General features: G+C 35.9%; 4 protein-coding genes across 7 annotated transcripts; 2 read left to right on the top strand and 2 right to left on the bottom strand.

The window, feature by feature from the left end:
• The first annotated feature begins 34500 nt into the window (after positions 1–34500).
• On the top strand, positions 34501–35172 carry LOC113295228 (protein MAINTENANCE OF MERISTEMS-like). Its single transcript, XM_026543577.1, has one exon. It carries the CDS (start codon positions 34501–34503, stop codon positions 35170–35172), a length of 672 nt encoding a protein of 223 aa, XP_026399362.1.
• An 8506-nt stretch (positions 35173–43678) lies between these two features.
• LOC113298429 (SNF1-related protein kinase regulatory subunit gamma-1-like) lies at positions 43679–46789 on the top strand. The gene is made up of 6 exons (XM_026547175.1): positions 43679–44000; positions 44781–44953; positions 45183–45329; positions 45413–45688; positions 45975–46138; positions 46277–46789. The coding sequence occupies exons 1-6, from the start codon at positions 43799–43801 to the stop codon at positions 46575–46577; spliced, it is 1263 nt and encodes a 420-aa protein (XP_026402960.1). The 5' UTR covers positions 43679–43798; the 3' UTR covers positions 46578–46789.
• A 2558-nt stretch (positions 46790–49347) lies between these two features.
• Positions 49348–54998, bottom strand: LOC113298428. 4 transcript variants are annotated; one of them, XM_026547172.1, is made up of 8 exons: positions 54819–54998; positions 53556–54397; positions 52722–53455; positions 52275–52620; positions 52087–52183; positions 51091–51440; positions 50135–50225; positions 49348–49987 (listed from the first exon to the last, which is right to left on the bottom strand). In XM_026547172.1, exons 2-3 carry the CDS (start codon positions 54349–54351, stop codon positions 52974–52976), a joined length of 1278 nt encoding a protein of 425 aa, XP_026402957.1. In that variant the 5' UTR covers positions 54352–54397; positions 54819–54998; the 3' UTR covers positions 49348–49987; positions 50135–50225; positions 51091–51440; positions 52087–52183; positions 52275–52620; positions 52722–52973. The 4 variants fall into 4 exon arrangements, with proteins under 4 accessions (XP_026402957.1, XP_026402956.1, XP_026402958.1 ...); XM_026547171.1 differs by lacking the exon at positions 51091–51440 and having other exon boundaries at positions 51508–52183; XM_026547173.1 differs by lacking the exon at positions 51091–51440.
• A 2527-nt stretch (positions 54999–57525) lies between these two features.
• LOC113298427 (exocyst complex component EXO70B1-like) lies at positions 57526–60079 on the bottom strand. The gene has a single exon (XM_026547169.1). It carries the CDS (start codon positions 59894–59896, stop codon positions 57902–57904), a length of 1995 nt encoding a protein of 664 aa, XP_026402954.1. The 5' UTR covers positions 59897–60079; the 3' UTR covers positions 57526–57901.
• Between the last annotated feature and the right edge of the window lie 12010 nt (positions 60080–72089).

The following is a 72089-nucleotide window of genomic DNA, read 5'->3' as shown; positions in this document are numbered from 1 at the left end:
ACTTTAATAAACAAATCTGTACACAGAAAAGTATACAAGGATAGATAAATATGTCTCCCACAAATAAACCTAAAAGTTTTGTTCTGTCTTTTGATAAAAATCAAGGTGAACAAGAACCAATTGATAAATCGGACTTATATTACCGAAGAACAACCTATTATTATCAATCACCTCACAATAATCTAAATCGTATAGTAGCGAAACTAGATATTGTGGAATCACAAACGATGAGACAAAGATGTTTGTGATTTCTTTTTATCTTGCCCTATCGGAGATATAATCTCAAGTCAATTATTCAATTGAACTCGTACGATAGAAAATGGCAAGATCATATCGCTCAACTACAAAAGAAGTAGTTTCATCTGGCTTCACAATCCCAATGAAGTCTTTCAGTCGTTAATCGACAGGGTCTCGAGAAGAAACCTACGATTAAAGGAGGATCGACTCTAGCAAACCAACTAGTATCACACAATAATCACCGTTAGATGAAAAACCTAATTTCTTTGCACAGTTGCTAGACGTCTCCTTATATAGTTTTCAAACAGGGTTTGCAATTTAAGTTACCTTGGTAACAAAGCATTCAATAATCACCGTTAGATGAAAAACCTGATTTATCCAAGCTAATATATTTCAACCGTTAGATCGAAAATTAGCTTGTCACACGCAAATGAAATGTATTCATTTAGGTTTGAGCAACCGTACCTAAATGTGTACATTGGTTGGTTCACAAATGATTGACCAATGGTTAGCCATATGAGTGCTTTCATATTAACCGTATTCATCTTTCTCATAACTAGTTCAAATGACTCATAAGAACTAGTTCAAGAGTTGTTCAATTGCTTAGGTCTTTATACATAGACACAATTGAAACAAAATCGGTTTGATTCATTTGAATCAATTCATGAACAATATATCCACGGTTTGCAAAGATTGCATTCCTTATAATTTATTGTTTTAAGTCCATGAACTACCGATTTGAGTAATAACTAGCTTGGGTATGCGTATGGGTATGCGTACCTTAGCTACCAGATTTTGAGTTGGTTTTAGTTTCCAAACTCAGCAGACTTTTTTCGGGTGAAAAAGTTCCGCCAGTACGCGTACGGGTACATGTACCTAAGGTGACTGGTTTTTGAGTTCGTAAACTTCAAACTCAACAGAATTTCACGGACGTGAATTTCCGCCAGTACGCATACGGGTACGCGTACCCAACCTGTCTCCTTCACCAATACCGCATGCACACATATGCACGCACTTGGTTTCCGGCACATGGATTTATACACTAATGTGCGAACACACTATATGCTTACATCCATAGGTGGTTACATATTCTCAACTCTACATTTCAATCGTTGAAACATTCTTCTATAATGTTATAACAGTCGTTAGACATAAATAATCGACTATCGTCATCAAAGCTATTTTCAAGATTGAAACGTCATCATGACTTTCGTCACGGGTAAAGATAAAGATGGTTAAAGCAAAAGCTTACCAACACGTATTTCGAGAAAAAGATAGGCGAGTAAACTCGGCTCGAAATAGCAAATGTGTATGTATGAAAACTATCATACTTATACAACTTTTGTCTCAAGAGTAGGAGATAGAGTAGATAGACTTTTGAGTGACAAGATGAGTTCAAGTCTCCACATACCTTTTGGTCGGATGAAGTTCCACTGGTTCCTTGAGTAGTTCTTCGTCTTTGCAAGATAATCGCCATGGAGTCTGGAGCTCAAATATTCCTAACTATCCTAGACCGAGACTTAGTCATAAGTATACTAGAAATCAAGACATATAGTTTTGATCACTAATATTGACAAACATGCTTGAGATAGCAACGCATGCGAGTTCGACCAAGCAATGCTCTAACAAACTTGACTTTGAGGAATGTAGAAATACTATGTTTCAAGATAACAAACATTGAGTTGAGTGATTTTATCATTCTAAAAAAGCTCCAAACGAGTATTCTCATAAGTTGTTAGCGCTACAAATCTTTAACAACAAAGGCGCTAAAATGGTCAAATGAAGAACCATAAAAGAACTTGACAACGGAGAATTCAAGACAATAATGAAGAACCAAGGAAATCAAGCAAGAAAGATTTTGAGCAGAAAGGTTTATTTAGTTTGAATCCATATGTATTAATAGTTTTGTCAATAAAACTGACAAAGAGAGAGATTGTTATAGTACTGCTCAGTATGACTCGTAAGTTTTGTCATCTCAAGCTTGTTGACAATATTACATGTACAAAACTATATCTTGATTTCTAGTCTAATAAAGTCAATTCTCGGACTAGGATTAGAGTATGGTAGTTGAGCATCAGACAACACCGAATAATCCTCGAAGATTGGACACATGAAAAACTTTATCGAAAAAGAGGTATGTGAAGACTGAACTATCCTATTTACTCACGGTATATACCATTATATCTTCTGAGGCTATGTCGTATGAATTTAGTAGATTTTATGTTGCAAAAAAAAAGTTTTTGAGTCAAGCTAGTCTTGATAAATTTCTCGAAATATGATCCAAGCAATGGATTTTCTAGATCCTTAAAACTTTTGGTTAAGAAAAATCTATTGTTCATGAGCTATATTCGTTTCAAGATGATCATTTGGAAATTGCCAAAGCAATAATATTTATTATCTATGGATTGGGAATGTTTCAAATCATTTAAGGAGAGTTTTCAGAACTACTGAAATTTTGTACACATGGTAGGTAAGCATACCCAGTACGTGTACCCTAGAATTGAGTTCCAGAACAGAGGATGTAAGCATACCCAGTAGGACTACCCTAAGGTCCCGAGTTCATGAATGAGGGGAGGTACACATACCTAGTACGCATACCCCAAGGGCCAGTTCGTGAATGGATAATGGTACAATACTTAGTACACGTAACCCAACATCTTAAGTTCACGAGATGGTCTATAGGTATGCATACTCCTACACATGCCTACCCAGTATTGAACTTAGCATATGCACACGAACCACTTTACAAATATGTTTGATTACTAAAATTCTCTTACACACTTGTAAAACAACTTTGTTCACTAAATTACCTTTTGTTTGTGAATCATACTTTAAATCTCGAGTATTTACGAACATGATTTATTTGTAAGCTCATAAGGTATATTTGCCGTGAACTATCGTTGTACACGGTTCCATAATCCTGGACCATAGTGTATATTATTCTGTGTAATTTCAAGGCGAACTTCTTACATGCTTACATGAATTCCTAACAAGAATTTCATCTAAACTGAGTTATATTAGCTTGAATTCAAAGCTAACTAGAGCCTTAAAAATCTGTAAATAAAGATGCTCTTGAACTGAAATTGTCAATCACTGATACTTCTTTGTCCCAGTTGCTTACTAGAGTCGTCCTCTATTAACCTAGGTTTCCTCTATGAAACATAATTAGGTTTACGAATTGAATACTTCACTTAGGGATTTGTGAATCCAGGTCCGACTATCTTTTACCTGATAGTTCGTGTATCCTGATCCTAATCTTGTTCTTATCGTTGAGTTTTTCATCAATCTTCAATCAGGAACGAGATAGATTGATAAAAGTCAGAAGTTCTCTTCGTCTCAGACTTTGTGACTCCTTAAGATAGATGTTTATAACTATTTTTTATTGATTTATTTATATTTTTCTTGAGAGGTGGTTAACAATTTAGGTTTCTTAGCTAGCTGGGTGTAAGTGTTGGATTCGTGAGGTTTGCTAGCTTTGTCTATTACAAACAGATTTTATAAAATAGATTAAAAGATCAAAAGGGAAATAAAATAGCTTTATCTGTTAGAGGCATCTTGGTATCAAAAATCTTCACTTAGGTTGTAAAGGAAGTCAACTAAGGGAATCAATTGTGTTGAACCCTGCGAGGTTCATGAGACGTTGGGAGCACGACTATAGATGAATTCCTTGGAGGTTTAATTCTGCTTCAACTAAATTCTAGTCTGATGTATGACAATATGCTAGTGTCTGTAGAGGCCTAATACAGTTTGGTCTTCAAACCTAGACGAGGTTCCGAGGTTTTTATGCAGGATCTGTTTCCTCGTTAACAAAATTCTTGTCTGTGTGTTTTTTACTTTTCTGCATCTTTTTTGTTTAAAAGTACTACACATGTTCATACTCATATCAAAACAAAAGGTTGATGGTGTACTTGGTACCCTCTCCTTTTCACATGTTTATGTAGATTCCCTCATTTCGAGGTTTCATAGCCTATGTAGAGACAATCTCTTTTTTGGAGAACTATAATTACAGAAATCGAATCTTCCTTTGATAATATCTCCAAGAATTTTATCTTTCACTAATTGGGATTGATTATTTCTTCTTAATAGGAGCAGAGTATTTTGAACCAAAAACCAACCACATTCAAATGATGTTTTAAATGGCACACTTGCTACTACATTCACAGATTCTCAAGGAGTAACTTTATTTATCATAAGCAAACAAGGATACCTCATGTTATTTTTCAGGAAGTAGACTTTCCTCACACTAACAACGGACTATTTTGGCATCAACTTTTCAAATTTTAATGTGGTAACACTCACAGGGAAATGTAGCACGTCCCGGCCGTGCAGGAACATGACACTGGTTATATAAGTAATAAGTTTAAAATGCTTTATAATTCAATTAAACCATTAAGTGTTTTACTTGAACAATAAATTACTCACCATGATGCCAATAATATTATGATACAACATCAATAACCGACAAGCAAGAGTTTCATTCAAAATTTATACGCGTATGAATATGCAGTTATCACTCAGTTGATACGTAAAGTCATTAACACCAACAAACTAACTTTGATCAACCTGATTAAGTGTCTGAGGATACTCGTCATCAAATATCTGTATAATACACACATAATAAATGTAGATGCTATGACTTAGAGCATCCACAATGGACATCAAAATATAGAGCAAAACTAAATATGCTCAAAAAACCAATCGCAATGGAACAAAGCATAAGGTGGGGGTTTTAGTGTTCGGGAGTATATTTGGTCTGAAATCCGGACCAAAACTATATTTGGTCGAGCGGAGATTAAAAGTGCGTCTGATACCAGACGTTGGTTAATAACCGCCTGGAGAGAGGCGCGGGATTAACAGTTCGTCTGATAGTTGGGCAAACATATAAAGTTCGTCTGCAGCAGGCACACTATATCTTCCGCCCCACCAGGCGCACATATTAAGTCTGTCTGATACCAGGCGGTGTCATAATGTATCCCTGTGTGGGAAGTTGATATAACGTCCGCCCCACCAGACGATCATAATATAACCGCCCGAGATTAGGTGAAGTTATAATGTTCGCGGTGTATGGGGTGAACGTCATAAGTACGTGTCAAAGTTCATGGGATAGACATTAGAGTAATTTCTCTTCACCTCTTTTTGTCTATTCCCTCTATTTGGATCCAACTGATCAAATGATCTTGTCAATCTTTCTCTCAATTGCTAATAGTTCAGTTTTTTTCCTTTTATCTACAAAATCAATTTTCAACATTCCTTCCTTGCTTCAATACAAGGAAGTGGTTCATTATTAACATCATGTTTGTTTTTCTCTATCTAGAGGCAGAACATTATCTACCTCTATATAGTGGTGGGGACCACCTTTTTAGATGTTTGTTTTTACCACTAGCTCTAGCTAGATAAAATCTAAACCTCTATCAAATTGGGGAAACGAAATAGCAGTAGGAAGGTGTGAAAATGCGAGGGTCTAACAACCACACCCAACAATTCGTTTGGCAATCTGAGAGGACTTACTCCAATATACTTTCTAAAGAATCAACTAGACAGTCAGACTCAATCTAGAGTAAAGTATATCAAAGAGTTTAATATCTCTAACTCTTAATTCAATCCGCAATCAGCAAATAGAAATCCAGCCCGATTGAATATAAGAGGAGTAACTTGAACGGTACCAAAGACCAACGTTCAAGTGTCAATCAATTTAAATCAACAACCCAAGGTCGTATATTCTAATTGATTTAACTTAACGCACAACATGTGATATTTCAATTATATAAAAAAAATATAATGCGGAAAAGAAATAACACAGACACCAGAAGTTTTGTTAACGAGGAAACCGCAAATGCAGAAAAACCCCGGGACCTAGTCCAGATTGAACACCACACTGTATTAAGCCGCTACAGACTCTATCCTACTACCAATTAACTTCGGACTGGACCGTAGTTGAACCCTAATCAATCTCACACTGACTCAAGGTACAGTTGCGTTCCTTACGTCTCTGATCCCAGCAGGATACTACGCACTTGATTCCCTTAGTTGATCTCACCCACAACCAAGAGTTTCTACGACCCAAAGTCGAAGACTTGATAAACAAATCTGTCTCACACATAAAAGTTTATAGATCGAATAAATCTGCCTGCCACAGAAATACCCAAGAGTTTTTGTTCCGTCTTTTGATAAATCAAGGTGAACATGAACCAATTGATAAACCAGACTTATATTCCCGAAGAACAGCCTAGTATTATCAATCACCTCACAATAATATTAATCGACTAGCGAAACAAGATATTGTGGAATCAGAAACGATGAGACGAAGATATTTGTGATTAATTTTATCTTGCCTACCGGAGAAATTAATCTCGAGTCAATTATTTCAATTTTACTCAATACGATAGAATCGGGAAAGATCAGAACACGCAACTACAAAGAAAATAGTTGGGTCTGGCTTCACAATCCCAATGAAGTCTTTGAAGTCGTTAACCTACAGGGTCTCGATAGAAACCTATGGTTAAAGGAGAATTGACTCTATTTTATGCAACTAGTAACACACAGGAGGTGTGGGGATTAGTTTTCCCAATTGCTGAGTTCTCCTTTATATAGTTTTCAAATCAGGGTTTGCAATCCAAGTTACCTTGGTAACAAAGCATTCAATATTCACCGTTAAATGAAAAACCTGATTCAACCAAGCAAATATCTTTCAACCGTTAGATCGAACTTAGCTTGTGACACATAAATGAAATGTACCCTCATTTATGTTTATTTAACTGTTCCCAAACGTGTACACCATATTGGTTCACAAATAGTTAACCGTGGTTAGCCATGTGATTACTCTCATATCAACCTTATTCATATTAACCATAACTAGTTCAAATGACTCAAATGAAATTAGTTAAAGCTTTGTTCAATTACTATATTCTCATAAAATTATACAAGAACACAATTGAAGCAAAATCGATTTGATTCACTCGAATAAATACATGAACATTATAGCCACAGTTTGCAGAGATTGCATTCCTTAATTTATAAATGTTTATGTTCATGTACATTACCGATTTTAGAACTTTAATCTTCAAGTATGCAAACGGGTACGCGAACTTTCAATCCCAGTAGAAATTCTCGGACACAAACCTGTACGCCAGTATGCAAACGTGTATGCATACTTAGGTTCCCGGATTTCTCAAACCAACAAGTACGCAAACGGGTGCGTATACTATGGTTCCCGGACATGGATTACATATGTGCAAGAGTGCACAACATAACATATCCAATAATGGTTAAGTGTTCTAAACTCTTATTTCAATCATTGAAACTTTCCTAGAGGATGACAATATTCATTTTCACACACTATTAGCATCAAAGCAATTTTCAAGTTATTGAAATAATCACAACGAAACATTTCAAGACAACACCAAATGATTGTATCACACAAACCATGTAAGATGTTGATCGGAAATTTTCACATGATATAAGATGAACTTGGTCGAAGCGAAAGCTTGCCAACACATATTTCGAGAAATATGTATGCGAGATAAACTCAGCTCGAAGTCTCAAATGTGTATATAGAAAACTATATCGTAATATGAATTATGTCTCAATATAGGAGGTAGAGTAGAAATAGACTTCCAAGTGATAGATTAGTTTAAGTCCCCACATAACTTTTGTCGATGAAGTTCCACAAAATCCCCTTAGTAGATCTTCGTCTTCAAATGATGAGCGCCGTGAAGTCTAATCTCAACTACACAACCTATGTCCTAGTCCGAGATATCTATAAATAGGATAGAAATCAAGACTTATAGTTTTGATCACTAACATTGACAAACATGCTTGAGATAGCAACGCATGCGATTTCGACCGAGCAGTGCTCTAACAATCTCCCCCTTTGTCAATTTTAGTGACACAACTATCAATACATATGGATTACAAAATAAATAAAAATTTATAACTTCTCATCCAAATGCTTGATCTCATTGGCATCTTCAACACGACTCGAAAACTTCGTCACTTCCAAGTACGCCATGATTCTAAACGTGTTCAACTCAGCATCATAGTTGTTGAAGATCTGTAGCGATAACAATGAGAAAACAATTCAATCATTGTTATACAGTGTCATAATATTATTACACAACATCAAAGTTCAATTGTATCACAACTTTGACAACAATACTATGATGATATGTGTCACTCCCCCTTAGTCAATACTTCATCTCGACATGAGAACTACTCCCCCTTACATAATGATCTGTAAACCATATGTATTTGTAGTATGAAACTACACATTAATTCTCCCCCTTTTTTTCAATATAAATTGGCAAAGGTACGAAAACTAGTGGGATCCTCATGAAATTTTCATAGAGATTCTTCATGATCAAAAGAGAATAACATACCAACTTATTTAGATGCAATCATAAAGCCGAAGCTAAATGCATTCATCAAGGAGTTTATAAAGATACAAGATAACCTCTATAATATTCCACAACCGCACTCCCCACAAAGATTTGGCAATTAAGCACAAGTTCAGTTAAGAACTCTCCCCCATATTATGTCATTCTCGAAAGAACAACAAAGGTGACCTTGCTTTTACAAGAAAAAAATAATTTCTTTGGATATAACCAAATCACATGAAAACATGAATTTGAATCCAATAATCTCAATTGAATCAACCACAAATATGATCCATTCAATTGGTCATGCTCGACATAAGAGAACTTACGGAGCAACACAGTATGTGCACAAAAAATGTGGATCGGAGATCGACTAATACTGCGGCATATACAAGGATTCATTCTATTTTTCATCACTATTTGCACAATGACATATAATATACTTAATCTTTGTAAACAAAAGTGTATCCTTTCTTTCATCAAAATTTGCATAATGACATAAAAGGCTTTAACTTTTGTTTGTCAAAAGTTCATTCTATCTTTTATCAATATTTTCATACCGATATAATAGAGATAACTTTTGAACAAGTATGAGACAGTCACAGGTTCACGAACGTAAACAACATATCCTATAACAATTTGCAATATATAAAATCATAAAGATTAAAATTACAAACATCATCTTCCAAAAAGCTTAGAATTTAAATAAATAAATCTAAAAACATGAAGATGAAAACGTTGGACATAGCTATGTGTACTCACAATAATGGCTATTCCAAACCCTAATTATTCTTCTAAAAACACAAGATATAAATTCTCATAAGAAGACTTACTAGACATAATAAATCAAGACAAAAAATACTTTAAAGACCAATCATGATCACAAGCACTAGTCATAGTTCAGGTACGGAAGCTTTACTGGTTCCAAAATCTTCAAGCTTGTGACTTCATGAGAACAAGGTCAAAGCTAACCTTTTTCAACTCAATTCGTAGCATGTTAAGATCTTTTACCGGGTTCTCAAGCTTCAGTTGGGTCTTTCCAAGGTCAGTGAGAAAACCATGAATTATTTAAGCAGAGACCATCTCAGCATTTTCTCGATTTTGATGAGAAAACGCATAATAGCATGAGGCACAGGATTCGAGTTCGTCAGCTTTAACTAGGGTTTTTTTCTTCTTTAAAACAAATTCCAAGTAAACCGAATCACCAATTGAATCAGTTGGTAACTTCCAAGGGTTTGAAGGAGACCCCATTCTTTAAAACCAGGAATAGAGAGTATGCGTACTCAAAAAATAAAAAACACTTTGGAATATATAAGGTTTCACAAGAAACAGAATTTAGGGTTTCCTAAGTTGGTCTGTGACAAATAAACTGGATACCCGTACGAACATAACCTTGACCCATAAAAACGTAAAAGACCCAAGGAGGGATCAAACAACCAAGAACGTTGTTTCTTCATCAAGATTTTTGCTACGTGAATAAATTCACATGCTCAATAAACATTATATTCTCACAAGAGAAGAATTCAGAGCAAATAAAAGTAGCAATTTTGGACACAACAAGGTTTCAAGAAGAAATTAATAGAAACCTGACTCCTATTAGAACAAACAAATACTTATGCATGACTGTTTATGAATGATAATCCAGCTAAGAACGATAAGAAAATAACATATAGAGAATCAGAAATCATTTTGTCATAAGTATACCTGAAACTTATCTCACTCAACCAGGAATTTTTGTGAATGATAATAAGTTCTTGTGATTAATTAACACAAGTATGAGCCTTGAGCTCATTAACTGAATGTTGTTTTCGGTTAAGCTTCCTTTTACCGATCTCTGAATAATTTGGACCGAAGGGATTCAACAGCCTTTTGATGATATCTTTATATCCTTCAATGATCATTTTTAGGTTGTCTTTCATACCTCCATTGCTTCCTTCTTCTGGTAATTTTTTCACCTCATGTACAACAGTATCTCTCTTTTTGAAGGAAGAAAAAACATTAGTTCTTCTTGACCGAAAAGCGTTGGGGAGTCTGTTAAGTTCTTGAACATTTGAAGAACACCTTGAACTGACTTTCCTGGTACAATACACAGGGTGAGTACTAAAACCAATTGGTTTAGACATATGAATGTCAGTTACACCTTTTATAATTAAATCTAAGGTGTGTTGAAGGCGAATGATAGACTTGTCATTCAACCTAGATTTCTTCTTTTGTTCAATATGACCTTTTGAATTACAAAAGAGACATACTTTCTGATCATCAGAGTGATTAGAAGGAACAGACTCAACATTATTGTTGGGAGACTTCTTCCTTCCATGTGATGTGGATATTCCTTGATTAGAGGAAGACACAGGCACATCCTTTTTGACGGGAAGGAATTTTGGTTTTACTTCTGAAACTGATTATTTTACAGTTAAATCAGAAGAAATTGGTATGGTGGACTCTTTGAAACACTCTTGAAAGGAGAGTTTACTTAAAATGTGTTCAATTTCCAAAGCATCCTTTTTGAGTTTTTCCTCAAGTAGAGTTCGTGAAGAACAGAATGAGAAATTTTCTTCTTGAAGAGCCTTTAGACGAGAGTCACGCTCATTTACCGTACCAACATGGACATTGACTTTGTGTTTCAATCGGTTGACATCATCAGCCTGGATTCTAACAAGTTTTAGAATCACTACACTCTCTTTGGATGCATTCCTTTCAACTTCAGAGTCAGACTCGTCAGTAAGGTAGTCTGGAAAACATTTGTCAATGTACGTATGTTTCCTTGGAACACAAGGTTCTTCTATATTCGAGATTAAGAAATCTTTCTCTTTAATAGACTTCAAAGAAACAAAACTTTTATTTCTGGTGATGCGTTTATCAGAGACAATATCGTCCATCCTAAGATCGCTACAAACACATACTTATCAGGTCTTTAACGTGTTCGCCTGCTCTGATACCAATTGAAAATGCGGGGGTTTAACAACCACACCCAACAATTCGTTTGGAAATATGATAGGACTTACTCCAATATACTTTCTAGAGAATCAACTACACAGTCAGACTCAATCTAGAGTAAAGTATATCAAAGAGTTTAATATCTATAACTATTAATTCAATTTGCAATCAACAAATAGAAATCTGCGAGCCCGATTGAATATAAGAGGAGTAACTTGAACGGTACCAAAGACCAATGTTCAAGTGTCAATCAATTTAAATCAACAACCTAAGGTCGGATATTCTAGTTGATTGAACTTAACGCACAACCTAAGGTATTTCAAGTATATAATAAAATAAAATGCGAAACAGAAATAACTCAGACACCAGAAGTTTTGTTAACAGGAAACCGCAAATGCAGAAAAACCCTGGGACCTAGTCCAGATTGAACACCACACTGTATTAAGCCGCTACAGACTCTAGCCTACTGCCAATTAACTTCGGACTGGACTGTAGTTGAACCCTAATCAATCTCACACTGATTCAAGGTACAGTTACATTCCTTACGCCTCTGATCCCAGCAGGATACTATGCACTTGATTCCCTTAGTTGATCTCACCCACAACCATGAGTTGCTACGACCTAAAGTCGAAGACTTGATAAACAAATCTGTCTCACATAGAAAAGTCTATAGATTGAATAAATCTGTCTCCCACAGAAATACCCAAGAGTTTTTGTTCTGTCTTTTGATAAATCAAGGTGAACATGAACCAATTGATAAACTAGATTTATATTCCCAAAGAACAACCTAGTATTATGAATCACCTCACAATAATCTTAATCGACTAGCGAAACAAGATATTGTGGAATCACAAATGATGAGACAAAGATATTTGTGATTACTTTTATCTTGCCTATCGGAGAAATTAATTTCGAGTCAATTATTTCAATTGAACTCAATACGATAGAATCGGGCAAGATCAGAACACGCAACTACAAAGAAAATAGTTGGGTCTGGCTTCACAATCCCAATGAATGAAGTCTTTGAAGTCGTTAGCCTACAGGGTCTCGATAGAAACCTAAGGTTAAAGGAGAATCGACTCTAGTTTATGCAACTAGTAACATACATGAGGTGTGGGGATTAGTTTTCCTAGTTTTTAGAGTTCTCTTTTATATAGTTTTCAAATCAGGGTTTGCAATCCAAGTTACCTTGGTAACAAAGCATTCAATATTCACCCTCAGATGAAAAACCTGATTCACCCAAGCTAATATCTTTCAACCGTTAGATCGAACTTAGCTTGTTATACACAAATGAAATGTACCCTCATTTAGGTTTATGTAACCGTACCCAAACGTATACACTATGTTGGCTCACAAATAGTTAACCGAGGTTAGCCATATGATTACCCTCATATCAACCTTATTCATCTTAACCATAAGTTCAAATGACTCAAATGAAACTGGTTAAAGAGTTGTTCAATTGCTATAATCTCATAGAATTATACAAGAACACAATTGAAGAAAAATCGGTTTGATTCACTCGAATCAATTCATGAACATTATATCCACGGTTTGCAAAGATTGCATTCCTTATTATATAAATGTTTATGTTCATGTTCATAACTGATTTTAGAACTTTAACCTTCAAGTATGCAAAGGGGTACGCATACTTGAAATACCCGGGCCAAGATTGGGTTTCGCCAGTACTCAAATGGGTACGCGAACTTTCAATCCCCGCAGAAATTTTTGGACATGAACCTGTACGCTAGTACGCAAATGGGTACGCATACTTAGGTTCCCGGATTTCTCAAACCAACAGGTACGCAAACGGGTGTGCACACTATGGGTCCCAGACATGGATTACATATGTGCAAGAGTGCACAACATGACATATCCAATAATGGTTAAGTGTTCTAAACTCTTATTTTAATCGTTGAAACTTTCTTAGAGGATGACAATAGACGTTTTCACACACTATTAACATCGAAGAAATTTTCAAGATATTGAAATAATCATAACGAAACATTCCAAGACTACACCAAATGATTGTATCACAGAAACCATGTAAGATGTTACTCGGAAATTTTTACATGATATAAGATGAACTTGGTCGAAGCGAAAGCTTGAAAACACATATTTCGAGAAATATGTAAGCGAGATAAACTCGAAATCTCAAATGTGTATATAGAAAACTATATCGTAATACAACTCATGTCTCAATATAGGAGATAGAGTAGAAATAGACTTTCCAAGTGATATATGAGTTTCAGTCTCCACATACCTTTTGTCGATGAAGTTCCACAAGATCCCCTTAGTAGTTCTTCATCTTCAAATGATGAACGCCATGAAGTCTAATCTCAAATACACAATCTATGTCCTAGTCTGAGACATCTATAAATAGGCTAGAAATCAAGACTTATAGTTTTGGTCACTAACATTGACAAACATGCTTGAGATAGAAACTCATGCGAGTTCGATCGAGCAGTGCTCTAACAATCTCCCCCTTTGTCAATTTTAGTGACAAAACTATCAATACATATGGATTACAAAATAATTAAAAATTGTAGCTTCTCATCCAAATGCTTGATCTCCTTGGCATCTTCAACACGACTCAAAAACTTCGTCACTTACAAGTACTCCATGATTTTAAACGTGTTCAACTCAGCATCATAGTTGTTGAAGATCCGTAACGATAACAATGAGAAAAAAAATGCTCTCGATCATTGTTATACAGTGTCATAGTATTATTACACAACATCAAAGTTCAATTGTATCGCAACTTTGACAACAATACTATGGTGATATGTATCACTCCCCCTTAGTCTACTTCATCTCGACATGTAAACCACTCCCCCTTACATAATGATCCGTAAACCATATGTATTTGTTGTATGAAACTACACATTAATTCTCCCCCCTTTTGTCAATATAAATTGGCAAAGGTATGAAAACTAGTGGGATCCTCATGAAATTTTCATATAGATACTTCATGACCAAAAGAGAATAACATACCAACTTATTTAGATGTAATCATAAAGCCGAAGCTAAATGCATTCATCAAGGAGTTTATAAAGATACAAGATAACCCCTATAATGTTCCTCAACCGCACTCCGCACAAAGATTTGGCAATAAAGCACAAGTTCAAAATGAACTCTCCCCCATAATATGTCATTCTCGAAAGAACAACAAAGGAGACCTTGCTTTTAAAAGAAAAGAAGGATATATTTGGATATAACCAAATCACATGAAAAACATGGATTTGAATCCAAAAATCTCAATTGAATCAACCACAAAAATGATCAATTCAATTGGCCATGCTCGACATAAGAGAACTTACGGAGCAACACAATATATGCACAAAAATGTGGGTCGGAGATCGACCAATAATGAGGAATATGCAAGGATTCATTCTATTTTTCATTTGCACATGACATATAATAGACTTAATCCTTGTAAACCAAAGTGTATCCTTTCTTTCATCAAAATTTGCATAATGACATAAAAGGCTTTAACTTTTTTCTGTCAAAAGTTCATTCTATCTTTTATCATTAATTTCATACCGACATAATAGAGATAAATTTTGAACAAGTATGGGACAGTCACAAGTTCACAGACGTGAACAACATATCCCATAACAATTTGCAATATACAAAATCATAAATATTAAAATTGCAAAAAATCATCTTTCAAAAAACTTAGAATTTAAATAAATAAATCTAAAAACATGAAGATGAAAACATTGGACATAGCTATGTTACTCACAATAATGGTTATTCCAAACCTAGTAATCCTTCTAAAAACACAAGAAATAAATTCTCATAAGAAGTTTCCTAGACAAAATAAATCAAAGTTCTTTGAGAACCTCATACCTTTCAATGAATCCATCATAGAAGGTATCACTGATTTCCTTTATTCTCTTGACCGTAGACACACCATGTTTGTGAGTTAGAACACACACTTTCCGGTCAGCAACCCGAGCAAGTTGTCTAGCTTTGACACAGTCCATGATGAGCTTTTTCTGATTCCATATCAAAATATTTTGGTTTGCAAGGATTCTGGCCTGACCATCTAAGAGTTGGTTTATTTGCAGTTGAAGATTTGCAAACTCGACCTTTGAATCGTCCTGAAAACGAATTAAGTCCTTGACGTATTCACCCATCCAGGAGTTGTGTTCCTTCCTTTCAAGCATCATCTTTAGAACCAGTTCTTGAATCGAATCACGTCCTTGAGTGTCTTCCTCCATATCAAGATGCACAATCTCTTGAGATTTTGCAGAGTTTTCCATAGTTTTTTTTAATAGGGATGGAATAATACAATATAGGATATATATATATATATATATATATATATATATATATATATATATATATATATATATATATATATATATATATATATATATATATATATATATATATGTGTGTATTTTAAGTAGAGAAACCCTATGAACTCGCAAAAGAGGGACATGGACGTACACAGGCCGTTCACAAGAGAAAGATGGATTTAAGAGAAATCTAATGAGAGATAACACAATGTTTGTTAATATGGCTTAAAATAATCACTTTTAATTAGAGCCCGAGTCATGAAAGCAGAAATGCCAAACTCAGATTAACAAGAAAACGACTAAAACAATACAATTAATCTTGAGACTCCCACAACTATCATCCTTGTACATCTCAAGATAGATTCAAGGATGAGACTACCTAGAGTTAGGTAAAGAAGTGAGGAGTAACCTCACTACAAATTATGGGAGAAGAGTTGTACAGTTTTTTTGAGCATTTTATCTGTGTAATATCTCCTTTCCATCGATTATGACTTATTCCAAAAGAATTTGTCATAAACCCATTCAATAGTCCCTCGGAAGGATTTTTCTGAGGACTAAGTCTAGGACCTCTAGAGATCAGTTTCAGAGGAGAGAAGTTTGAGGATTTCCATTTTCTTGACCTAGACTTACCAGACTTGTTCTTATGAGCACAGGGAAGGTGTTCATTAATGGCACAATATGTTATACCATAATAGGGAACATGCAACCTATGATGATTTCTAGATGAGAGATCATTTTTATAAGAGTTTTGGTTTTCTGTAGGAAGGGAATTCACTATAGACGTCGTCAGTCGATTTAGTCCATTGACAGTCGAGAGAAGCAAATTTTGGATATTAGAAATTTGTTTCCTCCTGGCAAAACAATGAAGAGCATAGTGATTCTTTTTCCCACAGAAGGAACAACATCGTGGATTTGAGACATAATTTCCTTGACCCAAAACTTTTTTCTGCACATGCAAATTTTGCAAGTGATTCACCGCAGGTAATAATTTTTCTTTACGCCGGGTAAAACCTTGTGAGTATCAGAAGATGGTGTTGAAGATGATATAATCATCAAGGCAGAGTTTTTCTTTTTCAAGGTGTTACACTGTTCTCGGGCAAGTTGAAGAGATGCAACAAGTTTCTCCTTTTCAACTCGATAACTATTTATTTCTGATGAATGAGCCTTGACTAAACGCTTTTCTCTAATTGAGTCTTCTATAACAGTATCTTCAAGAGTACTAATCTTTTCACGCTGTAGAGTAGTTTCTTGAACTAATTTTTCGATATTGTTAGAGAGAGATTCAATGAAGATGTAGAGTTCACGTTCCACACAATTTTTCGATAAGGTTAAAGGAGAATCGACTCTAGTTTATGCAACTAGTAGCACACAAGAGGTATGGGGATTAGTTTTCCCAATTGCTGAGTTCTCCTTTATATAGTTTTCAAATCAGGGTTTGCAATCCAAGTTACCTTAGTAACAAAGCATTCAATATTCACCGTTAGATGAAAAACCTGATTCAACCAAGCTAATATCTTTCAACCGTTATATCGAACTTAGCTTGTTACATACAAATGAAATGTACCCTCATTTAGGTTTATGTAACCGTACCCAAACGTGTATGTCATGTTGGTTCACAAATAGTTAACCGAGGTTAGCCATATGATTACTCTCATATCAACCTTATTCATCTTAACCATAACTAGTTCAAATGACTCAAATGATACTAGTTAATGAGTTGTTCAATTGCTATATTCTCATAGAATTATACAAGAACACAATTGAAGCAAAATCGATTTGATTCACTCGAATCAATACATGAACATTATAGCCACGGTTTGCAAAGATCACATTCCTTAATTTATAAATGTTTATGTTCATGTTCATAACCGATTTTAGAAATTTAACCTTCAAGTGTGCAAACGGGTACGCATACTTGAAATACCCAGACTAAGATTGGGTTTTTCCAGTACACAAACAGGTACGCGAACTTTCAATCCCAACAGAAATTCTCGGACATGAACCTGTACGCCAGTACGCAAACGGTTACGCATACTTAGGTTCCCGGATTTCTCAAATCAACAGGTACGCAAACGGGTGCGCATACTATGGTTCCCGAACATGGATTACATGTATGCAAGGGTCCACAACATGACATATCTAATAATGGTTAAGTGTTCTAAACTCTTATTTCAATCATTGAAACTTTCTTAGAGGATGGCAATAGTCGTTTTCACACACTATTAGCATCAAAGCAATTTTCAAGTTATTGAAATAATTATAACGAAACATTCCAAGACAACACCAAATGATTGTATCACACAAACCATGTAAGATGTTACTCGGCAATTTTCACATGATATAAGATGAACTTGGTCGAAGTGAAAGCTTGCGAACACATATTTCGAGAAATATGTAAGCGAGATAACCTCAGCTCTAAATCTCAAATGTGTATATAGAAAACTATATCGTAATACGACTTATGTCTCAATATATGAGATAAAGTACAAATAGACTTTCCAAGTGATAGATGAGTTTAAGTCTCTACATACCTTTTGTCGATGAAGTTCCACAAGCTCCCCTTAGTAGTTCTTCGTCTTCAAATGATGAACGCCGTGAAGTATAAGCTCAACTACACAATCTATGTCCTAGTCCGAGATATCTGTAATAGGCTAGAAATCAAGACTTATAGTTTTGATCACTAACATTGACAAACATGCTTGAGATAGCAACACATGCGAGTTCGACCAAGCAGTGCTCTAACAAGGTGCAATCTTCACACCCAACCTCTATCTAACGTCGAAATGTCAAATTTATCCTCGAACTAAATTTATATTTCCAATTTTTATTCCACGTTACAAAACCCCTTTTTCTCTCTCATTCTCTTTCCTCGCATTTTTCTCTACTGCAACAGAAGGAAATATTCGATCGCATATCGGTAAGAGCAAGAAGGTTTTACCGATCTCTTTCAGAGGTATGATTTTCTTTTTATCTTCACTTTGTTCAGTAATTTATCTTCAAATCTATAATGTCTACAACCGTTAGCATTCGGGTTTGTTAATTTGGGTTTGGTTCGATTGGACTTTCCATTAGTATAATGTTATTTATGGTTTTAGTATTAGTATAACACTGAAATTGAGTTTGGTTGGAATTGAGTCTCCATTGAATGTTAGGATAAAATAGATTAGTTGGAGTCAACATTTGGGATACATTTTGGCCATGTTGTGGTGTGAGCTGAAATTTACAAATAATATCGGATATCAATCGACAACTTGAACTGGGGATAATATTTATAGATCTCTCACTCTTTTAATCTCTAACATTCTAATTTCTTTTTTATCATTGTTCATCAATTTGATAGTTCAACTTTTATCTTCCCAATCCAAATAACATTAAAAAGATGATATTCGTAAACATTCTATTTAACCTTCCTTGTTTGGGGCTTAGGAATATTATTTGGGGCATGTAGATTACTTCATCTACCCAATAAAAAAGGATAAGGGATGTCTAATTTTGCCGAAACTTTCAATTTACCCTCTACTAAATATAAATACTACCAGTTTACTCCCATTAAATCCTAATAATAATAATAATAATAATAAAACTTAAATTTGATTCATTTCAATCTCAACTTCAAACGATTCTTGTTCTCTTCTTCTCCCCCCCCTTTTTTTTTGAAACGAAAACATCGTCAATTATCGACGATCCAAAAAATGATCAATCGTCTTTTTTCTTCTATAAAATGTCAAAATTGAGTTATGCCACTAACATGAATTATCCTAGTGAGAGTAATCCCGTAAATGTTCAAGCGATTGGAAACAAACCGAAGAAGAAAATAGTTGATGAAGACGAACCATCTTTGATCGCACAACAAGAGGAGGAAATGGTTCGAATCAGGTACTTTTCTATCAACCCAATCCTCTAAATTAGGTTTGAATAACATGCAATCGCTCAAAAATTGGAAAATTTTGAAATCCAATTTTTCTGGGTTTACCAGAATCGGTTTACGCCAATGTACTTGTGAACCGATTGCATATAGAAACATTTTATGTTCATGCCCATAAAGAGCGATTGTCCTGGATGTGTTTTCTGGTTCGAGAAATTTGAACCATAATCGGTCCATGTTTATGCGCACATAGCCCGATTCAGTTACGGTTGGGATAACCATTTTTGTGTCAGTTTTTTTTTTTTTTTTTAAAAAAAAAAAGAGATTACATATGTGTCCACAAAAACTGATTGTGCAGCCTTTGATTTCTTAACTGCGTAGCCCATAATAGGATTACATGAGCTCTTATATAACCCGGTTGTTGATGTGTAATGTTAGGAGTTGGTCTCTATATATGTATCGAGTATGACCAATTTTTCTATATGTTTTTATTATTAGAATTGGATTACATGAGCACTTATATAAACCGATTGTTGATGTGTAATGTTAGGAATCATTCTTATGTGTATCAAGTTATCCGATTCTTGGTGGAAAAAATGCACGATTTTCTGTATGTTTTCTTTGTTAGAATCGGATTACATGAGCACTTATATAAATCGATTGTTGATGTGTAATGTTAGGAATTAGTCTTTATATGTGTATCAAGTAAACCGATTGTATCCCTTGAATTCAAAAATATACATTGTATATTTACTTATCCAAGAGATAACTTGTTGTATCTTCACAATTTGTGACTCCTAACAACATTAGAATTACGATATTTTATCTGGAAGGAGATGGATTACTAATCCAAGGATTCTGTATTTGTTGGTTCTGAATGCACAGAAAAAGAATATATTGGGCTGGTACAAATAATGCATCGGGATGATAGTGAAGTTATGACAAAGTTATTGTTTGTGGCTAATGCGAAAAACGATGACCAAATTTTTTAACGTACCTAAGAAAACGACGAAGGAAATCGTGATTCGAGCTCAACTTCTCCAACCCTAGCTAGAATTGGTTATGAAAACATATATATCAAGCTTAATGGAGCATTGTAATTCTTGAAAGAAATACTTGCTAATTGGTAAGTTTCAGAAAAAGAAAAAAAGTTAATGCAATCGTATGGTCGATCAAATGAATGTATGTAATTTAACTTTTCAAATTAATAAAAATAGATTCTCTTAAAATTTGATTCAAGCCTGCAAATCTACCTTCATCGGGATCGAAATATTAAACATGATATAAAATGTTTATTAAAAATACACGTCTCTTATGTATGTTATTATACGTACCCTGAATACGGAAACTGATGATCCACTTTGGTCCGAATGAACTTGGTTTTTAGATGAGTTAGTGGTGATAGAAGGAAACAACGAGTACCTATATAGGTAATTAGGTATAGGGAATAGAGGTAATAATGAGTGAAGTCAGATAGTAGTAAACTATATGTTTTTTTTTAATTTAGGTTTCATTCAATACTTCAGATCATACAAATTGTGTTTTCTAGTGACAAAGTTTAGTAGCGAATTGTTAATTATGGGTGATACACATGAAATGAAAAAGAAAGATGATTAGTTGGGCATTTATATATCTTGTTAGAATCAGTGGGTAATGGTTTAAAACATGGTATCAACAAAGAGAAGGAGTACATATTCATCCATATTAAATTTTTTAAATTATTTTTTGCACATTTTTTTAAAACTAAATATTCACACATATCTTCAAAAACCCAAACCGAATTTTAGTTAAGGTTACTCAAATACTTCCTACATAGATATATGAGTAGAGTCAGGTCCCGAGTTAGATATTAGAAATTTGAAAAACAAACAATCAGACAACTGAATCATACATTGTCTGATTCAGAACCCGAAATAAATCCCAACATATCAAGGGTAAGTTCACAAGACTCACCGTGTCAAAACAAAAACGAAAAGTTCAACTCTGAAGACTGCAAGTCCAGACTCACCATCTTCTGATTTTGAGATTGCTTCATCAGAACTGGGAGACGTTAAAGTTTTATGCACCTTGATTTTGCTGTTGAACAAACAAACTTAGGCATGCCAAATATCGATGCAGTTCTTAAGATGGTGGAGGAAAATGCGTTCAGACATTCCAGACAACAGACCTCAGCTTCTCTTTGAAGAAGCTGATGAAAGACGTCTGCGAGTCCTGCTTGGAAGCTGGAACGAGGACTGAAAATATGAAGGAGGCCTTGTAAATGGGGTACCTACCCTTGATTCATTGAAGAGTCATTTTTCTCGTCTAACAAAGAAAAATGTGCTCGCTCTTTCAGGAGATAATAAGTCGCAAAATACATGGAACAATATTAGTTCATTATATTGAAAGAAAGTAATGAAAACATGAAAGAAAAACTAGTTACTTCAGGCACCATACTTTAGTTATTTCATCTAGATAAATTTGTTTGTATATACGATTTCATGGCATACATTTTCTTTTTTGCATTTAATTATTTATAAATGAATATCTATTCTTGTATAATATGAAATGCTTTTTATTCTTATGATTATTTGAACGCATTACATGTGTTATTATTTGCGTATTACAAAACTATTTTAAAAAGTAAATGTGGCAAAATATAATAATGCATCGATAATATCTTAATGTTATTAATTACTACGTATATTGATGCTAACTTAATATGAAAATATGTCTCATGTCTTAAAGCCAAAATGCATTGTAAAATAATTAAAATAACCAATTAATTTTTTTTTTGAAATATTTATTTTTTATTATACGTAGATAAATAATTCCAGGAGACCAAAAATGGAGTGTTGTTTGGTTGGAAATCATGCATACCCTTAAATTTAGTGATAACTACAATAATATCTAATTAAAAATGCGAGTAAACACATCCACTACAAGTAGAGTTCACAAACATTGAGTAGATCTTTCTGAAACGGTTTTGCTTTGTGATAACATCATGGTTAGAGGAGTAATATAAATAAGATAAAGTCATCTGATTTTTAGGATTTTAGGGTATTCGACATATCTTAGTCGTTTGTCAGAGAGCACCCGAAAAGTACATTTCAGAATTTTAATTTTGGTGGAAAAACTCCCTCATCTTCTTCTTATCCTCTTTACAAATACCAAAAGGAAGTTGTTAAAGATCGTCCTCAATCTCATGGAAGTCTTTATGTTATCTCCTTGATCCTATTTTCGCCAAATTGTTGAAGAAAAAAAAATCTCAACGAAGGAACACAGTCTGAGATCCATGAAAAGCCCAACTGTTTCCATATTTTAAACTTGTTTTGTTACTAGAGTATATTCGGAACAGCACAATCATTCTTGAGACCAAATTAAAAAAAATATATACAAAGAATCAGTGATATGAGGTAAAAGCAAAACGCATAGATAGCATCGACTGCATTAGCTATCTGTAGAGGTTCGATCTTTAAAGAGATTTAATTCTTATCTTGAGGGCTTCAATACCAGATATCATCTTCGCAATATCTTCTTCATTAACAGATGATTTCCCCTATTACCCACCATTGTTAACAATAACAGATCTCATCTTCGTGATCTCATGTTCATTAACAGATAATTCTCCCGTTAACCACCAATATTAATGATCACATACTGGTTACATAATTTTTTAGGAAAAGAAAACTAAATTCGTAATAACATTAATTGAAGTGAAAGTACATACATAGTAATGTTAATTAAGCGCCCGTATATAACCTTGGCATTGATTAGACAGATTCAGCATAAACCATGAACAACGCTGAACTCGACTACAAAATATTAATCATTTGTAGTACAATCAGTACTAATAAAACGTACACAATCAACCTCATAAAAGATTTCTATAGTCACGTTAAAAACAAAGAGCATTTAACTGCAAAACTATAAATTCTATTCATTCATTCAAGTCCTAGAGGATGGGTGTACCAAGAAAGAAAAAAGATAACATATAATACGTTTGCCAATTCCTACCTAAATAACTTCAACAACAAAGTTTTTTTTGTGAAATATCTTCTTCAGTAATAGAGATTTTCCTCTTGTTAGATCATAGATCGGTTGAACCCACCAAGCATTGGTATGTCAAGTTTGATAGTCATATTTTAGTATCAAAACTCATCTAGATTCGCATGATTAAATATTAGAGTCAACTTCGTTTAGGTTAGACTCGAAAGTATAGGAATGTCGAGACGTACAAGTATTAATTCGAAGACCTGAAAAATGAGAAGAAGTAAAGACTGCAACGAAGACACTATCCTTCCACTTGAGGTTAGTGATACTGACTTGACTTGTTTCCATTCCTAACGTATCTTTCAAGTCATATTATATTGAAAACATAACATGCGAAGCTGTATATATGCAACACTCTAGTGATTAGACTTGGTCATATCATTATGGTCAAAGTGTCAATGAATTTATTGAATTACGAAGTATAAACGCATATCTTTTGGAACTTCGTAAATACGACATGAATATAATCTTTGTATTTAGTTACTTGATTATATGTAAGATATATGTATGATTTCATCCTAGAAAACTACGTATTATTACATTAGTTTAAGGAAGTAAATGTATGAACTTGTTTCATAATCGAAAGGTAAATCATGGTTGGTCTGGTTCTTTATCGAGAATCTTTTGGATGACCAATACAAGATGACAAGGTAGAACCTATCTTAACTTCTGTTAAGAATTGAGGTATAACCGGTCATAGACTATAATATGTAGCATGTTGTAATCGTTCACAAGCTACTTTGTGAAGCAAGGTATAACCGGCCACAAGCTACATTAGGAAGTTTGTTGTAATCGGTCACAAGATACTTTTGGAAGCAATGTGTAACCAATCACAATCTACCTTTGGGAATCACGGTGTAACGGGTCACAACCTATTTTCGGAAGAATGGTATAACCGGTTACAACCTAAATTGTGAGTCATGGTATAACCGATCCCAAGGGGCAAAACTGAGTTTCTAATATTCACGTATCTCTTTATGTTTTGTGTGATCTTGGAATTAGGGTTTGCTGAGAGAAACTTCTAGATGTCGATATCATTTGAACATGTACATAACTCTTATCATTAATTGTTAATCCTACACCGAAATATTGAAAAGCATTTAATTATGATTTTCATAATATATGTTTTAATTACCAGCAATCAAATCATATCCTCTGAAAAATATTATTAGTTAGTGTGCTGCACTAATAATAAAAGTTTTCTAAGAAAGATTTCGGAAATATGGTTTGGCATTTAATTGGAAATAGGAAAACCGAAATTAGGTACTTTAATGCATATCTTGAGAATATTTAAGGTTTTGGAATTTCCTTGTTGTCCAAACAACCTTGGTCTATATATACTTGAGTTTGCATTTCTTGCAAACTGTTAGAGCACTGCTCGGTCAAACTCGCATGCGTTGCTATCTCAAGCATGTTTGTCAATGTTAGTGATCAAAACTATAAGTCTTGATTTCTAGTCTCTTATGGATAAGTCTCGGACTAGGATAGTAAGTGTAGTTGAGCTCAAGGACTTCATGGTGATTCATCATACAAGTAGAAGTTCTACTCAAGGAACCGGTGGAACTTCAAGACAAAAAGGTGTGTGGAGACTTGAACTTATCTGTCACTCAAAAGTCTATCTATTATATCTCCTACTCTTTGAGACAAAAGTCGTATGCTATATATATAGACTAGATCATACACATTTGGTATTTCGAGCCGAGTATACCTCGCCTATCTATATCTCGAAAAATGTGTTGGTAAGCTTTTCGCTTCGACCAAGTTTATCTTTACCTAGTGACGAAAGTCATGAATGTTTCAATCACCTTGAAAATTGCTTTGACGAGAAATAGTGTAACAACTATATAACGTCCTCTAAGAATGTTTCAATGATTGGAATGAGAGTTTAGATTACATAACCAATGGATTCCTTGAAACGAAGTTTTCAAACTTTGTTGATCAAGAGAACCGGAAGTATGGCAAGTGCCAAGTCCGCGAACTCAGTCCGCGAACTGCCGAAGTTCTCAACCCGAGAATTTCTGTTGGAGTTGACAAACTACTTGCGTGAGCCAAGTCCGCGAACCCGCGTAGTTCTCGAACCCGAGAATTTCTGCTGGAGTTTGTAAACTCTATCCGGTGTCTTAAGTCCGCGAACCTAGTTTGCGAACTTGAGAAGGTTATGTATCTAAAGATGATTTCTGAACTTAATCTTAAAAGACTAAGGAATGCATTTGCAAACTGTGGCTATTAAAGTTCATGAACCGATTCGAGTGAATCAAATCATCTTTGCTTCAATTATGTCTTGTGTAGTTACATAAGATTTCCTTGCAACTGAACAACTCTCTTAACTAGTTCATTTGAGTCAATTGAACTAGTTATGGTGAAGAAGAACATGGTTGGTATGAAACGCTCATATGGTTAACCTCTTTGGGTAGACTATTGTTGAACCCACAATGTACACGTTTGGGTGCGGTTAACAAACCTAGAAGCGTACAGTCATTTGTGTATGACAAGCTAAGTTTTCGATCTAATGGTTGAGAAATATTAACTTGAATCTAAATCAGGTTTTCATCTAACGATGGATATTGATTGCTTTGTAACCAAGGAAAAACCCTGATTTGAAAGGCTATATAAAGGAGACATTTAGCACTGAGAAAACTAATCCCCACACGTCCGTCTGATACTAGTTTCTCTGCTAGAGTCGATTCTCCTTTAACCTTTAGTTTTCTTCTTCTAAAACCAGGTTAACGACTTAAAAACTTCATTGGGATTGTGAAGCCAGACCATACTACTTTTATCATAGTTGTGTGATCTGATCTTGCATCTTCTATCGTCACAGTAAAATCATATTGATTGGCTTGAGATCGTGAGAGTTCTCCGATAGGCAAGATATAAAAAGTAATCACAAACACCTTCGTCTCATCGTTTGTGATTCCACGACATCTTGTTTCGCTACCATACGATTAAGATTGTTGTGAGGTGATTGATTAATCTAGGCTGTTCTTCGGGAATATAAGACCGGATTATCAATTGGTTCATGTTCACCTTGATTATTATCAAAAGACGAAACAAAAACTTTTAGGGTTTTTCTGGGGGAGATAGATTGATCATTTGATAGACTTGTCTGTGTGAGACAAATTTGTTTATTTTTAAAGCCTGCGATTATGGGTCGTAGCAACTCTTAGTTGTGGGTGAGATCAACTAAGGGAATCTAGTGCGCAGTATCCTGCTGGGATCAGAGGCGTAGGGAGTACAACTGTACCTTCAATCAGTGGGAGACTGATTGTGGTTCAACTATAAAGTCCAGTCCGAAGTTAGCTTGGAGTAGGCTAGTATCTGTAGCGGCTTAATACAGTGTGTATTCAATATGTACTAGGTCCCGGGGTTTTTCTGCATTTGCGGTTTCCTCGTTAACAAAATTCTGGTGTCTGTGTTATTTCTATTTCCATATTATATTTGTTTATATAATTGAAATAATACAAGTTGTGCGTTTGAATGAATCAATTGGAAATCCGACCTTTGGTTATTGATTGATATTGATTGATCCTTGGACATTGGTCTTTGGTACCGTCCAAGTTATTCCTTGTGTTTGATTATAGACTCGCTGATTTCTATTAGCTTGAGTGAATCAAAACAAGAGAGAGATATTAACTCCTTGAGATACTTTTACCTAGATTGAGGCTGACTGTTTAGTTGAGTCTCAAGAAAGTGTTTCGGAGTTAGTCCATACAGATTGCTAACCGAAATATTGGGTGGTGTTGTTAGACCCCCGCTTTTTCAATTGGTATCCGAGCTGGCAAACACGTTAAAGACCTTATAAGTCTGTGTTTGTAGCGATCTGATTATGGACGAGTCTATCTCTAATAACGTACCAGTTCAGAAACTACCAGATGATTCTAAAATCTTGGATTCACCTGAGAGAACTGTCACATCTAAGTCAATATCTAAACATTCTCTTGATGTAAAAACTGTTGATTGGGAAACTCTCTTAGAAGAATAGTTGGATGAACTTTATGATGAAGGTGATTCAGATATTAATAGAGATGTTGATGAGGAAGTCTCAGAGTATGTTAAGATTTTGGATTCGTGGAATATAAAGAAGATTACAACTTCTCATGTCTTACCTCTTCTGACTCCTCTCTGTCGAGAAAACAAGAAATTGAGAAGATGTTACGCAGGTGTTTATTTTTCGAATCGTTCTTGCGAATCGATCCTCAAGGATTATGAGGAAAACCTACGTATGAAGTCACTTGAATGTGATAATCTTTATCAAAAGTACTTTTTGTTGGAAGAGAAACTTGCAGAATCTGAAGCAAGGTTTAACTCTCAGCAAACAAGTTTTGATGACAGAGAAAGCGCTTATCTCGCTCGAGAAAAACGCCTTGAGGCTGATTTAGCTGCTGCTCTTGATAAAATCAAGATGTTGTAAGATGACTTGAAAAAGTTCAATACTAGTTCAAGCAAATTAACCACTATGCTAGGAGCAAGTAAAAATCATCGTGATACACGAGGATTGGGATATAAGGGAATAAATGCTCCAAGTATTAGCAAAGAGGTAAAATTTTTCAAGACTAGTGATTCTTCTCAACAAAAGGTTTCCACTGATGGAAAAATTGAAATACCTTCACCGGCAGTTAAGGTTCAAAAGAGCAAAGCATATCAACCTCCAAAACCAGCACACATGAATCCGGGTAAGAACGTTCCTTATATTTGTCATTATTGTGGAAACAAAGGTCACCTGGAAAGGAGATGTCGTTTTCGTATAAGGAATGAAAAACTTCATGATATTTTTGTTTGGGTGTCAAAAGAAGTTATTAAACCGGGATCATATGTTAAGGCTAACACTCTTGACATTACGGGTTGTAAACGTCCAACCTTTAGGCAAAGGAATCAGTGCTGTGACAATCCTAGATTTGCCTACAAATGTCATACGAAGTCTTTTCACAATTGTAATGATTATCGAAAGAATAAATTTGTAAAGACGAAGACAAGATCCGATGCTCCCAATTGGAAAAAGACTAACTTGTAAAATAATAGTCAATCCAATTCTCTTCCGAGAAATCTTGAAGAGAGTAATGGGAAGAAGGTTTTGGTTGTTCCTAAACGCACTCAGAAGTGGGTACCAAAGAAATCCAATGATGCTTTGAGTGTGAAAAGGAATGATCTTCCAAAAAATTCCATGACTATGGAGAAGGCAATATCCATGATGTTGGAACTTAACAAGTTTTTTGGAAAAATGGAATTCGATGTGAAAGGCTCTAAAAGTGATCCCTTTCATGATAATCCAAAGTTCAATTGTGGTGAACAAGACATTGTTCACCCCAACACAACTTGATTGTGTTGTAAGTGCATCTTCACCAAGAAATGCCCTGCTATGTATACGGTGAGGGAAGCACGAAAATTGGGGCGCACAGATTATGTTCGGTAAGGCTGTAGAATTCAATTGGATTCATTTAAAAAGGTATGTCTATAAACTTGAGCAATATTTGTGCTTTTATTTGTTTATAGAACTTATAATGATTCACGTACCTTTCTTATCGTTCTTTTCTACCTAACTTGATCTGTGTTTAAGGTTCTTAAACGTTTACGTTTGAAATTAGTAGTTTGGGATGTTTGGACTTCATGGTACACCTACCAGGTATGCATAACATCTTTTAAAATCAAAATCCAGGGGGTTAAGTTCGCGGACTTGAAAATTCGTTTGCAAACCCGTATGCATACTTGACGTCGATATTCGGTAAACTTGTTTTGGCCGTAACTTCTTCGTCCGAACTCATAATGACCTCATTATTTTTGCATTCTCTTCCTCTTTGATTTCTCTTCAAAATAGAAATGAGAATTTCTTAATTTGGATGAGTTAAGATTGGTATTTGTCCTGTCTCTTGTTTTTGAGTGTTTTGCTCCGTTTCGTTGCACTTGTTCCACTTCTCTTGGACTTGGGCACTTGTATTCTTGGAGTACTACTCTTCTAAGCTCATTGTAGCTTTTACAAGAATGTTGTTGGTGAATCACAAAGAAGGAAGTTCAAGAACATGCAGTAGTATGCATTGCTATGGAATTCTTGAATGTTCACAATCATCCTATGTGAACTATGGTGCATGGTCGTTATTGACTTTGTATGTTCTTCTTTGTTAAGAAAATCTTTTTATACGTATTTGGTAGCTATTCTTGGTATAAATCCGGGCGAAAAAGATTGATTCTACCCTCTAAGGACAAATCATCTTGTATGTGCATTACGAGTTTGTCTTGTTGCCTAGAAAACTTCTTATGAGAATTTATTCTTATTTTTGAGAAGGATTACTAGAGTTTGGAATAGCCTTTATTGTGATTTTCGCATTGCTATGTACAACGGTTTCATCTTCATGTTTTTAGATTTATTGGTTTAAATTTTAAAAATATTTGGAGGATGATGTTTTTGCAGTATCTAATCTTTATGATTTGTTATATTGCAACTTGTTATGGGATATTGGTGTTTACGTCCGTGAACTATGTTTGTCCCATATTTTGTCAAAAGTAAAGTCGTTTATGATCGATATTCATGAATTGGTTAAAGAATGAATGGACTTTTGATAATTACAAAAGTTAAGCCTATATTGTCAATCTTTGACGAAAGATAGGTTAAAATCTTTTGTTTGCAAGGATTGTGTCTATTGAATGTAGTTATGCGAATAGTGATGGAATATAGAATGAATCCTTGTGTATTCCACAATATTGATCTTTACTGATCCATATTTTATGTAATACTGTGAGGCTCCGTAATGTGTCTTATATTGAGCACGATACAACTAAGTTGATTAATTTTTGATTAGCTTGGTTGGTTGTTCCGTAAGGTACTTTATGTTGAGAATTTAGAACTAAATTAATCATCTTGTTTGGTTATTTAGTTATTACTCCATAAGTTCTCTTGTGTTGAGTATATGAACGATTAAGCCAATCACTCTCTTGTATGGTTAACTTAGTCGTTGTTCCGTAAGTTTTCTTATGTTGAGCATAAAACAATTAAGTTGATCACCTTGTGTGTTTAATTTTATTGCGTATTCCGATTAAATTAATCATGGGTTTACTTGTGATTAATTTGATTGAGTTTTGGATATAAAAATCATTCTTATGGTTTTGGTGTCCAATAAAAATCCTTATTTTCTTTGAAATTTAAGGTCGCTCGTTGTTGTTCCCTTGGGAATGACATCTAATGGGGGAGAGTTCTTCTGAACTTGTGCTTAATGGTCATATCTTGAGGGGTGTGCGGCTGTGGAATTTTAGAGGGGTTATCTTGTATCTTTAAACTCCTTGATGAATGTTGTTAGCTTTGGCTATATGATTTCATCTAAATAAGATGATGTGTGTTTCTTTCTCTCAGTCATGAAATGTCTCTTACGAAAATTTCATTATGATCCCGTTCTTGTACCTTTGCCAATTTTATTGACAAAAAGGGGGAGAATTAATATGTAGTTCACACTACAAATACATATGGTTTTCGGATCATTGTGTAAGGGGGAGTGGTTTTCATGTGAGATGGAGTATTGACTAAGGGGGAGTGATACATATCACCGTAGTATTATTGTTGAAGTTATGATACAATTGGAATTTGACATTATATAATAATACTATGACACTGTAGAACAATGATCGAGACCGATGCTTTCTCATTGTTATAGATACGGATCTTCAACAACGGTGATGCTAAACTTACAACCTTTGGGATCATTGGAGTACTTGGAAGTGACGAAGATTTTGAGGAATGTTGAAGATTAGACATGTGGAATAAGAGTTACTAAAGTTTCATTATCTTTTTTGTATTCCATATGTATTGATAGTTTTGATACTAAAATTGACAAAGGGGGAGATTGTTAGAGCACTGCTCGGTCAAACTCGCATGCGTTGCTACTCAAGCATGTTTGTCAATGTTAGTGATCAAAACTATAAGTCTTAATTTCTAGTCTCTTATAGCTAAGTCTCGGACTAGGATAGTAAGTGTAGTTGAGCTCAAGGACTTCATGGTGATTCATCATACAAGTAGAAGATCTACTCAAGAAACCGGTGGAACTTCTCGACAAAAAGGTATGTGGAGGCTTGAACTTATCTGTCACTCAAAAGACTATCTATTCTATCTCCTACTATTTGAGACAAAAGTCGTATGCTATATATATAGACTAGATTATACACATTTGGTATTTCGAGCCGAGTATACCTCGCCTGTCTATATCTCGAAATATGTGTTGGTAAGCTTTTCGCTTCGACCAAGTTTATCTTTACCTAGTGACGAAAGTCATGAATGTTTCAATCACCTTGAAAATTGCTTTGACGAGAAATAGTGTAACAACTATATAACGTCCTCTAAGAATGTTTCAATGATTGGAATGAGAGTTTAGATTACATAACCAATGGATTCCTTGAACCGAAGTTTTCGAACTTTGTTTATCAAGAGAACCGGAAGTATGGCAAGTGCCAAGTCCTCGAAGTCAGTCCGCGAACTGCCGAAGTTCTCAACCCCGAGAATTTATGCTGGAGTTGACAAACTACTTGCGTGAGCCAAGTCCGTGAACCCAGTCCGCGAACCGACGTAGTTCTCGAACCCGAGAATTTCTGCTGGAGTTTGTAAACTCTATCCGGTGTCTTAAGTCCGCGAACTTGAGAAGGTTATATATCTAAAGATGATTTCTGAACTTAATCTTAAAAGACTAAGGAATGCATTTGCAAACCGTGGCTATTAAAGTTCATGAACCGATTCGAGTGAATCAAATCATCTTTGCTTCAATTGTGTCTTGTGTAGTTACGTAAGATTTCCTTGCAATTGAAAAACTCTCTTAACTAGTTCATTTGAGTCAATTGAACTAGTTATGGTGAAAAAGAACATGGTTGGTATGAAACGCTCATATGGTTAGCCTCTTTGGGTAGACTATTGTTGAACCAACAATGTACACGTTTGGGTGCGGTTAACAAACCTAGAAGCGTACAGTCATCTGTGTATGACAAGCTAAGTTTTCAATCTAACGGTTGAGAAATATTAGCTTGAATCTAAATCAGGTTTTCATCTAACGGTGGATATTGATTGCTTTGTAACTAAGGAAAAACCCTGATTTTAAAGGCTATATAAAGGAGACATTTAGCATTGAGAAAACTAATCCCCACACGTCCGTGTGATACTAGTTTCTCTGCTAGAGTCGATTCTCCTTTAACCTTTGGTTTTCTTCTTCTAAAACCAGGTTAACGACTTAAAGACTTCATTGGTATTGTGAAGCCAGACCGATACTACTTTTATCGTAGTTGTGTGATCTGATCTTGCATCTTCTATCATCACAGTACAATCATATTGATTGGCTTGAGATTGTGAGAGTTCTCCGATATGCAAGATATAAAAAGTAATCACAAACACCTTCGTCTCATCGTCTGTGATTCCACGACATCTTGTTTCGCCACCATACGATTAAGATTGTTGTGAGGTGATTGATTAATTTAGGTTGTTCTTCGGGAATATAAGACCGGATTATCAATTGGTTCCTGTTCACCTTGATTATTATCAAAACGCGGAACAAAAACTTTTAGGGTTTTTCTGTGGGAGACAGATTGATCCTTTGATAGACTTGTCTGTGTGAGACATATTTGTTTACTGTTAAAGCCTGCGATTTTGGGTCGTAGCAACTCTTAGTTGTGGGTGAGATCATCTAAGGGAATCAAGTGCGCAGTATCCTGCTGGGATCAGAGGCGTAGGGAGTACAACTGTACCTTGGATCAGTGGGAGACTGATTGGGGTTCAATTATAGTCTAGTCCGAAGTTAGCTTGGAGTAGGCTAGTGTTTGTAGCGGATTAATACAGTGTGTATTCAATCTGGACTAGGTCCCGGGGTTTTTCTGCATTTGCGTTAACAAAATTCTGGTGTCTGTGTTATTTCTATTTTTGCATTATATTTGTTTATATAATTGAAATAATACAGGTTGTGCGTTTGAATCAATCAATTGGAAATCCGACCATTGGTTGTTGATTGATATTGATTGATCCTTGGACATTGGTCTTTGGTACCGTCCAAGTTATTCCTTGTGTTTGATTATAGACTCGCTGATTTCTATTAGCTTGAGTGAATCAAAACAAGAGAGAGATATTAACTCCTTGAGATACTTTTACCTAGATTGAGTTTGACTGTCTAGTTGATTCTCTAGAAAGTGTTTCGGAGTTAGTCCATACAGATTGCTAAGAGAAATATTGGGTGGTGTTGTTAGACCCCCGCTTTTTCACAAACTATCTTAAGATCCAGGCAAACTTCATTCTTGTTGTTTCTGGTGGAGCTGTATATCCGGAAAGGAAAGTACCCTAATTAGGTGATATTTCTTACAACCGCTCCTTTAAAGACTTCTGTGGGATCAAGAAGCTCTACGAGTACCGTTGGTGGGAAACTAGATAATTGCATTGTTATTTTAGTTTTCAATTATTGATTTGATTGACTAAGGGTTGTTGAACTTTGATTGCACCTAGTTTGTTTATTCTTGAGAACCTTCTCTTCTGATATAAGGCTCACTCAAACTAGATACCCGCTGAAGGTGTTTCCTCGCGGCCCTACTGATCCCGTTTACGGGTTACACGGTGATGAAAGAAAGTTGACTGTTGTCGTCTGTCATACCATAGTAACTACCTAAACATTATGCTATGTAAGATGAAACTTATTATCCGTTTAGTGTTTTGATTATTTTCTATTGGATTTGTTTTGTTTTATAGGATCACAAGGATGTCGTTCGTCGTATGAATCAAGGAACATCAGTGAGTATGATGAACAATTGGACAATGGTAGCAATAGAATCAACCGTAGGAGAAGTTGAGGAAGTAATCGGTCTAGTCAAATCTACGGGGTTGTTGATTGCGGTCGAAAATTTGGTTGTTGGTTACAACAAACCTTTTGTTTCCGCATTCGCCGAGAGATTTTACGGGGAAACAAATACTTTCTATCTCCTGGTTGGCGAAATGACGATAAATTCAAATGATGCGAAGTTGATTACCGAGCTAAGCATAGAAGGTAAAAGCGCGAATCACAAAAACTACGGGCAAGAGCTTGAGAGGGACAAGATTTACGCGTTCACCAAGAATGTGCTCCAATGGGATGAGGAGGCGACCAAGTCAGAGATGCTAGTAGGTAAAGCAAAGCAGAGGATATTCCATCTCGCGGGCTTGAGGTACCAATTCATGGGAACAAAGAATCTTCGTGCACAGGGGAAAGAGGTGACCAAGGAACGTATCTTCGCTTCGACCAATGCATATGTCCTCTACATCCTGGGATCTGTTATCTTCCACAGTGCCCGTGCGAGCACCAACTTTATTCAACTGTTGCAACCATTTGACAAGATTCACGAATACTCTTGGGGATCTGCCATCCTTGCACACTCGTTGAACGAATTGAGAAAGGATTCTAGAGATCGAAGGAACCAAATCGGAGGGAATATGGCTCATCTGCAGGTGTAGATATATTTGCACCTCCCAATATTTAGTAAAAGGAATTTTATGAACAAGCAATGGGACGGTCAGTGTTATGGACACAATTACAACTTTAACGGTAATTCGATGTCCCAAGATGAGGAATATTTGGAGTTGAGACGCCAGTTGGACAACTTGACGGCGAAAGATGTTGTCTTTCACCCTTATAAGAAAGTTTTGGCTAAAGAAAATATAGTTGGGTGCGCTGATCAAGAACGTTATTTTGCGCCTTTGTTTCACCCAAGAGGATATGTAATATACAACCCGACAAGAGTAGCAAGACAATGCAGATACGTACAAAAAATTCCAGAGGAACACAAGAAGTTTACAATCAATGACGCCGAAATCCAGTCAGTTGATAATGATATTGAGGTTGTTCATAAATCTTCACCGTCATCTAAATACTGGGAAGACAGAAGGTACAACAAACATGATATGGATGGCTGTTCGCAAACAGATGATGAGGCAATTCCGGGTTATATGCCATGGTACCTCAACGTTTCGCATACTCGAGTGATACGAGTAGATGAGAGGCCCCAGATACAGGACAAAGATAAATCTCTAGAATACATGGTGCGTACTGTTTCTCAATTATGGTTTTGTTAATGGTTTTAACATGATTTGTTGAATGTTTTTTTGTTTAAAATGGAAACAGAGAAGACGAATCAGGCATTTGATAATTCGAGCAATATTATGTACTAGGAAACAGATAGATGTTGAGGCCAATGAAAAATTGATTGATGAATTGAACAGTCTCGAAGATGTAGATGTGGGTGCAAAGTTTGGGGAACCGGTGGTTGACAACACGAAGAAAAAGAGGAGGAAATTCCAAACATGTACTATCAAGGTGAATCTATCAGCGCCCAACATGATGTTGGCGAAGAAAGACCTGCTAAACGAGAACGAGGTGGTTGTGGTAATGGACGTGGACGTGGACGTGGAGGTGGTCGTGGTGGGGATGTTGATGAATGAATGGTTTCTTTGTCTCCAAGGATAATTATGGAGTCAAAACTTATGTCTTAGACTTATTGTCGAATTATGTTTGCTTATGTTCTATAGTTTATGAATGACTGAGTCAAAAATTATGTCTTAAAATTGTTTGTGTTTGACTAAGACGTGACAAAAGAACCAACTACAATGTGCGTGCAAAAAATGCAGGATCCTTGCAGTTTTTTCAGTCAGAATCGGTTTACTTTTACCTACATAAAAACCGATTCTACCATTTCTCCAGGGGTACAATTTCAGAATCCGGTTTTAGGAATGCACCACATAGGCACATATTCATTCACTTGTTTTGTAAATTTTCAGAATCGGTATATATGGATATTTTTAAAGACCGATCATGAAAAAAAAAAAAACAGAGTTTTGACAACCTTCATAATCGGTCTATGTGGGCATTCCATGTAATCCGAAAAGCGGCACCTTTTTCTGTATCTTTTTTTTTCTTCCCAGAATCAGATTACATGTGCAATGTTATAAACCGATTATGGCGAGGCAGATTTTATATGATTATGGTAGACCAAAATCGGTCTATGTGGATTTCGAAAAAAATAGTCGTTGAGTCTTTATCTATATAAAGACAACCTGTTTGATACACTCCCACATCAAACACTGAGCATAAAAAATGAAATGGGATCTGGAAGAAGATATGCAGCTCGTGAAATCGTTCATTCTCGCCTTCCACGAACGTCCCAACAAACTATATTCGATGTTTTATAAGAGGGTGAAAGACTTTTATTATGAGCGCACCACGAATCCAAGAAAACGTAAATGGGGAGACTTAGCTTTTCGATTCCAATACATAAAAAGTGCAATGCGAGAGTATGTTAGAGTTAGAAGAATGATGTACGACCATCTTCCACAAGCTCCTCTAAGTGAGAAAATGAGTAATCTGATACTTTAATACCTATCCCATCGTTTAGTGTTTGCATACTAACATTTAATTCATATAACTGTAGCTGGAACGATTCAACGACCTATGGAGAATTCGTAATGGGAAAAAAAAGTTCATTCACCACAAGGAATAGGTGGTGTTGTACGGTCGTGCTCGAAGGTTCATTGACGATGTATTGATGTGCGAGATTCAAGAATTTACATACTGAATTGTCCTATATATGTAATACGCTAATTTCCTAAACTATGTAATAAAGATTTTGTTTCTGAAAATATGACATAATCGGTTTATATGGACATTTATAAACTCTGTTTCTTACAATCGGTTTATGTCTACATTGACAAAAACCGATTCTGGGTTTTCTTCGTCAATTGAAAAAACTCAACCCAGAATCTTCTACTACTGCATCAACATCAACCAATTCTGGGTTGAGTTTTTTTAAAAAAATCTATTTTTTATCAAGTTTGGATGATGAATTAACGATAGTTAATTTCAGGGTTAACTTGATTAAACATCACTTAATCACCCAAATTAGTACTAATTAATCAGGATTAGTTTAGCCATTTAGTAAAATAGTTGGATAAGGGGTTATCCATTATTACTTCAAAATATATTTTTTTTGTCTTGTAGTCGTATGCCCCAAATAATATGCCTACGCCCCAAACTAGGAAGGCTATTTAAATGTTATCCTTTTGAATGTATTAGATCGGCGAGTTTCAAATGTTTATCGATATCTAGAAGTTCTGTCCCACCCTAGTTGTAGACATTCATACAGGAGTTCATGTATCATACACTCATTTAGATTTATACACAGCAAAAAAGGAAGTTATATGGCAATAATGGCATGGACATCGGGTACAAGTTTTATAGTTAGCCACTGGTGTGTCAGATACATGCCATACTCTCATTTTGAAGTCTTTCATCCACGGAATAAAATTTTGACATATATCCCGTGTTTGACATGTACAATTTGTCACTTCAATTTTGAATTGTCCTCCCTTTTTATTTTTTATATGTAGAGTATTCAATATACTTTAGATTGGCATTCAGTCACAAGGTACTGATTGTGGATAGTTTGCCTTCGGCTACTACATGAGCCTTGTCACTATAACTATTTACAAGGAAGTGTTGGTGCTCTTGCCAGATTTCGATGTCAGTAAGTATGTTGATGATACTCAAAGATGTTCTTGTTAATTTGGTACTTCTGTTGTTATGTTGTATTTTATATCTTCTTTAATATCAATGGGTGCGAGGCAAACATCATTTATACCTAATTCTTACAATTCATATTGGCATATAACAATAGATTGCAGTTTTTCTTCTTCACCTGCTCCTTATGTCTACCTTATTGTATGTGTGAATGAACTGAGATAAGTGTTGTGTCTAGAATGCTTGTTGGTGTTTTGGTTGGTAAATCGAGCATACTGCCTTGAAATGATTCAAGTCAGTGGTTGTGTGAAGAAAAAAAATTGGTCACCATAAACAATGACAGTGTGAAGATAGTGATCAAAACTCTTGTTCACTTTAGAGCCCAAGAAAACATCCTCGTCGATGGGAAACCTCACTTGGGGACAGATAGGTTGGTTCCACTTTTAAGATCTGGGTGTTACTATTCACTATTATTGCCTGGAGATGATTGGTTCCAATTGGTTATTTTAAGTGTGTGGTTATGCCTTGGATACCTTCCTTCCATCTTCCTGTGCATAATTGGTGAAAACGCGGGGTACCAAAATACACCACCAACTTTTTCTTAGGCAATCTTTATGGACAAACTCAATATTCAATTCCGAAGATTCAACTTAATGAATCTCAATCAAGAAAGAATATCTAGATTTATATCTCTAACTCTCAAATCAGAACGTTTACAGACACAAGTCAGTGAACCTGATTTCCAGGGTGAGAGTACTTGGGTGATTCCAAAGATCAATTTCCCAAGTTATCAATCAATTCGTATCCAACAAACAAGGTCGTATGTATCTACTATGATTGATTAATGCAAACCTTTGATATTTCAATTATAAGTATAAACAATATAATGCGAAAAAGAAATAGCACAGGCACCAGAAGTTTTGTTAACGTGAAAATCGCAAATGCAGAAAAACCCTGGGATCTAGTCCAGACTGAACACCAAATTGTATTAAGCCGCTACATACACTAACCTACCACCAATTAACTTCGGATTGGAATGTAGTTGAGACCGAATTAAACTCTCCCATCAATTCAGTTATAGTAGCGATCCTTACGCCTCTTGAATCCCAGCAGGACTCTGCGCAATTAATTTCCTTAGCTGACGTCACACTAACTAAGAGTTGCTTCAACTCAATTGAAGACTTTAAACCAATATTTCTCCCACAGATTAAGCCTATATGTGATTTCCTTTACGATCAAAAATATTTTGATCAAGGTGATTGGAAATCGATAGCAATAGACAAAGTCTAGCTAACTTCAAAAACCGGACTTATGCAACCCGAAGTGCATCTAAGATTATTATTCACCTCAGAAGTATAAAACTTGTGGAATCGACAAAGTCTGAGATGAAGAGAACTTTGATGATTTATATCTATCTTGTTCAAGTGAGCAACTCAACAATCGAACAAGATCGGGATACTCGAGCTATCAAGATAAACAATAGCCGGACCTGGCTTCATGAATCCCAGTGAAATCTTGTAGTTGTTGAGACCCTAAAAGGGTTTTAGGAAGAGGACGACTCTAGTTACAACTAGGACACACCAAGAAAACTAGTATCAGGATCCAAAGATCCTAGTTGTTTGAAGTTCCCTTTTTATAGACATTCAAAGCATAGGTTGCTTTAGGTTTAAGCTAAGATATCTTTGGAACCAAGCTATCAATATTCACCGTTATATGCATCTTTGAATCTAATTTACACAAACAAGATATACACTCTGGTTAGGTGAAACCGTAACCGAACTGTGTATAAAGACTATGTTCAAGGTGGTTAGCCTACACTAGCCGATTTGAAATTATAAGCTTAATATCATTTTCATGAATACTTAAGACTTTAACCTTGAGTCACAATCATGTGATCAAACATGTCTATAATGCTTTTAGATATTTGATCAAATGTTAATTATCTCATAGAAATAACTTTGTTGCATTGAAAATAATCGACATGGTTAGCAGATATACAAAGTACAAATATCATGGTCGTTCGTGAGTCAGGTCAGTCACAGTACGTGTACCGGTTTGTATACTATTAGTCACAAAAAGTTCTGAAGTTCACATAACTATTTAGGTATGCGTACCGGTATGTGTACCTTAAGACTTATGAACGGTTCCGGAGTCCACATAACTATTTTGGTACGTGTACCAGTATGGATACAAAAACCGAGTTCCGGAACACAAAACTTTTATGGTTCGTGTACCGATATGGATACCAAACCGGTTCCGTTACTACAGTTCATTTTCGGTTTGCTAGGGTATGCGTACAGATCTGGTTCATGAGTTAACAGATTTCTACAGGATGTGCATAAGGATATGCCAATATGCTTGTCGACATATAGCTACTCCACTACGTGTACGAGTACATGTAATACAACTTTAGACTTATAACAGTTTTCCCAGTTTGTAAGAATGATAACATTGTCTTATATCTGAATCTACAGTAGTTCTATATTTCTCTCTAAATCAATTCGAAACATTCCCGAATAACATGAATGACACATATCACTGTTCCAGGCTATTTTCGAACGATGAAACTTGAATCATGATTTTTATTGCGAACAATAAATTGTCCTTTTCCGAAATTCGTCCAGTATGAACAAATGTTCATTAAGCTTAGTCATTATATTTCGAGAACTAATTACCAAGATAAACTTGACTCGAAATTCTTGTATATGCATGATAGTTTAATTAGTTACGCGACATCGTCTCATAGATAGAAAGATGAATATAACTTGAGAAATAGGTGGTTCAATCTTCACTTACCTTTTGTTGAAGAAGTTCTCCAAAAGGTTCGGTTGATCTTCGCCTTCAAACGGTAGAACGCAATGATGACTACCACGATGCACGTTTCTCAACTATACTTCTATCCTAATACGATACTTAACTAATTGTAGACTAGAAATCGAGATATAGTTTTGACAATTAAATTTGACAACATGCTTGAGATAGCAACACTTGTGAGTTCGACCGAGCAATGCTCAAACAATTGGTTTGATTCAACTGCAAGCTATTCAGTTCTTTATTACAATGGCATAAGATGATGCAAATGGTTATTGTTTGAATACGGCTAGTGTAAAGGTTTTGTAGAGGAGCTTTTGGTGTTTTTAGAGCCAAATTACAACATTTCTAAATTTGAATTTCAAATATGAATTTTAGCATTTGTTTTTGTAATCTTTTTTTTTTTTTTTTGTATGGAATGGTTTGGATGGAATTTTGAATATTTTATAAGGATGAAATCGGAAATGAAAAATACTGATTCTAAATATAGACTTATTAGATAGTGGTAAAACAAACATAAATTTAAGAGACATTATGTAGCGTTTTTTTATCTAGAGGTAGAGGTAAACCTCTATGTAGATTCCTCTACCTATATAAAGAGAAAACAAACATGCTGTAAGATTCTATCTTAAGTGCTCAGTTATACATATAAATCACATACTACAAAGATGTTATCAGTAAGTTTAGGCATTTATACCTTAATTCTTATCTGCATTACTACTCACTGGGTCTATAGATGGATAAATCCCAAATGCAATGGAAAACTTCCTCCCGATCAATTGGTCTCCCACTTTATGACGAAAGTCTTCAGTTCTTTGCACCAAATACTTCATCTGATGTTCCTCCTTTCATCAAGAAAAGAATGAAAATGCAGGATAGAGAAATATTTCACCATTTTCTTATTCAAAGGTATGAAATTCATAAATATGTAATGCTCAATACTTGATTCTATGTTATTTCAGTGATGGTCTAGTTTTTAGAACTATCTTGGTTGGGCGATCAACCATATTATTAACAGACCCAGGGGAAGAAAGTAATCCTAGCAACTGGGCGAACATTATATAATCGCCTAATATCAAACATAGTTTCTATGCTCGTCCGATACCAGGCGCAGTTTATATACCCGTTTCAACAAGACGCTCATTATATGTTCGCCCAAGATCCGACGCTCATTATATATTCCCCAAGTTTCAGACGAGGATTATATGTCCACTCAGTTTCAAGCACTTATTATACGTTCGCTTGACCGAATTTTGCTCTTCTGCGGTTGTGTTTGAACACTAGAGCAATCTTAATTTTTTGGTTCTTAGTTTAGTTTTTGATCTTTGCGTCTCATGTCTATGGATTCTCTTAGAGTGTGTTTGGCACCGACAGATTTGGGGACGGAGTGTTGGGGGAGGTAGTCGGAGGAGGTAGTTCATTTTATCGTGTTTGGCGCAACTTTTTAAGGGTAGATTTAGTTTTCTAGTCAACTTGTTTTCTTTCCATCAGCGGAAAATAAGTCGACACCCTACCCCATAGAATTTTCAATTCCTTCCTTCTTTTCCATCCACGTATAAAGAAAAAATTCATCCTTCTCTCTTTCCTTCGTATTCTTTTCTCCTCTTTCTCAAAAGTTTTTGACTGAGTTCATGGGAAAACAGGGAAGAATCAGGGTGTTGTTTTTGCGATTGAAGGGAAATGATGGATCTGTTGCCATCAAGTCTGTTCTTCGATGAGGAGATTAAATAAGGGTTTTTGATGATGTTGATATTCATGGGTTTCAAGTGGAAGATAGATTTGATGTTTGAATCTGGTGATATTGAAGATGAATGGGAAAAATTAGGGTTTTGACTAATTGAATAGAACATGGGTTTCAAGTGGAAGATGGATTTGGTGTTGAATCTGGTGACATTGAAGACGAATTTGAGAAATTAGGGTTTTGATTAACTGAATGGAAGATGTGTTTCAACTGGAAAATAGATTTGATGGTTGAAAATGGTGATATTGAAGATGACCAGGAGAAATTAGGTTTTGGTTACTTGGATAGAAGATGAATTTGATTAATTGAATAATATGCAGTTGTTAGCCGAAAAAGATGGTGATGGATTACTTTCCGGCCATTAAATTTTGATGCCAAACAACATATTTTGGACCAAGGCAGTTGAATTTCTAGGTGGTTTGAACTACCTAGAAATTGGACTCCGCTGGTGCCAAACGGACCCTTAGGTCCGAGAAGCATCTCCAAGTTTAAACAGCTGAAAATTGATCAGAGCAGTGGGGGGCCACTGAACTAGTTAAGTGTAACTATCAAGTTGCGGATCGGCTTTGAACCGAAAAATGACCCACAAATATACACGTGTTTGTGAGTTTGGAGTATGCGCAGTACATTGCATATAATAGAAAAACTGAAAAAGAAAAGAGTTGAATACAACACTTTAACTTTATAATTCTTTGTTTAAATCCAATCCCAATCCTTCTTTCAGATAAGCACTAAAACCACTGGCGGCTAAATAGTTTATTTCCCAAATAACAGCCCTCCATCTGTCTGAATAGCTCATCAAAGACTAAATCAACGGTACACATCACTGACGAGTACCATTCCTTCATATATGTCACTAACACCACATCATTAGCATTTCTTATTGAATCACTAAATCAGTTTCATAAATGCATTCATACTGATCAAGACAAGAAAGTAAGAGGAGATCATAACATCAACTGCAAGAAGTGAGAGTGAGACTGTGAGTGAGATAATTCTGATAATAATTCGAAAGAGTGATGGATAGACAGGATAGTTGGACAGATAGTCCAAGGAGTGGTCGTGGTATAAGTACTCCAAGAAGTCCAGAAGCAAAATTAGGATTAAGAGTAGAAGATTTATGGGATATACAACAACCTCAACTCAGTCCTTCCGAGAAACTCAATTCTTGTTTCGAAAGTATTCCTGTTTCTTCTTTTCCTATCAATCCTTCTTTTCAAGGTTAGAAGAAGTAACTCAATGATTATTAGTAGTATGTGTTCTAATTTAGAGATTTTTTTATTTGGATCAATCAATATTTCTTAATTAGTACAGTATTTCTAATTTATAATGACTAAAGTTGATGGATGTAGCCTTCTTTATTGTTTATCTGGAAACTAGGATATATACGACCTTAGGTCAACTTAGTGAGAGAGAGGGGCATCTACTGTAGTACTGTACTGCTCTGTAAGTTTGTGTTTTCAGTTACCAACCTAAGATCAAGTTTATAACTTACTAAGGATTGTAAGGATCATGGTTGTAACTAGATAAAAACATCATATATTTATGGTTCTCGAGGAATTTAAAGATCATGGCTGTAAAGATCACTACTATATACTCCCCTTTTATGTATGGTCTACTTACAAGATACAAAAGATGGACAATATTGCATGACTTGGATCATATTTATGTGTATGAGAAACCTGGATTGGATGTTTTCCGAATTTGCTCGATTTAATAGCGAACCAAAATTGTTTTTTTGCTGTAGAGAAGTTTTTTTTTTAATTTGGAAACCTGTCCTTAGTTTTTTGAAGAGTAACAAAAGGCAAGAATTTACCACAATGGAATACCTGTTGGAGCAAACTTTATAGTTTCCTTGTCAGGTGTTATTGCCGTATTTGGTTCTGCATTGAGAATCCAGATCCTGTTATGTTGTCTTACTCTGCCCGGCTAGCCTTTTTAAGCTAATGTGTGAAACTTGAAATCAACTAACTTTCTCTCTTTTGAACAATTTGTACCCAGTGATCGAGATAAATTCTGATTCGAGTCTGGCTGATGCTGTTCAAATATTGTCCAGGCACAAACTTTTGAGTGCAATTGTGAGGAATGTTGAGGCACCAGAAGATGCCAGCTGGATTGACAGATACAATGGCATTGTAGAGTTGCAAGGAATCGTTGTATGGCTTTTGCATCAGGTATGGAGTCTGACTTTACAGTTGAATAGAAGAGTGGTCTTTTCTGTTATATACTGCTCGAAGTAATCTCAAATTTGTTTATATTAAACTGCTCTTTAGTTACCGAATCTGGAAGGAACTTTTGTTGTTTCTTATTGTCCATCGGCGATTTATTGGCCTGGTAGTTTACTAACATGCCTATTCTCGTGTGATGAAAACTGAAGGGCTTATATTTACATTTCGTTTGCAGTCTGAAGTCACAGCTCTAAAGATGAGGCCTACAGCCATGGCAGGAGCAAATGGTGAAAATGGTAGTTCAGCCCCTGAAGCTGTTGCTTCAATGGGTGGAAGCTTTTTCGAGACTCTAACTTCTTCCGATTTTTATAAGACTACAAAGGTTTCCTCCGAGCACAACCAATTTTTTTTTCTATCTTGTTTATTTTTGCTTTACAAATCAGATTTATGACATTACCTTCATAGGTTCAAGACATTTCAGGGTCTTTCCGTTGGGCTCCATTTCTTGCGTTGCAGAAATCTGACACCTTCTTAACCATGCTTTTGCTGCTATCCAAATACAAAATGAAGAGCCTACCAGTGGTTGATCTGGGTGAAGGAAATATCGATAACATTATCACACAATCTTCTGTGGTGCATATGCTGGCGGAATGTGTTGGACTTCATTGGTTTGAGAGCTGGGGAACGAAGAAGCTTAAAGATCTTGGTCTTCCGATCATGAAGCCCCATAAATTGATTAAGGTATCCCCCCTTCTATTCCTATTTTTTGTAAGTCATACATGGTCGGCAATTTTCGGCCTGCCAGATGTTTCTGTGTTTTTGTTCAAATTAAACTTCATATGATGAAGGATAATCCTTTATCTGAATTATTCCAAGTATCATTGATGCATTAAAAGTCGCAGTCCCGCTAGTTTTGTTTCTTCTTCTTTGCAATGTACAATAAAGGAAAAGAATGATCTGACTTCAAATTTGACTGTGTTGCTAATTAGTAATTACTTTTAAAATACCTGTTTTCCTCTCTTGTAAGGTGTACGAGGATGAGCCTGTTCTCAAGGCGTTTAAACTGATGAGAGAAAAGAGGATTGGAGGGCTCCCAGTGGTTGAATGCAACGGACAAAAGGCAATAGGAAATATAAGTGTACGAGATGTTCAGTTTCTCCTTGCTGCCCCAGAAATTTATAAAGATTACAGGTTTGGTGCTGAATTAAACTTGCTTTTGAGTACATATCCATTTATTTATGTATATCTAGTTTCCTGGAGGAGCTTCAATCATCTTGTTAAAACAGACAATGAACCTCAAGATACTGTAAATTTGGAATCTTCTTGCAGATCCATCACCACGAAGAGCTTCTTGACAGCCGTTAGAAACCATCTAAAGGAGCAGCAAGAGGCGTCACCAATGTTGCGGGGCATGATTACGTGCAGGAAAGATGATACTATCAAAGACGTAATTCTGAAACTCGACTCAGAAAAGATACATAGAATCTACGTAGTAGATGCGGATGAAAATCTGGAAGGAGTGATTTCACTGAGAGACATAATATCCAAGCTAGTGCACGAGCCTCGTAATTACTTTGGAGATTTCTTTGATGGGGTTGTTCCTTTACCTCGGAACAGCAGCAGTGTTTGAAAGTTCTTGTTTACCTGCAATAAGCAGCTGCTCTTTCTGAACTGCTAGTTATTTCATGATGGTTTTTATGCCTCCTTTTTAATGTTGTTGAAGTGATTAACAATGAGAAACAGCCAAGGAGGTGAGTGAGAGTGTTATCTCAGTCCCGCAGGTAGTACTTGTATATATGTACAACTTGTGCCCGTTTTCAGTTTCTTGCTTTGTGCTTTGAATTTTTCTGGGGAAAACGTACAAGATTTACTCATTACCTCCGAGCCAAAACCGGAAATATGTCAAAAACCATGATGCTAAGTAATTGCTATCCATCAGCTGAACAGAATTAGTGTGTTGGTGAAAAGAAAGATTATTTTCTCCGTACAGTAGAACTTCGATAAATTAATCTTCGATAAACTAATTACTTCGCTAAAATAATAAAATTCTACGGTCCCAATTAGGTTTATACAGGCTAAATTTTAACTCGATAAAATAATAACTTCGCTAAAATAATAATTTTTTCCGGCCCCAAGGCTATTAATTTATCGAAGTTTTACTGTATATTTCTTTTTCTCAAAAGAAAAGCAGATTACTTTCTCGGAAAGGGCTAAGACAGTGGGGTGGGCAAATAAGCAGATTTGCACATTCCCACCCCACATTGGGACTGGCAAACAAGTTAATGGGATAGGTGGACGCTCAAATTTGGGCGTCAACCCGTCTCAAGTCGAGTCCAGAGTCTCAATTTGAGACGACCGTTTCAAACTAGGACGGTCGTCCTAGGAGACGTGAGTCTCGGCTCAAGTTGAGATGTAACTCGAGACACTCGGTGCTCTGTGATCATCCAACGGCTCTCATCTCATTTCCTATAAACTCAACTATTTTCAACTCCAAAATCACACCTTTCACATCCAAAAATTCTTATATTTTCACTTTTAACTCAAACTTTGACTTTCGAACTCTACTTCTGAATCAGATTAAAAAAGATTTCCAAGAAAAATGGCCAGTTCATGACAAACACAAAATATTTCGGCTGGAAATGTTTCATCAACAAAAGTTTGCGGTCCAAAGTACAGTTTGGATGAAGATAAAGTTATTTGCAGATGTTATGTGACATATACGCTTAATTTTGTCAGTGGTGCTCAATAACATCATAATACTCTTTCGGGGGAAATTCATAATCGTTTAGTCAGGAAACCGAGAATATTTAAAAACGTAATGCAAATGGGTTGTCATGTCGTTTTGATGAAACAATGAAGACATCAACCTATGGGTAGCTTTGATGATGCAAATGGCTCGTCAAATTGTGAGTGATAAGGGGAAGTCGATTTACTAAGTCGCGTTTCAAATGGTTAAATTGATTTGTAAAGCATGTTATGTTTGTAGTAGTAACTAATTTATAGATATTCAAACAGCAACAACAAAAAACTCAAGAGGAATGGTAAAAAAAATACTCTACCAGTTTCAAGCACGAAGCATGTTTCCGCGTCCTCAGAAAGCTAAACCAATATAACCATGATCTGTTTAATGGATATTAAGTACCAAAGGAATCACCTTATGGACTGCAAATGCTTCTCAGCATCATGGGTCTCCTTATTCTTTACCAGAAACAAACTCAAACCTCATCCCTTCTCCCTATACAGTAATTCTAATCTTAATGTTAATGGCAATGCATATATATTTGATGGAGTGGGTATCAAAAAAGCAAAAAGAAACAGAAAAACGACTCAAGAAGCCGAACAATCATCAACTTCAGAATAAAACCTCACAAATTTTTTGAAAAACGAGAAAAAACAGATATTGATAAAATAGTAGAGCGTAAGAAAATTGTTTCAGAATGAGGAAAGGTCGCAAGGCGGTTGACAAGATTTGTTTAATGCGCAACGAGAGGAATGAGAATGGACACGTCAAGAATAAATGTTACACAACTACGTCTCTGAAAAGATGAATTTGATGGAGTTCAACCACATAAGGCACGACAACCACCAGTTATAGTTAACAATGATTCCGATAAAGATGGACTTAGATAAGAATGAGAATGAAAGTAATACCATTACACTTGTTTAGTTTTAGTTTTAAATTCTTGATGTAATCCTTAGTTTTAAATTCAATGTAATCTTTTGTCTAATTTCAACATTTGTTTAATCCAAATTACACAAATCAACATTAATATATGTAAAATAATTGAAATGATGTTAAACGAACTAAATAACGTGCGGATTTCTTCTTTCGAATTCAACCTAATTGTGTGCAGTGAGAACCCTTTTTAATGTTAAATGTAAACCTCTGTTTTGAATTCTCTCTTCTACCATCCTATACTCTCTCGCGGGCGCACCATGAATGGGTTGAACTTCTTTCATCAAATCTTGATTGGGAAATTTATAAAATGCCCACGTTGGCAAATGCATTTAAGAAAATGCCCACGCTTTTTCATTATTTATTTAATGCCCATGAATTGACCATTTTCGTCCCGTTTTTTTGAAAAAAACGGCTAACGGCCGTTACATGACATGTGACACTAAATCGGGCATGTCAAAAGACATTCTAGCCACTGAATCAGTTGGATAGGTCCGAGTTGGTACAGTGACTCAGTGCGAACTCGGCTCATGACTGACAGCATGTTCCTTGCACGTGCAAACTTCAGTAACGGTCGGCTGACATGTGTCATGATCTTGTAGAAAAGAAGCGACGACCAAGATTTGACACTTTTTTAACAACAGAGTTAGGCCTTCAAGTATTCATGTCAAACAAATATGCAAGAAAGTGGAAAAAAAACTTAAAATGTAATATGCAATACTACTTTGATTCAATAAACTTGATTAATATTAAAAGGTACTTGAAATAATCCATAAAACATTGTTTTGTCATCACTAAACAAGTTCATACTCAAAAAGCACTTGAATCAGAAGAGTAACAAAATACAAAGGATCACAAATCCAACAACAAGGTAAAACAGACACACACATTACTTCTTCTTTCCCTTTCCCTTGGCATTTGTGACAGTAGCAATGTTTTGAGCCATATATCCTATACCAGCAAAGGATTGACTGAAATTCTGGGTGTTGCTAGGTCCTGCAGATGTAGATCTTTGAGTATTTGGTACTGGTGGTGGTAGTCCATGAGAGGAAGACTCACCAACATATGATGCTCCCTTGCTTCTTTGCTTTACCCCTTGCAGTGCTGGTTTCACCTCTATTTGTGTTTGTGAAAGAGAAGTTAGCAGCATCACACTCAGTTCTTGGCCTATATCCAGTTTGATTCTTACCTACATCACCACCTTTACAAGTTCTCTTGTTGTGACCATCTGTGGATCCACACTGAGTACACCTCATTTTCCTCACCTCAGCTTGAGGTTCATCATAACTTCTCCTCCTCTTTGATGTAGGTCTGCCATGCTTTCTTGGGCTTGGAGGGTGTAAGATCTTATTTTCCATTGGTCGCTGCAACAAGAAATAAAGAAGGGAAAAGAATAGTTCAGAGAAGAGAAGAGATGAGATGGGAAGTGATGAAACCCTAAATTTTATAATAGGGAATCTTACAAAGTAAAAAAGTAAATGCACAACAACCCATAAAGTTTAGAATAATACATCTGGATAGTCAGCTATGTCTTCCAAAGGGAAAACAGGTGGAACATATGTGGTCCTATAACAATCCACTGAATAGTAAGGAGAGCAGTACCTAACAAAAGAAATAAATAAATAATATTGTTAGTCTTCAAATTTTTTCTGGTACTTAAGAGCAACCACAGTCAAGACCAAATTTGGGGACTAAACCCAAATTTGGTCTCAAAATGTGCCGCAGCGGAAGGGAGTAAACTCAAATTTGGTCGCCAAAATTAGGGTTTGAGACCAAATGTGGTCGTCAACCCAGACTAAACTTCGTTTAGTGGGACGGAAGTATTAATAGCGTATGAAAGCAGACGAGATTTTAGTGATCGTATGAAATCAGACGAGAATATAATTACCGTTTGAAGGTGGGGCGGTGATAAAATTAACGTATGAATCAGGTGCATCTATAAACTCCGCCTAACCAAACGCATGTAATACATACGCCCCAACACAGGCGTAGTTATATTGTACGCCCCAATGGGGCGTTGGTATATTTTCCGTCCCAATGGGGCGTTGTTTTAATGTCCGCCCAGTGTAATGCATGACTAACTTTAAAATAGACTTAATGCATAAGCTAGGACCAAGCATAAGCTAGGACCAAGCATAAGACCAGTTAGCTAAGACCAGTTAAGCTAAGACCAAGCATAAGCATAAGCTAAGACCAGTTATCTAAGACCAAGCATAAGACCAGTTAGCTAAGACCAGTTAGCTAAGACCAAGCATAAGCATTCAGGCGTTGATAATAAATACGCCCCAGTTCAGGCGTTGATAGTAAGTACGCCCGGGTATACGTTGGTTATATGTCCGTCCCGTATCAGACGTTAATTGTAACTATGCCTGTGTGGAACGCTGTTAATACTTACGCCTGAACTCGACGATGTTAATACTTACGCCTGAACTGGGGCGTTTGTTATACTTCCCCTACCCAGACGCACCTTCTATGTCCGCCCGAGTCATACGCACTTTCTATCTCCGTATGTATCAGACGCACATAACTTCTCCGTCCCAGTAGACGCACTTCCCATCGCCGTCCCATGTTAGGCGTGAACTATACCTACGCCTCAATCAGACGCACGTAATAACTCCGTTTCATTCAGACGCATATATTAAAGAACGCTCGGTCAAGAAACGTGAGTATAAGTTCCGTCTGCACCAAGCGTTCGTATAAGTTACGCTTCACCAAATTTTGGTCGTCCCCCATTGCGCTTGAACACCCAGAATACCAAAAATTTTTGGCTTTTAATCTGGCTTTTGGTATTTGGTCCGTCTCATGACTGTGGTTGCTCTAAATGCACAAATAAATGAAAAATATTATATATAAATGCCATAATAAATGTTAATATAATACATACTCTGCCCAATTTGGTGAGATTGTCTTCAATGCAGACACAACATGTTGACAGGGGAATCCCCTAAACTGCCGCTGCAAACAAGTGCATTGCTTCTCTATTATATTCACTGTGAAAATTTTTCCGGTGGACCTGTTGGTAACCAAATAGACCTCCCCAACCACACTACCTTGAACATGAAATTTTTCACTAATATCAAGCATTTTTTTTGAGAAGGTCCTTAGCTTTAGGAACCAATTCTCCAAATTTCCACTTTGTACATTGTTCTCTCCTCTTAGTAAATAGTTTCTTCACCAACTCACCATACAACATGCCAAGAATGATTATTGGTTTGTCTCTCAGTTCAGAAATCATTGAAATTAAAGACTCAGAGAAGTTGTTATTGAGATGCTCACAACAACTAATAGGATCAAAAAATTCCCTAGACCAATTTTGGCAGCCTTGTTTCATAAGATACTGTGCAGCTGCTTCATTTTCTTTGTACATCGCAACCATATTTTCTTACATTAATATTTCTACATTAGTATTTTGTTACATTACTACCCTACAAATGTAAAACAGAGCAATTCAAAAGAAACAAACCTCAAAATGCCTTATCTTGCAGCATTTGGAAGCATTCCACATTGAGTTGTGCAAGGTTGGGGACTTATAGTATTTTTTGAGATTCTTGTAATTGTGCCTACAACACAATTCAGATACAGATACAATGTAAAATTAATCATTGTAAACAAAAACAGTCACACCAACTACTGTGTAAGTAATCTAATTACCTCCAACAATATCTATGGGGTGAACCAGGAAAAACCTCTGCAACTGCTTTCAACAAACCTTTCTGCTGATCTGATATAAAAGTGACTCTGCCACTATGATGAGCTAAGATCCCTGGTGCCAAGTCTTTGAGGAACTGTAACCAGTTTTCTTTGGTTTCACTTCTAACCACTGAAATACCTAAAGACACTAATCTATTCTCGCCATCAAGTGTTGTTGCGGCCATTAAGACACCACCCCACTTGCCAGTTAGATGGCATGCATCAAATCCTACAACACCTCTGCAAGACTCCTGAAAGGCTTTCATTGGTGCAGCAAATGATATTGTCATGCTCTCAAACTTGAAATCTGCATAAGCACATTTAACATCAGTTATTTTCCATTCCCAAAAAAAAAAATGTAATAATACAGAACAAAGAACAAAAAACTAAAATAGCTAGTGAATCTACCTTTTCTTCCATATGTAAACTTGGCAACAAATCCTGGGTTAGTCTTGGACACCATTGAACAGAACTTAGGAACTTCAGCATAACTTTCTTCATAGTTTCCAAAAAATTCTTCTAAAACAAGATTCCTAGCTTTCCATGCACAAATGTAGGGAATCTTGATGTTATGAGTAATTGCAAAGTCTTCTAGAATATTCCTGGGCTTTGGTATGAAAGACCCAGAACTCTGTCTCAACTTTTCAATTACAACATCTTTTATAAGTTCAGGGTCAGCAGACCTATTAAAACCTTTTTTGTGTGTTCCAAGTTTACACTTCTAACAACAAAAGTTGACTCATTATCAACTCTACTAGCATATACACACCACTTACAATCATAGTCATCTTTAAACCTACAATGAGCCCTAACTTGCTTAGAACAACTCTTTTTACATTTGAACTGCCAATTATTTTTGACAGAAAATCTTTTAAGATGCTTTTTAAATTGTTTTTTGTTATGAAAAGCATACTTTACCAACATCTTATCAGGGTTCACTTGTGGTATTTCATCTTCTTCAGGGAATAAAGATGGATCATCATCCTCACCAATGTTGTTGATATCTGGTTGGTATCTATTGTGCCAACCTGGTTTACCACCAGCTTTATCAATCTCTACTTGAGGACCACCATTATCTTTAACTTCAACTTCAGGATCACCACCATCTTTGTCTTCAATTTCAGTACCACTACCATCTTCATCTGCAAGTTACAAGCATTAAAGTTATAATACATTGAAGTTACAATAGATAAAAAATCAACATTTACTGCTACTAGTAAAAGCATCTACTACTTTTCATACCTTCACTGCTACTTGATTCCTCATTGTAATCTGGTACTTTATATGACTTTACATATTCATCATAACCAATCTCATTGTCTTCATCACTATCAAAGATTAAAGGGGCATCTGGATCTTCAACTGGGTTACACTCATCTAAATCAGTGTTCTCTATCTGCACATTGTCCTCATCTTCATGTACAGTTGCTTCATTGTCCACACTACTTCCTTGTGTTATATTAACCCAGTAATCATGATTAAACTTCTCTTGACTAGGTTGACTGCTACCTTGTGTTGTATTAGTTCCTACTCTACTAGCTTCACTCAAACATGACATATTCTCCACTATATTTAACAAATCCACAAAACATAATTTCCTTGATGGTCCTTGTTGATCTGAGTTTTGCACTTTAGAAGAGGCTTGAAACCTTGGTGACCTCCTAGGTGACTTTGGCTTTTCCTTTGAAACTGGCTTCTTATTCATCTTCCAAATCTTCTTTGGTGTCTCATAATCAATTGTTATCGCTGGAGGTTCCATTGCATCATTCAAGAAGTCATCATCTTCAAATTTAGAGTTAGTTGTAGTCATCACAAGATGTATAAAATCTTTATCATCAGCTACAGAATTGTCCCAAAACTTAATGAAGTCATCATTTGTTACCAAAGATACTGGCAAACATGGATCATCAGGTGTGTAATATAAGTGCACTATTTCTTCTTCAGCCAGACCCAACCTTGAATGCAACATGTTCTCCAACATCTTCAAATCTGTTTTATGTTTGTCCATGTGAGGGAATTCCAATGTTAACTTACTCATATGAACAGACACACTAATGTTTCTATATGGAAAATAGATATATTCCCTGCAACATAACAAAAATAAACGAAAAATTAGTCTAATTGCAATTACAACAGACACCAATTACATAAATCAACAAATTGAAACCCTAACTAAATCAAATACCCAAATTAAACCACAAAAATCAACAGATTGAAACCCTAATAAAATCAAATACCCAAATTTAAACCCAAATTACATAATTTATTCAAATTCAAACCTTAATAACATATTAAATTGACATAATATATAAAAAACAAAATCAGATAATCTAAATTTTTTCTTCGGGATTATTGATTTTGTTTTTAAACAAAAAAACAGATATAAAATCAAACCAAGTACCCATCAAAGATTTGATTCCCTTTTCAAACAAATAAAAACAATGAAGAAATCTAAACAAAGAAAACAAACAGATAAAACAAGAAAAATAGTTAGGGTTTTCTTACGGCTGCGTACACTTCTGCTTCTCTTTTTTTTTTTCATCTTCAGGGAAGAGATGTTGTTTAATCACAAACCCTTATCTATCAGGGAAGAACAAAGCTTTGATTTTTCAGAGACAGAGACTTTGGTTTTTTTAAGAGAAAGAGTTTCTTCAGAGAGAATGGCGGAAAAAAACGAAGCTGAAGAGAAATAAAGAAAGGGGATGAAACCCTAACCACAATTTTGTTATTTTTCACTTCTCAAACACGTGTAACCTTTTGGTGATTTTAATCTTGAGTTGTCCATTAACAAAACGCGTGGACGGTACCAGATGTTTGAAACCTTAGTCGTCGATTAAACCAACGCATGGACAGTGTGAGATTTGCTTCATCATTTCTAGGCCAATGGGTATATTAGTAATTACACCCACCTTTTTCTCATCTCGTGTGATGAGAAATTGACAAAGTAAACGATATTTTACCAAAATGGTGGGGCCGGACGAAAAGCATAACGGCGTGGGTATTAAATAAATAATGAAAAAAACGTGGGCATTTTCTTAAATGCATTTGCCCACATGGGTACTTTCTTAAGAGCCCATCTTTATTTGCATAAATTGTTCACCTGGTATCCCGTTGGGATACCTCGATTACCATGTTATGCATAATGATGCAGGTACGCATAACCATATCCATTTTTATTGGTTCAAACGAACAATATGGTCCCCAAATTATATGGAACTTCCTTTTTATAATTCCAAATGCTCGTTGAACATCCTTTCTATGTATATGCCATCTGCTTCCCGTTAAAATGCGTTCTAGAACGGTGTTCCTTGGCTTCGGGTAACTCAAAATAAGTTTGAACTAAAGTTGAGCACGCTGGAAAAATTCCGCCCGCCAGAAAATACCCTTATTATAGTTATTGTCGTTTACGGTAAAATTTGCAGTTAGAGCATTTTCATGCTTCAGTAATTCAAACAAAGGTGATTTATGCAAAATATTGATGTCGTTATTTGAAGCCGAGTGTCCAAAAAAAAAAGTATATGCCATATCCAACAATCACAAGAAGCCGTCGTGCCCTTATACTTGCCCTTGCCAAGCATAAGGACATTCATACCACACCCAATGCATGCAATCAAGGGTATCTAGCATTCCGGGAAAGCCTATCTTCGCATTTTCTACCAGCAGTCGGTCGACATCATCTTCCGTTGGTTGTCGTAAAAAACGTGGACCAAAATGTTTGACATAGTTTCTCAAAACATACCGAGATTTTCCTATGCTGTTATTTTTGTCGTACAGATGTACTCATTACATGCATCCGCTGACATACCATAACCTAGAATCCTTAGGGCTGCTCTGATCTTTTGTTCAAGAATATGTCTTCGTGCATCAAATGGATAACTGAACTAAGGTTTACCCGACAAAGACCTTTGATAAGCCTAATAACCAAGTGTCGCGGCATACAGAAGTGAAGTTGAAAATCCTTGTCATGGTAAATATATCCATTGCTAAAATAATCACACATCATTTGTTAATGTCCTTTTTCTCGAAATCTCCACGTATATGTTCTTGTCAATATTGCTCTTAGTTTTGGAGCTCGCGGTACTATCCCGTGTATAATTGTACCATGGCGTTCTTCATTGTTTGAATCTTCGACTATTTGATCCAGCTTTGAATCTTCATCTATTTGATCCACTGATGCATAAACTGTTTTTGTTGTTAGAGAAAGATCATTGTAAGTTGTAACTTTCTGCGCTTCTTCATTTTCCAAACTAGGATTCATAAAGAGAGAGAAAAATTGATTACACCAACTTAAAAATAGAACCAATTTGATGAACTAATGTAAAAATAGAAAATAAATCGAAGTTGTATGAGTTTATTAGTGGGTGAAAGAAAATTTATATAGGGTTAGTAGGTATACCGTATATAACAATTGGACTGACCGAGGCACGGTTCACACTGCACCGAGTCTCAGCTCAACATGGGACAGTCGTCCCTACAGAAGCCGCTCCGCTCAAACTCCACCGATATTCTTTTTTACCAATGTGAGAAAATGATTTTGCCCATCCATGTGGATCATCAAATGAGCAGATACGATGAGTCACATTGGACTTGCTCTAATAACCCAAAAGAGCAAAAGAGACCCATTACTTTGAAAGATCGTGAAAATGAGGGGTATTCTAGAACCCCTCCTACCTATATCTATGACCAGATCACAAGAACCTCCTCAACTGATGTTAACCACACGGGATGACCTTAAATTTTATCCCAGAACATCACCATGCAATGCTAATTGCATAGAGGAGATATTAAATCAGGTGCATTTACATTGTCATCTTCTCACGCTAGGATTTTGTGGAAATATTGTGAATAACTGATTTCCCTGAGGAAACTAGTGTAAATGTAAGTACAAAATATTCCATGGTGTACCAACTGAAGTGAAGGGCAGGGTATATCCCTATATGAACTAAGTATGTAACATAAGAGTCTGAAACATCAATCTCCGAACATAGATAAAACATCAGTCATCATTTCAAGCTCAAAGTTCCAAAATAGATATAACATCAATCATCATTCTAAGCTCCAAGTTCCATATTTGTAGCTTCTACACAGAAAGTATGAACCACCATTGAGTTACAGACGGCAGCTTCTATATGGTTTACATACTCTGCAGTAACAAGGGATGACATATATAATTGGAAAACAGAAGGTTGAAAAAGTGCAAAGTCAAACAAGATGAGGTAACAAAAAAGTAACTGCATTATGTGACTAAAAACAGCCGAAACATTTTTCAGAGCACACTCATATTTTACAATCCTATGGCACAGAGCTACTGTAATTATGGCTGGAATCACAACAAAACAGTCATAAATCCTGACAAGATGCCACCCTCAATATGATTTACAAAGTCATGCATAACCCCAACAGTATATATAGAGTTATATAGGGGTCATACATAAGACTTCTGAGAATCTTTTCATCATAATGTTCAATTCAGACGAGGAAATAAAAGAGAGTAAATATCAGATCGCCATGATATAATTCCACAAGTGATCTGAAGTAACAACACCCTGATGGGAGCAAAGGGCTTACCTTCCCATGTCTTCATTGTCCTAAGAACTTAGTGTTCTCCTTGGATTTTGCAGAATTCGTGGCATTCCTTCAAACAAATCTAAAAGATAATTCTCTAAATCCTCCGGAGTGTATTTTATGTACTTCCCGGAATGACGCCCGCGCTCAAGATGGCCCCTAAATCTCCCCATAAATGAACGGTATGCTGGAAGAACTTTCTCCGAGATAGATAACCGTAGCTCTTCACGAAGTTGAGGATCTGTGACCTTCCAAGCTGATTGATTCCTATAAATATCTTCAAAGCATAAATTAAAATTCTTAAACCGTTCCTTAAGAACGACTTTTGATACACTGCTTGAGCTCCCACCACCACCGATTCCTTCATCCTTCATAAAAGACAAGGCCTTGCTCCAAGAAGCTCTCAGATAACTAGTTGCATATTGACGAACTTGACCTCGGCGTTTGCGAACCCAGTGATCACCCAAAAGCTTCCCGAGCTCGGAATCTTTAACTTTCTGAACAATGTAAAGGATGTTATTCATCAAAAATATATATTGTATCCCACCTTCCTCGTAGAACTTTGATTTCTCTTGAAGATTCGACTCAAGAGATGAGATCAACGACAGCAAACAATGGCCCATTGGAGACAAGTCATCCGTCTTCAAATAATTATTACTTCCCGAATGATCCGAATCTTCTGTGCCACTTTTTAAGAGCATATTCAATGAATCACTATAATCAACAAGTAACTTCAAGTAATTCATCACATAACGTGTCAGCGGATGGATTTCACCACCATGGGTTGCCTTCCTAGACGTCTCACCCCGAACAGCATTCTCAAATTCAGCTAGTGTTCCTCTTGCTGACTCACCAAGTCCATCCAGAATTCCTCGTGCTTCATTGCACAAAAATTCACCAGAATCATTAGGATATAATGCTTGCAAACCCGGCATCACATCAGCCAGCGCATCATACATGTCAAGTATACGAAAGAGCTTCTCTGATGCACGCCGTCCAATTATAATCGCCTCACCGAAATTCAACAACTGCATCACACATCCCTTTGTGGTCTCAGTAAAGCAAACCTCAGTGATTAATTCTGACCCACCGCAAATTTCAACAATAAGCTGTTTCTCACTAGGCAAAAGAACACTAATCACATTTTTCACAGCATGTGTCCACTTCTTCATTTTCTCATCTAATGACCTCCACTCAATCTTCTGCACTTCTTCAATACTTAACTTCTCAATACCAAGAATCGATAAACATTCATCTAAAACATCACGGCGAACACTACTATAAACCTGGCACCACTCTTTCTCATACCCAGACCTAATCATCCTTTCCGCAATCTCCCTCAGATCACAAACAGCATTCGGATTAATCAAATCAAGATAACCATCCCCGTATTCTACTTCTTCTTCCTCACCCTCCTCCTCATCGCCATCCACTCCCTCCTTCTCCTCACAATACCCCTCCTGTCCATCCTCAACAGACGTCGTCTCAGAACCCTGATTCTCCCCTTCATTTGAAGCAAAAGAAACAGAAACCCTCCTAGAAAACGACACACTACTCAACCTATCCCCATCCAGTGGAACAGTATTCCTAGCCAAAACATGCCTAAATTCATCTTCCAACCTCGCCATCGCTTGCTGCAACAAACTCTCGGCACGATCTTTCAATTCACCGTCACATGGAGTCAAATCTTCTTCCGTTAACCTAATCACATCATCTACCGCTCTTAAATACTCACTCGCTTCGTCATGTGAATCTTCCCATCTTAAACAGTTTCTCTGCCTGGTATTCGTATTCATTTCTTCCCATTTTAATATCACTTTCTCGGAGATTTCAAGCTGCTCTTCAATTTCACTCTTGTGATTGCTATTATCAGCGAATACATTGGAAAATCGATCATCGAATTTGGACAATATGAATATCATGTCTTGGGTTATATTCTCTGTCGTTCCTAAGTTTTTCAAGATCGTTTGTGCTACTGCTACTAATTTCTCATCTCCTTCCTCAGTTTTCGTCGCCATGGCAAAATTAGGTTCAACAAAATTACAAATCAATCCAAGAAAATTCAGATCCAAGAGGAAAATTGAGATGTTTACCTTGAGATTTGGGGATTAGGGTTTTCGAGAATTGAATCGATGATCTATGAGCATTTTTCTTTTCTTTTCTCTCTCTGGAAATGGACTTACTGTTGAAGAAAATATTGGGCCGTCCTTTTTGGGAATTTTATTTCTATTTAATAAGGAAATAAACGTTTATTTTCGATGAGAGGGATTACCGGGTGTGAAGCGTGAATAGCATTTATGGATACGGCGGTTTGTCTTTTTGTCTGTTGGATTTGTGGAGTTATGAGAAGGACTCGCTGAGCATTGAGACACGTCACTCATGTGACTGTAAAATGAAAGAAGTGCTTTTGTCTTTTTGTTGAGCACGTGCAGCAAGGAGAACAACAGAAGACTCTTGGTCCTGGTTAAGTGAAGTGCGCAGATGGTCTTTTCCATTATGTATAGCAGTTGTATGGCCGATCATTGTAGGCATAATGGTAGATGCCCGGGACCAAAGAGATTTTCCTTTTTTTTTACATGGGAACTCCGTGTAATCATTCACCCGAGTCCAATTTTATGCACACTCACTCCTCTAAACATTGTGCACCAAACAAATTAACCCTTGTTGTTAAATGTAATAAAACTCATAGCCCATGGCCATATCACTATAACTCGGACAGACCTGTTCTGGAGTAATCGATTGCAGATGTCTTCCATAGTAATAATTAGTTGAATAATCTATTTGTGGATATTGATGTGGAACAGAAAAGAAAAAGAGATAATATCGTATGAATCGAAGTTGTTGTTTCGCTATTTCAGATCTCATTATTGTGATAGCATTCCTAAATCATTTTATGATTTTCTTAAAGCATGGAAAAGTTCATCTTTTATTGAAGTTGGAATCGATGGGCTGCTCACAAGCTTCATAGCTTGAGTGTTGCTACAGCCAAAGAACTTGGCAGACCGGATGCTTATAAAATGGCCAAGACTAACATAGATTAGGAGAAGTAAAATTTTCTTGTTTGGTGCTAAGCCCATAAGGTTATTTATAGGAGGGTCCAACCGGATTTTATTCTCATCCTAGGGTCCAAAGTTTTTTGAAAACATGGAAATGACTAATATACCCTACTGGTTAAATATGTGTGAAATAACATACTTTTACCAAATCGAAATTTTATTTATCGGGAGGTCCAAATTTAATTAAAACATATAAAATACCACAAATTTGAGTACATATATGCTAAATTTGTGTTACAAATTTGAGTACATATCTGCAACCATGCTTAAAATTTGAGTACATGTCTGCTGCACTAATCTGAGTACATATCTGCTGCACTACTTACAAATCTGAGTATATATCTGCCGCATTGCTTACATATAGAGTGTGTATCCGTTGGACATATGAAACCTGTAAATGTGATCAGAATATAACAATATTAAAACACATCAACAAAGCTACCATCTATTTCAGTATTTTGCACACGTACTCATGGGTCAAACAAAAAAAAAGTGGCAAAACTATGAACAAAACAGAATCAAAAGAAGTTTTTATCAGTACATCATATACGTACTGCAGATTCATAAACTAAAAACTCAATTGCATGTCAAGAAGTGATGAATCCATGAATATAACCGAATCAAAACACATATTTTAGTATCTCACATAGGTACTCATGGATCAAACCAAAAGAAGTAGCAAAATTGTGAATAAAACAGAATTAGAAGAAGTTTATATCAGTTTGACATATACGTACTGCGGAGTCATGAACTAAAAACTGAACTTCATGTCAAAGAAGTGGCCAAACTCAATTGCATGACAAGAATAGATGACAGAACTATGAAAAATAAGAGGATCGAAACATATATTATAGTATTTGGTCCTAAGCCCATAAGATATTTGTTTACGGCTTTAAGCTATTATGAGAGTTAACCCAAAATGTCCTCGATAACCTTCGACTTAAATAAGATAACAGAATTACAATTACAATCTCCACAATTAAGTCCATTTAGATGAACAATGCACGAACCATTAATAAAACCAAATATTGTTCACATATGAAAATTAGCACTAGTTGTAACAAGATTGTACAAAGAGAATGAGCATACCTTCTATCTTCGAGAAGTTAATGCAGTTCCAGGGATGCTGCAAAAGAAGACAAATTCACTTTGTAAGATTTTTCAAGAATCAACAAGCAGATGAGTTAAAGACAAGAGGCCACCCTAAGGTGCTAAGAGTAACTACCCTCCTTGTTGCTTTCCTGCAAAACTTGAGCCATTCCTCCCATTACTTGATCCTTTAGTATGGAGAATGGGCATTCCCCCGTTTCCAACAGCCATATGAACACCATTCAACTCCTTTGGATCTTTAGGTTTGTCCAAAAGTTTGACATTTTCTAGACCATGAACACCGTTTGAAGGACGAATTTGTGTCGATGAAGCGCTAAGTGAAGGCTTTGCAGAACCAATCTTAACATGTTCGGGTTCAATTGATGATACCTTCTTCAGGCGATTAGATTGAGCAATTGGAGTAACAGCCACAGAGGGTAGGAAAGACGAATAAGCAGCAGAAGCAGCTGCAGCTGCAACAACATTTGCAACCGCAACAGTAGCTGATATGATTTCTTGTTCTCCTTCTCGAAGATGAATGAAATCCCCATCAACAACAAATAGCTGAAAATTGAGATCCCAATTAAGAAGTAAGAACTTCAGAGAGCAACATGAATTTAATATAGATAACTAGCAAACAAATAAAAATCTACTTGGAGACTTACTTCAGGGTGACCGGACACAAAGTCGTCGAGATTTCCATATACTTTCTTATAATCGTGCCAATGAAGAGGTGCAAGCATTTTCCCCAGTCTATCTGGTAGCTACATTCACAGAAGATGAATAAATAGGACAAACAAGAAATTAGAACTAGCACATATAGAAGGGAATGATTGAAGCATGGGCATCGCGCACCAGATGGACTATATCTTACCGTTGAACTAATTCTAATTTGACCACCCGATCCTGCAGGAATGGCACGAACAATGTACACTAGCAGTGACCTTTCATCTAATAGCTTAGGCTCCGGGATTTTTCACACCGGCAGCATATTTAACACCCGTTCAGCTGGAAAGAATGCTTCAGATGAAACCACAACAGACAGTTTAGCACATATTTCCGTCCATATTGATGATTGAACCACCTAATAACTACTAAGAAAGAGGCACTACAGAATCGTACAGACAGTTGGTCTTCCTGTCATTTTCACAGCATTAATCAATTCAGGCTTATATCTTGACCAACTGGTCATATCAAGGTATTATACTAACCATTGATGCTGCAATTAGATGAACTGCTGGGACGAATATTTGGTCTGATTTGTTCCCTTCTGCGTACTCATTGAAAGCTATAACCATGGAGAACGTGTGGATGGTAACAAATGCTAGACAAATGATAGCTGCAAAGTGAAATGTAGAACAGTAAGATACAAAATTCATGTGGACTCTTTGTATGTTTCGAAAGTCCATTTTTACAAATTTACCTTTTGATCCATGACTATTCTCTTTATTGATGAAGTTTTAGGAATCAACAATTATGTAAGAAAACCAGGAAAAGAAATAAAAAACTGGTAAGGAAGTGACTCACCAGAGACGAGAAAAAATGGCATCGATGAGCACCTCTCAACGTAAAATGTTGCCTTACCAAACGCAGGTGTCAACAGGCTTAGACAGAAAAAGACAACATGGGCCACACCATGACCCAAACCACCAGATGCAAAGCAAATTCAATGAAGTAAGCACACAGATAACAAGAAGAAAACTGAGGTTCAAGAGTATCAGAGAATTGCAGAGCAATTGGCTAACTCTTAAAGAACACAAGTGGGGGCACAGGACATCAGAACTTTGGAATGCCCAACATTGCAGAGCTAGTTATAATGGCACAAGCTGAACAAGTGAAATGACCAAATAATTTGCCCTATCAAAGAGATGTGCCCAAAACTGCATTTTGAACTTTGGAGATTTCCTATGACTCATTATAAAAACATCCTCAAATTTGCATTAAACTAGATGGCAAATTGTAAATAAAACTACAATATGATTTGAATAGGGCAAATCATTCAAGAATGAAGTGCAATGTGATGTGGATAGTCTGCTTCGTATATTTACAGACTCGCCAAGTCAAACACCAAAAAGCTAACAAATGTTTGGTACTAATACCGAAATAGGTAGTAAGTTCTCAGATTAGCGATAGCGATAAAGCTTCTCATGGGGAAATAGGAGATCAAAAGAAAACTATCTACAGATCTTACCAAGGGCGATTTGCATCTTATCAGTCAGATAAAGGCGTGCTTTAGAAACTCTGTCAGCAAAAGTATCCAGGATATCTTCCAACTTCCTGTACAGAATAAAGTTAGCAGTGACATTCTTAGTATTTCCTACTGCAAGTAACAAGAGAAGAACATAAAAACTTGTTTATTTCAAGCTATTGGTTGGTAAGCATTGACCGTCTAACTCTACAATAATTTCTACGTAGAACACCTCCCTATATGTCTCCTTAATTGAAAAAATGAAGTCTGCCTAGAAGGAATTTGAAAAGACATCCTGAGGTTTACTGATAAAAACGACTTTTTCTAATAAACATTAACTAGTACAAAATTAGATAAATTTCAACACACTCAGAAGAAAACCCTCAGAATTTCTTGAAAACCGGCAGACGTGACTAAGAGGATCGCAAACGGCCACCATGCTGTTTAATGTTTATTGGAAACTATACATATCAAGCTATTGGTTGGGAAGCATCAAACAACTAACTCTACAATATAGGTAGAACACCTCCCTAAGTCAAACTTACATGTATCCTTATTTGGAAAATCCAAGTATTAATAAGGAAAATCAACTTACCAAAGGCTAGAATCGATTTGGGTTCTTGAATCGATCAAGATGTTCTAAAAATCTTCGTACTCATGGATCGAACCCAAAAACAATGACAAAACTCTGAATATAACCGAACCAAAGCACATATTTCAGTATTACACATACGTACTCATGGATCGAACCCAAAAACAATGACAAAATTCTGAATATAACCGAATCAAAGCAGATATTTCAGGATTACATATACGTACTCATGGATCGAACCCAAAAATCATTAAAAAAACGCGGTGCAACACAAATACACTCATGGATCGAATCCAAAAACAATGACAAAACTCTGAATATAACCGAATCAAAGCAGATATTTCAGTATTACACATACGTACTCATGGATCGAACCCAAAAACAATGACAAAACTCTAAATATAACCGAATCAAAGAAGATATTTCAGTATTACATATACATACTCATGGATCGAACCCAAAAATCAATTAAAAAACGCGGTGCAACACAAACACACTCAGAGATCATACCAAATCGACGAAAGTAAACTCTTCCAGTTTACTATCAACATCAGATCTAATACCTAAACATTAGATTTTGCTATAAACATGAAAATTTCTCTAATCCGAGAAGAAAAAAACCTAAATTAAAATAAGCTTTTGAAGAAGAAATGAAAAATGAAAACCTAAACTATACCAACAGTAAGGAAGTGAACCTACTGATTAATCTTAGTTTGAGTTCACGAATTGATCAACACCTCAGAAGATCTTCATAGCCGGAGCTCTTCATCGAACCACAGATGAGAAAATGAAGAAGAAGAAGAAGAATAGATCGAGAAAATGAAGAAGAAATGGATTTGGTTACTGCTTTTATATACTTGAGGGTGTTTTCGGTATTTAAAAATACGTCCCCATATGTTCCACATGTGTGCAGGACCATGGATTAAAAAGTTGGGTCCATTTTTATGTTTTCTTTTTATTATGGACCTCCGATTACTGGGCTTTAGTGGGTGGACCTGCCACTAAGTAAGAACACTATAATAGGATCTATAGGTAATTCCTACTTAGGAGAATGGTTTCTTAACTTGGCAAGAAATGTTCTCTTCGAGAATTACCAAAGATAAAAGAATCCGGTTGAGCAACTAGGATAATGGTTTCTTAACTACTTATCCAACTGAATATTTTAGATGCTTTTGTATGAGTTATTGTACCTCATGTACGACTGCTGCTACTTCCAATCTCACGAACCACTGACCCTAGTTAGCAATTCGGTATACGGGAAACGTACGGAACGGCATGCCTACGCGTATTATTCGTTTTGGCGGAAGATAAATTCGGTCCACTATTCGGTCAACCAATTCTAATTCGGGAATAATTCAGAACGGCATACGTACGTGTATAATTCGTTTTAGATATTTGAATACGGGAGAGAAAATTCGGACCATATATAATATTAAATTCATAAGTATTCTTAATTTTACGGAGGCCCATATATAATATTAAATTCATAAGTATTCTTAATTTTACGGAGGATGAAACGAATTCTATGGTTTAAATGGTTATATAGAAAATATATAAATTCTTAATCAAAAACTAACAGGAGGAACTGTGGTTAGACCTATCATAGAGGGAGTTTAACGTTGCAGGTTTGATTCAGACACGAATAGAGGTCGGAATTGCATTCGAACGCGTTTGGGACGGATAAAATTCGGATTCGGAACTATTAGCGTATAATTCGCGAATAGTTCGCCGAATTGCTAACTAGGCCACTGACCACCACTTGCTCCGAATAGAAAACTCCAGTATGGTTATAAACTTAAAGTTTACTCTCGCATCCGTGATTCAATCAACTTATTTCTTTTTTGAAAAAATATGACATATTGATTTTACCTTCTTTTTTTCTTCTTTTATAGTTCTAATAAAAATTAAAATAAATAAAAAAAATTAATAGACAGTTGGTAATCCGTTTAGTCCAACCAACATGATTAATTTGTTTTGTGCACGCTCCTTCGGACTCAATCCACCGGGATTGGCAACTTGATATCATGGGGCCAGAGGATAGCCCTTAGAAGAATAAATGATGGGTGAGCGGGAAAAAGTAGTTAAATTAGTAAATTTCGATTTAAATAAGTTAAGTTAGTAGTAGTTGTTAGTAATTAGGAGCGAAAATAGACCCATGTATAGGGTGGATGTGTGAGTCAAAGTGAATATTAAGGTTTTTCTTCTAATTTAAAGTCTTGTAATGTATTATGAGAAGGAATAATCAATGAATTTAAATCTGAATTTGTTTGTACTTTTGGAATATAGAGATCTTATTAGCTTTTTCACTACATCACTTATTCTTGTCCACAACATTTAGTAATATCATTCTGAAGTTTTTCTCGTACTATGTGATGACAGGTAGACCTTCCATTAAGGATGTTAATGCTACTACTCGAAAGATTAGTCAGTTAATCATCTCATTGAGGTGTATTTGAAGATGCATATTTTCCTATCATGAAAATACGTACCTACAAGAGATTGAGTTGTGGTTATTGGTCTGAATCTATCTCCTGACTTGATCTGATTATTGATCTTCGTATACATATTACCTAGTTCTTAGTCCAATTGGTGATTACCGAGTTATCTCTAGGCTAATTATCACAATTTAGTTCTAAAATGGAAGTAGGAGAGAGAACATAGAAAATATAATTCTTATTGATCAAGTTAGACTGAATAATATGTCTGAGAGTACAAAGTCATCCTTCTTGGGCGTATATATAGTTACATGGCATATGAATTACGCTAAAATTATGTTTAATTGGGATCACTCGTGTATACCTGTAAGTGACTCATGATCCACTCCGACTTTACTTCGTTAGTAAGTTCGTAGCTTGACCTGCGATCTTCATTATCTCTCGATCTTCAGGTCTTGACATTGACAGCCTTGGCCTTGTCTTATCTCTTGCTCCAGAATTCATGTCTTATATGTGTCATGATATCATTTATCTCATTCTCTCTGATTTTTGACTCATCACCTTCAGTTATTACTTGGGTTGAGAACTTATTATGTTTGAATCGACCTGGGCAATCTTTTTAGCACCGAACTCTAGGACCTTACAACTGTCAGTTGTTTGAGAACTTATTTTGTCATCTACAACAATTCATTTTAAGTTTTGTTAGTGGTTTGAAAGATGAACTGTGTAGCTCAGTACAAATGCATAAACTCACAACTCTTTCTCTAGCATTTTTCTTTGCTAAACTACAGGAAAATGCTCTGTTATCTCAACAACCACCTTCCAAACCGCAGATCTCCAAAATCCAACAACCTCATCATATTTTACTAAATCAGCCACATATTTTATCAAACCCACTACACCTACACTTGTTTTCGTTTCATTCAAATGTCCTACTTCCCATCTTACCTTCAATTCCCCCACCTAGATCTACTTATGTACCATCCATTCAGCGTGTTACTCAAGAGAAACAAAACCAATGGCGTGTTAAAGGTCTATGATACAACTTCAATGAGAAATACAAACCAGGACACCGATGCAAGACTCAACGACTCTTCATGGTGGTAGTAGAGGAATAAAAGATTACTTAACATGTAAACCTGGTTGTAACCGCATCTTCAGATGATTTAGTGGTTGAATCTAACATGGAGATCTCATGTAATGCCCTCACTGGCAGTGTAACTGGTGGCACTAAGGTTGTGAAATCATGAATCATAAGGTAACTCATTTTCAATTTTTTATTAATGAAATTGAATCGCTGATTCCTAGTCATTTTTATATGTGCCTTGAAAATTTAATAAAAATGTTAGAGCACTGCTCGGTCGAACTCGCAAGCGTTGCTATCTCAAGCTTGTTTGTCAAGTTTAGATGATCAAAACTATAAGTCTTGCTTTCTAGTCTACTTATAGCTATGTCTCAGATTAGGATAGAATGTGTAGTTGAGCTTTAGACTTCACGACGTTCATCGATTGAAGACGAAGATCTACCGAGGAGAGCTTGGAGGAACTTCATCAATAAAAGGTATGTGGAGACTAAAACTTATCTATCACTCAGAAGTCTATTCTATTTTATCTCCTATTGAGACTAAGTCGTATAGCTATATAGACTCTTATGATGGTTATTTTCAATGATGTTGTAGTAAGATGATTCGTTCACTCAGATTTGTTGAGAATTTGTATTAAGACTTAATAAAGAAAATAAGGAAAAATATATATAAACAATTTGTCACAAGATGAAGAGACGCTGAGACGCGGGATTCCACTACTTTTCATATTGTTATGGTTCAGTCATTAACTCTAGAAAATATAGCTCAAACAAAAGAAGTTGTGACTCTAGTTCTTTGCCAAAAATAGATTTCGTAAAATATTATTTGTAAGTTAAAAGCATGACGCATCTAAAGTATTTAGAACTAAGCATGCGGCATCTAACAAAATAACAAATAATTAATAGAAATCGTAAAGCAATTAAATCTATGCAAAAAGTCAATAAAAGAATTAATTCATTTACCACAATCATGAAAAGTTGCTTCCTTCGTTGTCCCAGTGATGGGGTCTAGCTCCGCATGGTGAAAACATATTCAAAGGAATTTTCCATTGCTCAAAAAGGTGTTTACAAGGAGAAAAGGTATAAAACAGGGCCTTTGTAACAGTTATAATTGTTACAGATGCAACTGTTACAAAGAAACACTGTTACAAGAGGTGTTACTAACTGAAGATAAGCGTGACTAATGGACTGTTGCAGACTTGAAATATACGACCCTAGAAAACGACTATCCTTAACAGCTAATGTTCTTCATGTTCATCTTCTCTGCAGCAACAGAAATTTCTCTCTGCAACTCGTGATTTGATCACTCTGTTGCTCTCTGTTCTAACCCCTAACTCTCCATCCCCCTCTCTGATACACCAGCACCCTTTATATAGGTAACATCCCCAAGAAATCTCGTTCAATTACTCCCGATATTCTTCCATTACTCGGCAGTAAAGAACATATCCTCGGGAATATTTTCTTCCCTTTCTAGTATTCTGACGCTGTCATCCAGTGACTAAATGCTTCAAACATGCTGCCAACACATGAAAGAATGATTCAACACGCTGAAAACACTCGCAAACTCTCCAACACAGCCCAACAGAATCCCGAGTATCATTCAACCTCTGTTTCACTTCAATCCCACGTTGCATCCATATTGCTTCGAAATTGATGGACTTACCGCTTCTGTTTAGATGAAACAGTCCCAACACAACAGATTTTATCGATTGAATCTCTCTAAATAACTTCCAAATCCAAAACAACCTTCTCGGGTTTTCGAAGAAAAATAGCACTTCCCTGATTTCTTCCAACGGACGCTCCAGCCAGTTTTAACTCAAAGCATCGATCATACCATGCCTGTTAAGCTTAAACAGGCCTTCCCCTGAAATTTCAGCCACTGAGTCTCCTTAGAAAAGCACCAAAACTCGAACCCTAATTATGTTCTTCCCTTGCCAAAATTTCCAGCCAAAACAATTAATACAAACTGAGAAGAAGATGGTCTCCCCTTAACCAGTGATGGGGTGCGGTTAGCAGTTGTTGTCTTGGGGTGCAAATAGTAAAGAAGCTGCCCCTTAGTGAATGAGGTGCCCCTTATCTAAAGCAGGGTCCGTTTAACAAATGTGCTCCGAGGGTGCCTTTATCAACTTTTCGAGCTGAATTTCCCAAAAATATTTATTGCCCAAAAATACCTACAAACACACAAAACACCAAAATTAGTACAAAATCGAGTGCCAACAATATACAGTATTTAGATCAAATTAGACACAAAAAAGTGTCTATCAAATACCCCAAACTTATTATTTGCTAGTCCTCGAGCAAAACAAAAAAATAAAACCGAGTTAATCTCGGGAGGGTTTTACCAGAGGTGTACCCACAAAACCATGACTTCTAATTGGTCACAAGTATCCAAAGAGCTATGAGGACAGACATATTCTCAACCTATCTCCAAGTAACTAGAATGCCAGAGAAATTAAAGGTGCCAGCTCTAAAGCTGACTAAAGAAAAGGGAAGACACATCCGCAACACTGCTAGATAAAGAGATATCCGCTACACAACTAGATAAACATAGTAAGATGCGTCCGCTGATTTACAGCTGGATAAGATTAGGAGAGAGATAAAGATAAGAGGGACATCTGCTACACAGCTGGACTAATTACGTGTGATGAGTTAAACCAGTGCTAGAAAGATCTTGTGCCAGATTGAAAGCGGACTAACAAAGCAACCAAATGTATCTTTCTTCGACTCTCTCATAGTGCTCAGTAGAAACAACGTCTTATTCGGTCTTCAACTGTTGATGATAAACTATCGAACCTCACAGAACCTTGACAATTAACTCTTCTCTTCAATTTCTTGCTTGACTTAAAAATTTCTACTTCCCTATGGCCTTATTGAACAAAAAACAAAAAACTAATTATATAACAAAAAGAACGTAATGATGAATTTTTTTTTTTTCTTTTTTTTTTCCATTTTTCTTTTTTCTTTTTTCTTTTTCATTTTTTTTTGGTAACAAAAAAAAATAAAAAATTACAAGACAAAAATTTACATGGCCATGAGAGAAGGACTTATAACTTGGATCTTCGCAACTTGTGATGTCTTGGTATCATGAACTTCAACAACTTATATCGTTTGCTCTTATAGCTTTTTGTAACTAAGTATTCAACTTTGATTTGTGAATTATTCTTTTCTATTGTTGCTTCTAAACCTTAAACGTCTTCAACTTTCTTCATAGATTTTGATGTCGCTCCGCTTGTTGATGATGATAAGTTTCTACTGAGAGAGAGTCGCAATCCAGTAACTAAGACTACATTGTGAGGTTGCTTTGTCTTTCTGGGATTTCCTGACCTACTTGCCTTTCCATTATGGATGGTTAGGTCCATCATGGTTACCCTCTAAAAGGAACAAGTTCTCTCCTGAATTTCAAAGATCTCAATGTCTTTTTCTCTAATGTGTCAAAAGATTGTTATCTCTAGCATTCCAATTTCTATCTTTTCGGTGAGAAACAATATGTAAACTTAGCTAATCGGATACTATCTGACGCTATAAGTTTCTCCCTTACCCCCAAACTTAAATCTAACATTGTCCTCAATGTTCTAAAGATAAAATTAAAAACATGAACAAGAAGAAAATATTACCACTTGAGGGAATAAGGAATAATATTACCGTGTCGCATGAAAATGGGTTACCTCCCAAGAAGTGCTAAGTTTAAAGTCATCAGCCAGACATTGGAAGAATTAGTCACCTCGTAGAATCGTATAGCAGTAGCCGAAATAATTGTGGGTCATCTGG

This window comes from Papaver somniferum, chromosome 7 (assembly GCF_003573695.1).
Source record: "Papaver somniferum cultivar HN1 chromosome 7, ASM357369v1, whole genome shotgun sequence".
Lineage (NCBI taxonomy): Eukaryota > Viridiplantae > Streptophyta > Magnoliopsida > Ranunculales > Papaveraceae > Papaver > Papaver somniferum.
The sequence above is the reverse complement of the archived record's forward strand: the minus strand, read 5'-3'. Positions and strand labels throughout refer to the sequence as shown.

Excerpts from the sequence above, each read along its gene's own strand:
- LOC113298427 (XM_026547169.1), bottom strand. The coding sequence starts at position 59,896 with ATGGCGACGAAAACTGAGGAAGGAGATGAGAAATTAGTAGCAGTAGCA.
- LOC113298429 (XM_026547175.1), top strand. The coding sequence starts at position 43,799 with ATGGATAGACAGGATAGTTGGACAGATAGTCCAAGGAGTGGTCGTGGT. Across the intron at positions 45,689-45,974 it reads AGCCCCATAAATTGATTAAG|GTGTACGAGGATGAGCCTGT; the intron begins GTATCCCCCCTT and ends CTCTCTTGTAAG. Across the intron at positions 46,139-46,276 it reads GAAATTTATAAAGATTACAG|ATCCATCACCACGAAGAGCT; the intron begins GTTTGGTGCTGA and ends ATCTTCTTGCAG.
- LOC113295228 (XM_026543577.1), top strand. The coding sequence starts at position 34,501 with ATGGTAGCAATAGAATCAACCGTAGGAGAAGTTGAGGAAGTAATCGGT.
- LOC113298428 (XM_026547171.1), bottom strand. The coding sequence starts at position 54,351 with ATGAGTAAGTTAACATTGGAATTCCCTCACATGGACAAACATAAAACA. Across the intron at positions 53,456-53,555 it reads GGAATCAAGTAGCAGTGAAG|ATGAAGATGGTAGTGGTACT; the intron begins GTATGAAAAGTA and ends TGTAACTTGCAG.